This window comes from Benincasa hispida, chromosome 8, assembly GCF_027475165.1.
Source record: "Benincasa hispida cultivar pf3 chromosome 8, pf3_genome.v1.1, whole genome shotgun sequence".
Classification (NCBI taxonomy): domain Eukaryota; kingdom Viridiplantae; phylum Streptophyta; class Magnoliopsida; order Cucurbitales; family Cucurbitaceae; genus Benincasa; species Benincasa hispida.
Genome location: NC_143485.1, coordinates 46,481,126 through 46,551,409, shown reverse-complemented (window position 1 = coordinate 46,551,409; position 70,284 = coordinate 46,481,126). Strand labels below are relative to the sequence as shown.

The 70,284-nt window shown below is 36.1% G+C and overlaps 7 protein-coding genes and 1 non-coding gene across 15 annotated transcripts; 5 read left to right on the top strand and 3 right to left on the bottom strand.

The window, feature by feature from the left end:
* Positions 1-1,466: 1,466 nt before the first annotated feature.
* LOC120069319 (uncharacterized) lies at positions 1,467-7,781 on the bottom strand. Its single transcript, XM_090316804.1, has 10 exons — positions 7,476-7,781; positions 6,047-7,085; positions 4,625-4,821; positions 4,065-4,247; positions 3,441-3,590; positions 2,750-3,357; positions 2,456-2,646; positions 2,176-2,291; positions 1,734-1,864; positions 1,467-1,650 (listed from the first exon to the last, which is right to left on the bottom strand). Exons 1-10 carry the CDS (start codon positions 7,779-7,781, stop codon positions 1,467-1,469), a joined length of 3,105 nt encoding a protein of 1,034 aa, XP_090172930.1.
* A 16-nt stretch (positions 7,782-7,797) lies between these two features.
* Positions 7,798-7,903, top strand: LOC120069336 (small nucleolar RNA R71). Its single transcript, XR_005479509.1, has one exon. It is a non-coding gene; the product is annotated as a small nucleolar RNA R71 (small nucleolar RNA).
* Positions 7,904-18,896: 10,993 nt separating this feature from the next.
* Positions 18,897-21,300, top strand: NDPK2 (nucleoside diphosphate kinase 2). The gene is made up of 7 exons (XM_039021007.2): positions 18,897-19,346; positions 19,441-19,497; positions 19,757-19,843; positions 20,338-20,418; positions 20,520-20,632; positions 20,724-20,773; positions 21,057-21,300. Exons 1-7 carry the CDS (start codon positions 19,119-19,121, stop codon positions 21,122-21,124), a joined length of 684 nt encoding a protein of 227 aa, XP_038876935.1. The 5' UTR covers positions 18,897-19,118; the 3' UTR covers positions 21,125-21,300.
* On the bottom strand, positions 19,059-23,107 carry LOC120069295 (uncharacterized). The gene is made up of 2 exons (XM_039021008.2): positions 22,920-23,107; positions 19,059-21,990 (listed from the first exon to the last, which is right to left on the bottom strand). The coding sequence occupies exons 1-2, from the start codon at positions 23,008-23,010 to the stop codon at positions 21,494-21,496; spliced, it is 588 nt and encodes a 195-aa protein (XP_038876936.1). The 5' UTR covers positions 23,011-23,107; the 3' UTR covers positions 19,059-21,493.
* Positions 23,108-31,045: 7,938 nt separating this feature from the next.
* EMB1025 (Pentatricopeptide repeat (PPR) superfamily protein) lies at positions 31,046-33,289 on the top strand. 3 transcript variants are annotated; one of them, XR_016531137.1, is made up of 3 exons: positions 31,046-31,945; positions 32,557-32,733; positions 32,926-33,289. XR_016531137.1 is itself a non-coding variant. In XM_039021048.2 (2 exons), exon 1 carries the CDS (start codon positions 31,150-31,152, stop codon positions 31,930-31,932), a length of 783 nt encoding a protein of 260 aa, XP_038876976.1. In that variant the 5' UTR covers positions 31,046-31,149; the 3' UTR covers positions 31,933-31,945; positions 32,557-32,900. The 3 variants fall into 3 exon arrangements, 1 of the variants encoding a protein (XP_038876976.1); XR_016531138.1 differs by having other exon boundaries at positions 31,052-31,945; positions 32,990-33,289; XM_039021048.2 differs by lacking the exon at positions 32,926-33,289 and having other exon boundaries at positions 32,557-32,900.
* A 365-nt stretch (positions 33,290-33,654) lies between these two features.
* PTAC14 (plastid transcriptionally active 14) lies at positions 33,655-38,373 on the top strand. Of its 4 annotated transcripts, none has more exons than XM_039021046.2 (13): positions 33,655-33,944; positions 34,029-34,178; positions 34,326-34,463; positions 34,575-34,700; positions 34,983-35,111; positions 35,379-35,468; positions 35,569-35,719; positions 35,934-36,043; positions 37,039-37,110; positions 37,368-37,473; positions 37,581-37,778; positions 37,948-37,990; positions 38,099-38,373. In XM_039021046.2, the coding sequence occupies exons 1-13, from the start codon at positions 33,888-33,890 to the stop codon at positions 38,175-38,177; spliced, it is 1,449 nt and encodes a 482-aa protein (XP_038876974.1). In that variant the 5' UTR covers positions 33,655-33,887; the 3' UTR covers positions 38,178-38,373. The 4 variants fall into 4 exon arrangements, with proteins under 4 accessions (XP_038876974.1, XP_038876973.1, XP_090172292.1 ...); XM_039021045.2 differs by having other exon boundaries at positions 33,785-33,944; positions 37,578-37,778; XM_090316166.1 differs by lacking the exons at positions 34,326-34,463; positions 34,575-34,700 and having other exon boundaries at positions 33,786-33,944.
* Positions 38,374-40,713: 2,340 nt separating this feature from the next.
* Positions 40,714-43,650, top strand: LOC120069312 (37S ribosomal protein S27). Of its 3 annotated transcripts, none has more exons than XM_039021041.2 (3): positions 40,714-41,020; positions 42,391-42,626; positions 43,255-43,650. In XM_039021041.2, exons 2-3 carry the CDS (start codon positions 42,409-42,411, stop codon positions 43,343-43,345), a joined length of 309 nt encoding a protein of 102 aa, XP_038876969.1. In that variant the 5' UTR covers positions 40,714-41,020; positions 42,391-42,408; the 3' UTR covers positions 43,346-43,650. The 3 variants fall into 3 exon arrangements, with proteins under 3 accessions (XP_038876969.1, XP_038876970.1, XP_090173005.1); XM_039021042.2 differs by having other exon boundaries at positions 40,871-41,020; positions 42,368-42,626; XM_090316879.1 differs by having other exon boundaries at positions 40,908-41,020; positions 42,194-42,626.
* LOC120069311 (cationic amino acid transporter 5) lies at positions 43,545-45,745 on the bottom strand. The gene has a single exon (XM_039021039.2). The coding sequence runs from the start codon at positions 45,666-45,668 to the stop codon at positions 43,764-43,766; it is 1,905 nt and encodes a 634-aa protein (XP_038876967.1). The 5' UTR covers positions 45,669-45,745; the 3' UTR covers positions 43,545-43,763.
* Positions 45,746-70,284: the final 24,539 nt, after the last annotated feature.

Sequence of the window (70,284 nt, the reverse complement as noted above, 5' to 3'; positions counted from 1 at the left end):
GTCAGTCTTAAACAGTATACAACGTTATAAAGTAAGAGTGACTTATTTCTTGTTCTTGATCTTATGCAAACGCATTGCATAGAACGCCTCACTCCCCATGTCATAACATGTACGAATTAGGATCAATTCGTATGTAGCACTTTACAACTCTTTGTAACAACTACAAAGTAGGCCGCATCCAATGGTGTTACCAGAATAAGGTATCCAACCTTACTCATGTACCATAGATCATTTTGACTTACTCGAACCTAATCCACTCTTATGTCTCCATGTAAAGTTCAAGTACTCATACATAAAGGAAATCGGATCTGAGATTTTCATGAGCAACGGAACATGACTATTCCAAATTACAATCATGAATGAACATATATTTACAGTCGACTTCTAAACAAGCGGATATACAATTCAAATGTAGAAATTACAGGATGAACAATACAAATGCATAGAAAGCAAACTCTACGCACAAAGGCATAAACGTCTCCACGCTCCGTTACGCGACTCTGATCGAACAACAGCAACCACAAGCACTCGGTCTACATGACTGCAACATAACACAAACACTTTGTGCTCGTCCTCAACGATCTCCTCGGTCCTGAACTCCTCCGTAACACGAACGGCCTCCACAGCACCACAAACAGCCTCCAGAAAACCTCGACGGTGTCGAGTTGAGTCTGACACCACCAACAAGGCGACCTTGGTATTCTCAGTGTCAGACCTTAGATTTGGCAGCGATTTTGGGTTTCGACCGAGATGGTCACTGGGATATGGAGGAAGGTCCGTCGTGCGAAGGCTTGGTCGGAAAAGGGATTTTTTAGGTTCGGCGAGGGTTTGAAAGGGATGACATTGAAGCTGAAGAAGATGAAAAGGAACTTACCGACGACCCGCCTTCGTAGCTCAGTGATTGGTTCTGGCTATTAAATGCTGAAGACATTGTTGCTGAAGGCTGACCGGAATAACGAATTTGATCGAAGGGGCGGTAAAGTTTCGGGATCAAAGGTTTTCACAAAGTAGGGTTGAAGAAGGTGGAAGAAGAAAGAATGTCAAGAGTGAGCGTTTTATAGGCCTGTGAGAGAGGACGAGGTGACGTCAGGCGGCGCCTGACATCATCATTTATTATGCAGACGAAAGGATGTACCTAGGGTTTCTAGGCAATCGAGTGCTTTGTGTTTTTGAGATGCGTCCTTTCGGTTTGGGCCATGTGTTGGCTTAAGTCCAACGCATTAGTTTTATTCCCATCCTAAGCTTCTTCCGGTTGTACATAATTTTTTTTTTAGATCAAATAAATTTTTTAAATAAGGAAAGCAATAACAATCATCAATCAACTTAAAACGTAATGCAAAGATAAGCAAACAATCAGAGTAAACACAAACGCAATCATAAAATACATAATGCAAAAGAAATGAAGGTAGAAGAAACGTCCCTGGAATATGTGTTGATGAGAACGCAGGGAGGCTTCGATGCAAGCCTCAATTGGCTTCGCGTAATGCAAGGGATGACTTCTGTCGTTCTACACCATCTTCAAAGTCGGGCTTCACTCTTGCCCATTTACCTTGAACGTATTTGTGCCATCCTCCTGCGTCAACTCTACTGCTCCGTGGGGAAAGATTGTTTTGATAATGAATGGTTCTGACCACCTTGACTTTAATTTTCCTGTGAACAAACGCAATCGTGAATTGAATAATAAAACTTTTTGGCCAATAACAAACTCTTTCTTACTAATGCATTGGTCATGCCAACGTTTGGTCTTCTCCTTGTAGAGCTTGTTGTTCTCGTATACGTTCAATAGCCATTCCTCAAGCTCATTGAGCTGGATCTTGCATTGATTGTCCACGACGTCCAAGTTTAAATTCAACTTCTTTACTGCCTAGAAAGCTTTGTGCTCCAACTTCAGGGGTAAGTGACAAGCTTTTCTGAATACTAAAAAGTATGGAGACATACCTATGGGAGTCTTATAGGCAGTCTATAGGCCCAGAGTGCTTCATCCAGCCTTTGTGCCCAATCTTTCCGCGATGCGTTGACGACGTTTTCCAATATTTATTTTATTTCCCGATTCGATACCTCAGCTTGATCGTTGGTGTGCGGGTGGTATGCGATAGCGACCTTGCGCCTGACATTATAGTTGGCAAGCACTTTTGAAATGATGCAGTTAATGAAATGCGTACCTTCGTCACTCACCAGAGCTCTTAGTGGTCCAAAGCGTGTGAAAATGTTCCTGGTGAGAAACTTAGAAACAATCGACGCATCATTTCTGGCACAAGTTACTGCTTCCATCCACTTCGATACGTAATCAACTGCCAGCAGGATATATTGTTAACCACAGGACAGGGGAAAAGGTCCCATAAAATCGATGCCCCAAACGTCAAATAATTCGACTTCAAGAATATTATTCAGAGGCATTGCGTCTCTTGATGAGATATTTTCTATGTGTTGGCAAGGGTCACACTTGAGAACATACTCCCTTGCGTCTTTGAAAAGGGTAAGCCAGAAGTATCTGCTTTGAAGAACCTTCGCAGCGGTTCTTTGCCCTCCAAAATGTCCTCCATAAGAAGAGTCATGGCACTCAGCCAGAATGCGTTGTGTCTCTCCCTCCGGGACGCACCGACGCATGATGGAGTCGGGACCTTGTTTGTAGAGAAACGGTTCATCCTAAAAATAGAATTCGCTATCGTGTACCAATCATATCTTTTGCTGAGAGTTGAAGTGTTCGGGGAATTGTTTGGTAGTTAAGTAGTTAACTATGTCTGCGTACCAAAGTTCCTTGCCTTTAACTTTGAATATGCTTTCATCAGGAAATGCATCTTTGATTTCATCTTCTTGGTCTTGTATTTCTTGATTCTCTAATCTGGACAGGTGGTCAGCCACCTGATTTTCAGTCCTCTTTCTGTCCGGAATATCAATGTCGAATTCCTGCAATAGCAGCACCCACCTGATTAATCTTGGTTTCGCGCCCTTCTTACTCATCAGGAACTTAATGGCTGAGTGGTCTGTATAGAAGGTTGTTGACGCACCAACTAAATAAGATCTAAACTTCTCGATGCCAAACACTACAGCCAGCCTTTCTTTCTCCATGGTTGTGTAATGTTCCTGAAAGTCGTTCAGTGTCTTCGACGCATAAGAGAGGGGGTGTATCAAATTCCCTTTTTTATGCCCCAACATGGTGCCTACTACAATATCACTTACATCGCACATCAGAATGAAACGCTGCATCCAATCCAGTGCTATTAGTACCGGAGCTGTAGTCAATGCGTACTTCAGTGTTTCAAATGCGTCGTAGTAGTCGTCATTGAATTCGTAGAGCCGGTTCGCTTCTAATAATGCGCTTAAAGTCGCACAATTTGAGAAAAGCCCTTTATGAACCTTCGATAAAAGCCTGCGTGTCCTAGAAAACTTTGTAGAGCTTTTACATTTGTTGGCGGAGGAAGTTTAGCTATGGCATCTACCTTGACCTCATCAACTTCCAACCCGGCTTTAGATACCTTGTGGCCCAAAACAATGTCTTCAGTCACCATAAAGTGACATTTTTCCCAATTTAACACAAGATTTGTTTCCTCGCATCGAGTGAGGACGGCCTCCAAGTTATCTAAGCATGACTGAAATGAGTCTCCAAAAATAGAAAAATCATCCATAAAAACTTCAACAGTCTTTTCCAAAAAGTCAGAGAAAATTGCCATCATGCACCTTTGGAATGTTTCAAGTGCGTTGCATAGTCCAAAGGGCATGCATCTGAACGCGAACATTCCAAAGGGGCAAGTGAATGTCATCTTTTCCTGATCCTTTGGGTCGATTAAAATTTGGTTATAGCCGAAGTATCCATCTAGAAAACAATAAAATTCTTTTTCAGCCAGTTTGTCAAGCATTTGGTCAATGAAGGGAAGAGGCAAGTGGTCCTTCTTGGTTGTCGCATTGAGTTTCCTATAGTCCATGCAGATGCGCCAACCCATGACAGTCCTTGAAGGGATGAGCTCATTGTTACTATTGACTATCACTGTTGTTTCTCCTTTCTTGGGGACGCATTGAACTGGGCTTACCTAGCTGCTATCGGATATAGGGTAGATTACTCTTACGTCTAACCACTTTAAGATTTCTTTCTTAATTATTTCCTTCATTATGGGATTTAGCCTTCGTTGAGGCTTAATTGATCCAGTCTTCCCCTCTTCTAGCCTGATTTTGTGCATGCAGTAAGATGGGCTGATGCCACGGATGTCAGTCAGCATCCATCCTATTGCCCGCATGTGTTTTTGCAACATCTGCAAAAGAGAATATTCGTTAGGCTCAAAAAGATTTGCTGAAATAATTACAGGTAAGGTGTTGTTTTGTAACACCCTGTATTTTGTTTTTAGTATTAATGTAATTTTAATATTTTATTATTGGAGAGCATTTTTAGAATTTTGAATTTCCAGTGTAAGTGTATGAATTTATTTTTAACCTTAGAAATTGTTCGATTTGGAAATTAATGACAGGAATAAATTTCTTTTCGGGAAGGAAAGATAGTTAATGAAATATAGTAGAATAAGGAAAAGAATAAAATAAAAGGTTTATTTTATTTCTTTATAAATTATTATTATTATTATTATTATTATTATTATTTATAAATCAACCCTTTTCTTCTTCTTCCTTGCGCCACCGAAGATCTAGCCGCCCCCCTCCCCTCATTTTCGTTTCTCCAGTTGCCGTCGGTCCGAGTCGTCTCTGCCACCGCCAACCCAACCCGCTCCCGCTGCATCGTTGCAGAGCTCAGCCCCACCCTCTGGATCCGCGAGTCCTCCGCCCCTCTGTCCGAAACCCGGCCCCGTTCACAACGATGCAACGCTGGTTCTAAGACTGAAATTTAGTATTATGTAGGTATTAGGGGACTCAATTCAGGACTTATTTGGTTGGAGATTATTAGCTTGGATTAATATCTAAATTTGACTTCGAGGTAAGTAATCTTACCATTGGAACTGCCCACGGGCCAGGTTTTATTTGTATGCTCGCGTGATAAGTGTATGTTATGGTAAATATTGGCATGTTGACTGATAGTATGATCTGAATCAAGTATGTTCTGGCACGGGTTCTATTTTGTTTAAAGATACACCTAGGTATTTGATCGTTAGTATGTGAGGGTATGTGTTTTCATATGTTGATATCTGATCTACTGGTGTTGAGGCATACTTGCATGCTGTGGGTTTATGATGTAAGGTATACATAAATGTAGTATGATATGTTGTCAATAATCATGTGTATGTGATGGAGCCATGGTATCAAGGATTTTCATGTAAGTTCCAGAATTGTACAATGTTGATTCTTAAAACGTTGAGACTGTGTGACTATCCTCATTGATTAGTTAGACGCTCACCAGTTTGTGTTTCCTTCGGGATTCACCAGTTTGTGTTTCCTTCGGGATTCACCAGTTTTGTGTTCCCTTCGGGGTTCACCAGTTTTGTAGGCATACTTAACTACAATAGGATAGGGCTCAGTCTTTCGTTTGTTCCATTTGTTTATGTGTCGTAGGTGGGTATCTAGAAGACATAGATGCCTAGCCTGACCCCAGTGGTGGGGTTACTTACTGAGTATTTTATACTCACTCTTTTTCATGTTGTATTTTAGGTAAAGGTAGAGATGTACCAATGATGGCGTAGCAGAATCCGTGATTGTGCCACTGGGACTAGTTTTTACGCTTCTGTATCATGACATTAGAGTCCTTATTTTTTTTAATGTTTAGTTTTACTGTCTTAAACTTATTATTACGGTTTATTTCTTTTATATACTTTTAATAGTCTTTACGAATTATGGGTACCCTATTATTGTTTTAACCATTGCATTTAATAAATGTCTTTCGAATTTCTCTTGTTTAATTAACATTTATTTCAACATAACTGAGCGTCGTTTTAAATTTTATGCATGCATTTATTTTAGTAACGATCTAACCTAAGTTCTAGAGGGTCGGGTCGTTACATGTTTGATTCAAGAAAAGTATATTTAAGGTGGTTAGGTAATGGTTTCAGTTCTAGTTCTGGTGGTTCTTCTAATGATGGACGCGTTGGTTTCGTCTGCCGGTCATTCAGACTTGGCGACTCGAGTTTCTTCATGCTTTCTTCCAACGCAAGGACCTCACAAATTTGGGTCGCTTCTTCTTCAGGCAACTCTATTTTGTTAAGTTGACATTCTTCATTATCGGGGAACTTTAATGCGTTTAATACATTAAATTTCACTTCCTGATTGTCTACGTGCATGGTCAATTCTCCCTTGTGCATGTCTATTAATACTTTCCCAGTGGCGAGAAAGGGTCGTCCAAGAATGATTGGTACATCCATGTCTGCTTCATAGTCTAGGATGATGAAATCCGCTGGGAATATGAATTTGTCAACTTTCACTAGAACATCCTCAACCTTTCCTTCAGGGTATGTGATCGTCCTATCAGCGAGTTGAAGTGTTACAGAAGTGGGCTGTGCTTCACCAATTCCCAATTTCTTGAAGATTGAAAATGGCATGAGGTTAATGCTTGCTCCCAAATCACACAATGCATGTCCTACGTCCAACCCTCCGATTGAGCACGAGACTGTGAAGCTTCTTAGGTTCTTCTGTTTCTTGGGTAATTTATTATTGACTAACGCATTGCACTCCTGCGTTAGAGCAATTACTTCCGTCTCGCTGATTCTCCTCTTCTTTGTCAGTATATCCTTCAAGAATTTGACGTACTTTGGCATTTGTTCTAAGGCTTCTACAAGTGGAATATTAATGTGCAGCTGCCTCAGGAGTTCAAGAAAATGCTTAAATTTTTGTTCATCATTCTTCTTCATCAAACGTCTAGGAAATGGTGCGTTCAGCTGCACCGCAGGTTCTCCCACGTTAGATGTGCTTGGCTTTGAATGGCTTGTGGATTCAGGCGTTTGTTCTTCTTGATCTTCCAATGTCGTTGGGCGTGTGTTGATCTCTTTTGAAGGATTGTTGGTTCTTAGGTTCATGGTTCTTTCTACAAGAGGTTTGCCACTTCGCAATGTCACCGCATGACATTGCTCTTTTCTGTTGTTATTTCCTGGGGTTTCCATGTTGCTGGGCAAGACTCCTGGCTGTCGATTCTTCAACTCACTAGCAATCTGCCCCACCTATATCTCCAGATTTCTGATGGAAGACGCTTGGCTTTTTAACAATGCGTTATTTTGGGCGATATATTCCTTTAAAAGGTTTTCAAGCGAAGATGCTGAACTCGATGCATGACCTCCTCTATTAAAGAATTGTTGGTGCGGCTGCTGCGATGGCTGGAGTCTAGGCGGCGATCCTTGCCTTTGCTATTGGTTTACCCCTGGTTAGTGTTGCTCCTGTTGATGATCTGCCCAAGAGAAATTTGGATGGTTCCTCCATCCAGGATTATAAGTGTTTGAGAATGGGTTATTTTTAATAAAGCATATCGATTGCGGATTTTGTGGACAATCAGAGTAGGAATGGGGATCTCCATAGCCCACACAGCTAACCATGAGCTGTACGAATGTTTCTACCTGATTTATCTTTTGCGGGTTTAATGCGTTCCCCAGTGACATATTCTGCAAAAGGTTTGTCATAGTAGCCACTTGTGCAGAGAGCATGGCTATTGCGTTAGAGTCAATAAAATTCACATTCTGAGATCGCCTCTTCCTATCTGTTCTTGCGTCGTAAGTGTCATCCACCCATTCCATATTATGCTTGGCTATGCGGTCCAGTATTTCCTTAGCTTCATTATAAGATTTTTCCATGATACCGCCATCTGCAACTATGTCGACTGCCATTTGAGATGCTCTGTTTAATCCGCCATAAAAGGTCTCCATCTTGATGGTTAACGGTAAACCGTGATTGGGGCAATTCTAGACTAATCCTTTAAAGCGCTCCCATGCGGCACTCAAGGTTTCAAATTCTTCCTGCTCAAAGTTCATGATCTATCTCCGCTTACTTGCGTTTGTGGTGGGTGGGAAGTATTTCTGTATGAACTTCTCCACCAACTTTTCCCAGGTCGTGATCTCCCATGGCTCCAAAGAACTTACCCATTGCTTTGCGTCGCCACGCAGAGAATAAGGGAATAAAGATAGTCTGATAGCTTCTGGAGTGATTCCAGGAATCATAAACGAGTTGCACATCTCCAGGAAACATTTCATGTGGGCGTGAGGGTCTTCTCCCCGAGCACCCCCAAATTGTCCAGCTGTTTGGAGCATTTGTAAATCACAGATTTCATTTCAAATTTTGTCCCATCTGGCGTGGGATATATGATCCCTGGTGAGGAATCATACAACACAGGAGACACATACTCCCGCATGGGATGCGTATGTTGGATTTTATGTCCTAAAACTCGTAGCTTGTAAATTAATAAACATATTCTGTTTTGTTTTTTGATAAAATTGTTATTGAAATTATAATCTTGAATCCAATAAACTAAGGTCCTGAGGCTATTTAGTGTAGTTTGAACTTTATGTAGTGACATAAATGTGGATCAAGTTCAAATATATAGCCAAAATGGTCTATAGTATATGAATAAGATTGGGTGCCTTATTCTGGGAATACTATGGATGCGGCCCATTTTGTAGTTAGTACAAACGATGTGATCCTAAATTGTTCATGTGGAGACATGAAAGTGGGGGCATCCTATATAAAGAGTTTACATAAGACTGAACCATGAAATAGTCACTTTTCACGTTCTAAACACCGTTTTATGTATAAAACTGAGTATTTCGTTAATTGATGACCTAGGTAACTTAATCTTAATCCTGAGCTAACTATGAACTCCTGTTCACTTGGAATTATCCTTAGATTTGTATAGGTGAGGGCAGTTCATTATCGCTGGCCCAATAAGCCTCCTATTTTAGGGGTAAGATCAAGTGGATAGTTGGGAACATAGGGTACAAGATGGAATTCACTTCTACCCGTTATAGGGATAGTAGATAGGTTGTTCCCTTTAGTACTGAATCCAGGTCTTGAAGGGGCCTCACCCTCTCCTTGGCCCGAGAGGGGTTCAGTTTATAGGTTTTACCTTAAACCAATTGTTCATTAGAGGATCAGTGGAATTTAAGGAACAAAATGTAGTCTTGGCGGTAAAATGGTTTTTATGACCCAACCGAGATTACAAACAAACTGTGAAGGATTAGCTTACTAATCATGGTTATATCATATGGACATAAATATATCTATAGTGAGGGGAGTGCAACTTCGAGACTATAGTGGAATGACCCGTGAGTTAACGAATGTTGATTAGCTCCGTCTAAAGAGTTTAGCCAGCTAATCTCGGATCGTTGGAGCCCATGATCTATAGGTCCATTAGGTTCCCCTACTAGCTCATATGGAATAAACTTAGAACAGTATGATAGAATAATTCGAATTGTTCGAATTAGGTGAAGAGAGAGAAACCGACAAGTACATGTGATATAGTGGTCAGTTTTTCAGTTTAGAGATACAACTTTATTATTTAAATATGATTTAAATATCAAGAATATGAATACGTTCATATTCGCAAGCTCGGAAATAATGGAAATGGACAAAGATGTAAAAAGTCAAAGAGTTGACTTTTGACTTCGAAAAGTCAAAGAGTTGACTTTTGACTTCGAAAAGTCAAACTTTGACCGACCTTATATTCAACTGTGATTTGAATTTTGAGAAAATGAATGCAGATTCATGCTCGAGAGGTCAAAATTAGTCAACACGAAAAAAATCATAAAAAGTCAAAATGTTGACTTTTCGGTCAAAGTTTGACTTTGACAAAATGACTATTTTGCCCTTTGACTAAAGTTAGTGGGAAAATCCAAACTTTTGTTGGATAATTCCACTAACAAGATAGTGGGCTAGGTGTTGCCTTGAGACATCAAGCCCACTTAGATAGTGGATTTTGAAGTGTTGGGTTTTTATGAATTTGTTTCATGCAATTGTTGCATGCCTTTTTTCTTTCAAATTGGATGAAAAACTTTAGCCATTTTTGCCAAAATTGTTTTCTAAATTTGGGCTGGAAAAATCACTATTTTTTAGTGAAATTCAAAACCCAAACCCAACCCAAAATTCCATCTTCTATTTCCATCACTTTCTCTCTCTCGGGTTCTTCTTTCATCGGGTCTCACAACTCAGTTCTGAGTCCAGAAGATAGTAGGTCAGCTCTAGTAGTGATCCGGAAGAGTTCGAGTCAAGATTCAGCAAGGAAAAGCGTTTTTTTCAGGAGCTACAAAGGTTGTATTCTATCCCTATTAATTTACTGTTTTTCCTTCATTTGCATGTTAATTTCCTTTTAATTAAAAGTAATTAAAGTGTAATTAGATCCTTATTCCACTACATATGTCTCGTGTTCCATCACCAAGTTTTTGATGCAAATGAGATGACTTGCTTATCTCCTTTTATGCGTTAGACTTCTATTCGACACTTCTCAATACGAATGTCATACAATACATATCTCTAGGATGTATGCATCAGTCACAAGATGCAATAAAACACCAGTGCGTCTATCTCTAGATATACTAAACATTTCTAACTTAATGCTAACTTGCTTATTCTCTCGAATAATTTAAGCTAAAGCTACTTTTACCAATTGATTTAGTTGGCTTAAATGTTTCGAAATGGAATTTTGCATGAAGTTTTAGATGCATCCAACATATAACAAGAAATAAACAGTGGCAAAGTAAGATAGATCAAATATGTGAATTTATAAAGAAACTGATTGTCTTTACAAAACCAACACTTAATCAAATGAGATGACGAAAACGATAAGTAAGATGAAATGAAAGGAGTCAAGCCGCAGAGTACAATCTCTTGTCCTCTTTGGCTCAATTCTAATTCGTGTACAACCACTTGTGGAAGAATTGGAAGAAAGTTCTCTCTCGAGCTCAGCTTTCTCCTCCCTTTGATCGACGGTGGTGGTGGTTCTCTTCCCTCTTATTCTTCTCGTCACCACAGCACAGCTCTAAGGTCTCAAAATTTCAGAATTATGCAATGAGCTAAAAAGATCCCTTTATCTGGTGGGATTTCTTCTATTTATAGGTGTCGGTCTTCTCCAACTTGAAGATGGGCAGCATTAATTCCATACCCTGGTCAGCTGTCTGACACTCAGATCCTTTTCAGACGCCGCAAGCTGCAGATGCCCATGCTTGCAATTGGTGATTTGACAAAAACAGCCTGAATCAATGAATCTTCCTTGCGTTGAATCCCTCCGATGCGTGCCCATGCGTTTTTCATTGCCTGCGACACTTAGAATATTTGTTGAAAACCTGTAATATCATGCATTAGTGCCGCAGTATTTTAGCAATAAATATTCTTTTGCATGAGTTTGATAGTGTTCGAGTAATTCCATGCGTTTTCTCTAAAAATGAAGAGATTTTATCATTAATGGCCCTAATTGTTCCAACTTTTGAGTCAAAATAACTTGTATTTCTACAAGTTATCAGTAGCACCTGAATTAAGGATCCAAGCAGAATCATCATTCTCTACCAGACATGTTAAATAATCGGTCAAAAGCTTTAAACAGAAATACTAACGAATTGCTGAAAAGAAAAACACATTGACCTACGTTAGATTTTAAGTAAATACCCATTGTAAAACAAAACAACATCCAATAAAGTTTTAGCAAAACTAACATGAACCCCATGTGACATCTAATTTCGCAATGACGCTTCAAAGGTTTAGGACAAAAGTCGCCGAAGGGAGGTTAGTTATCCCTCCTCTGAATTGAGAAGTTCTCAACCAGTCATTAATACCAGAACAACTCTTGTTCCTATAACGACAAGTCATCATTGATTTGGCCAAGAGATCATTAACTTACTTAACAATCTCTCGTAAGTGTGACTCACCATTTTAAGCCCTAGAGGTCCGTCCCAAAAGGTAAATCCGAAGGAAAAAAATCCGATTGGGGCAAAACCTAAAGCGACCCTATCCATTTCTGGAGTTCACCTTGATATTGACCAACTGTACAAAACCCATCTGAAGGGGGATACTCCGAAGGTGACACGAGGGCATACAGAATGATCTCAAGGTGTGAACCAATGACAGAAACCATAGGACGTGTTGACACACACCCTTCACCCACTTACTATAAATACTCTTTCTGTCCATCTTGATATTGACTCATGCAAACACCATCCGAAGGGGGATGCATCCTGGGCATCTCGAGGCCAAGCTTGAATCTCACGTGTAAACATACAGGGAGAAATGTGAGTGGAATCATAGACATATCCGATACGCCTCTTCCTTCCACTGAGTATTTTATAACCTAGGGTTTAGCTTACTTAGAAAAAACACGGCTAAGGATTGTAATTAAGTGACTTTTAGGTTTAACCAAGAGTAACATTTACCTGGATAGTTGAAAAACTTTTGATCATCGTCCATTAAACTCTTTAACGGAGTCTTTGACCAAAACGTCGCATGCTTGTTGAAAATCTATCTAATTCATCTTTTCAGGTAGGTTCCCAGGTAGGGTGTTATGTTTTCGTCAACTTAAGAACCCTAGCCTAGCCGGAACCCGCCTTAGACAAAAGGTTCCTTATAGATAGGTTTACAACAAATTTAGTCCTATTAAACCGATTTTAAAAGATTAATCTAGGTTACTAAACTCTTTAGAACCACTTGAACTTAGGTCTATCTCAATCCAATTTTAAAACCCTTTTAAAAACTTGAGTTCACCCTAAGTTCGCATGCAACTCTGAATTATTGATTTTAGGTCTAATTTCCTTTATAACACTTATAAATGGAAACAACCACCACAATGTGAAGCTAACACAGGCAAGGCATTCATAAAGCTTATAAACAGCCTAAGTGTCATGCTCAATGCATTGTCCATTCATTGTTACTTCCTTTATATAAAACTTATACAAAACCGCAATGAAACACGCAAAACATGTTTCCATTCACCCTTAGACTATAACACTTATAATAAAAGGATGATGCGTGATAATGCTCACTGCATGCAAAATATAACTCTTATATTTCATGATGCATGTGCATGCTTTCAAGTAATTTCTTCATGTAATATTATAACAATTATAATACATGATGCATGAATAATTGCACAACCTAAGGTGGGTTTTAACTATATGACAAACACTTTGGCATATAAGTACCATACGTCACATGTATAAGTAATAAAAGTAATGAACCGGGTAAAATTGCCTTAAACACAAAAAGAAAGCTAACTATTACAAAGACAAGGAGTCTCCAGTTCAAACAAATGAACTGGGTCTTGAACCGCTCAGCAAAGCATCGCTTCTCCAACCGTTAGGTACTAAGCACCCCGCAATCGTCTACACGATAAAACAAACACTTTGTTCTATCGCTTACCAATGCTACAGAGTTAAACAATCGTTAGCATTATTATACGATCGTCTAGAAAAATCCAAACGATCATTTAGTTATTACTACACGATCGTATACTTTTACTAAGCGATGAAGCCTGAAGTACATGATCGCTTAGCAGCTCCGCAAAACGCCTGCCTACCACGATCGTCGAAGCAACTACGATGCCGTGAAGCACCATCGCCTAAGCGATCGCTTAGCTAGCGTCTCTGTATCGCATACGCGCGATCGCATAGGAAGTAACTAAGCGATGAAGCTTGCTAACTACGCGATCATCTAGTGCGCGCCTTCTACTAAACGACGAGCATCACATGCTCCCACTACGATCGCCTACCTTCAGCGCCTACGCGATCGCACAACCAACGCTCTGTGATATGGTAAATGATTTACCCTATCGCTTAGCATTAGCTAAATAATCGATTAGAAAATACTACACGATCGTTTAGAAAAAAAATATCTAAATGATCACTTAGTTAAATCCCAACGATCATTTACCTGAGGCTACACGATCTGACCAACACTTGGTCTTCTTCTTTGTTGAGAACTGCATCGCCATGCGTCGAAGCTTCATCACGAATGACTCGATGAACTCGAACTTTTCAAATTACAGACTCGATTGCAAAGTTAATTTCACCCAAAAACACAGGGGCCCTTACAATTAACACTTTGTAATACTGAAAGCTTTAACGAAAAGGCTATATAAACCCGAAACATTCATCAAATTCATCCACAAATGCAGAAAATGGTTAACCACAAATGCAGAAACCCACCGCGACTGAAAAGTGCATTCAATTGAAGGAAATCGGAAGCGAGATTTCCATGAGCAGCGGAAGAACGATTATTCCAAATTACAATTATGAATGAACATATATTTACAGTCGACTTCTAAACAAACGGTTATACAATTCAAATGTAGAAATTACAGCATGAACAATACAAATGCATAGAAAGAAAACTCTACGCACAAAGGCAAAAACGTCTCCACGCTCCGTTGTGCGAGTCTGATCGAACAACAGCAACCACGAGCGCTCGATCTACACGACTGCAACACAGCACGAACACTTCGTGCTTGTCCTCAACGATATCCTCGGTCACGAACTCCTCCGCAACACGAACAACCTCCACAGCACCACGAACGACCTTCAAAAAACCTCGATGGTGTCGAGTTGAGTCTGACACCACCAACAAGGCGACCTTGGTATTTTCAATGTAAGAATCCAGAGGGTGCGCTCTGTTCGGACTTGGTATGAGGCAGACAAAGGAGAAAACATTGATCGTGTACATGACTGAGCAAGTGGGAGATGGCGGAGACCTATCGTATAGGTCGATGCCCAATCATTTAGATAAAGCTACGCGGTCGTCTAGCAAAAGCTATGCGATCGTTTAGGCTATCATTTAGCTTGGTCTGTCGCCTACAGACTCTACATGATCGTTTACCTTGGGCCAACGATCGTCTAGTAAAGCTATGCAATCGTTTAGTAAATATTGCACGATCGTTTAGCTCGCCACTACATGATTGTTTAGCTCGCCCAGTCGTCGTTCAGTAAATCCGAATTTACTTGACGACTTCGTGAGTTTCTTTTGCACGAGAGAGAAAACTCAAAACCTTTTTCAATCGTTTTGTAAAACTTCTTTTTGAAAATAGAAAACCACTTTCCTTTTAAACTCACGGTTACCATGATCTAATAACCACCCACTCATATGGTTATTAAAAGAAAAAAACTAATTATCTAATAATTAATATTATTATAAACATAAATGATAACCAACTTATCATACTCTATTTATAACCTATAGTTTTAATATTTCATCTCATGAAACATATAAACCTTAGTTCTTTTTCTATTCCATGGTACTTAATGTAAAGCTCATTTACATCAATCCTCCACTAGATGTATCTTATACATCATACCGATTATATCATATATAATCAAAATACCTCTTGTCAATTTGAACATTTTAAATCAACATCAAGAACTGATCCTCAACTGAATCCATTAAGCTACCAAGGGGACCTCATGAACTTGTAGCTCAAAACTCCAACGGTACGTGAATAACTGACTAAACTCTTTAGTCATGAGATCCACCATCCGTTAACTGCCAAGCACTTCACTAAAGACCGACATCTAAACTCTCCTTACCACAGATATATTATGTGTCCATCTTAACCAATGAGTAGTGCGAAAATTCTTCACAGATCACTCGTAAGTACAGCTGGGTCAATAACCGTTATGCCCTTGTAGTTACATTTGTCTCCTTAAGTACCACTGATCCCTCTAATGAACATAAGTCATAGTCCTACTATGACTGAGTCTTCTTCTCCCAAAGAGAAGCTGTGGCCACTATGTTCAAGCCCCGGAATCAGCCCTTAAGGGAGCAATCTCTCTACTTATCCCTGCTTCGGGGAAAGGAGTGAATTCCATCTTGTGGATTGAGTTCCCAGCTCCCATATTAGACAAGTCCCAAAAAATGTAGGCATGTTGAGTTAGCAATCTGGCCACTCTCACCCATACTAATCAAAGAACTGCCCTCAAAGGGAGGAGTTTCCAAAACACTCAAGATTGAGGTCGTGTCACCTATGGTCATTTAGTGAGATGCAAGTCTCTAATATCAACGACATTATATACAGAGTCTAGTCATCTCGTGGTCCAGGTCTTATACAAACTCTTTGTATAGGACACCCCCGTTCCACGTCTCCACATGAATGGTCAGGATCAACCATCTGTAGTAGTTTACAACACTTGCAAACTTCTACAAAGCGGATCATATCTGTAGTGGCACCAGGATCAGGTATCCCACCTTAATCCTTATACTACATACCGATTTAGGTTATCACTTAAGGCATGATCCACTTGTATATCACATATACATGCTTAAGTTCACATAAGATAACTAAGGAGCTTTGTTTATTGGATATGAGTAAATGCCAGAATTAAACAACAATTATTTTATTCATTGAACAATGTGTATCTTTACAAAATAATGAGACTCCGGGAGAATTAGGACACTAATCCCAACAATACAATAGTCATGGGTCTTAGTTTATTGGATTTAAACTTTTATACAATTTATGAAATCAATAATAAGTATATTGAATATAGAATATGTTTATCATTTTACAAACTGCGAGTTTTAGGACATAAAACCCAACAAAATTATGATTTCAAAATTTAAAATTAAAATTTGGATTCAATTTAAAAATAAGAAAATTAAATTTTTTGTTAAATTTAGTTGAAGAAATACCCATAGTGGGTTATTCCCACCTTTGACACCATGGTTTCCACTCAATATTTCATGTTTTAGTGTCATTTATTCATGCATTCTGAATGCATGACAAAAATTAATCAAAAATAATTTTCATTCAACTGAGATTTGGGGGTGCATTTGCTAAATTTTAGAGAATTAAAATGAAGAGGGTTCTTTATTACATTGAGACCAAAAATCAGAAAAGCTCTCTTCAAAATTCTCTTAATTCATTCTCATTTTGGATCCCACAATCCAATCTAAGGTCCTAGAGAATAGTAAGAAAGATCAAGTGGTGGTCTACAACCTGTTGGACATAAGAGTTCAAGCTGGAATTGAAGATTTGAAGAGTTTATCAAAGGTATTTTTCAGAAACCCTATTTCTTTATTATGAACATGCTTACTTGATTGCAAAAATTAATAGAATTAGTGTTTAAGATCCAAATTGCTTCCGCTTATTGATTGTCAACACCAACAAAATATTCATTGCGATGGAGTAGTGGGTATTAAAATAATGGGCTAGCCAACTATAAACATAATGCATGGAAAAATAAAAATCCATGCATTCAATCGGAGTTGAAGATTCAGTTATCAGCTTTAAGCCATGGTAAGTATTGGCTAGAACAAGAACGACAAGGTTATACATCTTCCCTTCAGCCATCAAACTAACAACCTTAAAGCTCAAAAGCCCAAAGGCAAATGGGCCCAAACTCACCTAAAACCCATGTAAATGCTCTATAAATAGAGGTATTGCCCTTTCATTTAGGGTGGGTTAAAAAAATTGGCAACAAAGTGCTGAAGCTCTGAAGATCAAGATTAAGGCTCTAAAGCTCTCAAGACTTGAAAGTTTTAATCAATCTTAGATTATCACCTTCTGAAGATTGAAGACTTGAAATATGAGACTTCCTTGAATTTTAGAAGATTGAAACTCGAATCGATCTCAACTTTACAACCTTCTGAAGATTGAAGACTTGCAAGATTAAAATTTCCTTGAATTCTAGAAGATCGAAGTTTAAAGCAATTCCTTGAAGATTGAAGAATTAGAGATTTTAAACTTTTATCCCTTGTGCTAGAGAAGACATCAAAGGATCAAGTATTAGAGATTGTGTCTACTTTACTATACTCCACGAATTAAGTTTCTAAGAAAATCTCATGTGAAGAGCCTTGCTTCTTGAAACTTTGGTAGAAACTAGATAACATACCATAAAATTTTAAACATGAAAGTAGAGTTTTAAAACTTAATTTTCAAAAATTAAAAAAAGAAAAACAAAATAGTTATCAAACGAGACTTAAACTTTTAAAATTTGTAAAATTCATGAAAGTTTATATCTTATAGATCAATTAATTTTATAAATTTTTTCATCTGTTAAGGACTTATTTGACACAAAAATGAAAGTTCAATGTTCTATGTTAGACATAAATTCAAAATTTTAGAGATTTATTAGATACTTTTAAAGGCTTAGGATAATGCAAATCTCAAAGATGAAGATTAAGGCCCTGTTTGATAGCTGTTTGTTTTTTAAAAATTGTGTTTGTTTTCACGATTCCTTACTTGTGATTTTTAAATTTTCCTATATGTACATTTGAATTCTTGGTCAATTTTTAAAAAGAAAAGCAATTTTTTTTTTTTTTAACTACATTTTCTAGTTATCAAAACTTAGTTTTGATTTTGAAAATACCTAATATAAACTGTTACGGCTTCAAAGTTATAATTTATGTTTTCTTTAATAATTTTGGATGTAGTTTTATTGTTTCCAATTTTTATCCTTTCTAAAATATGTTAAATAAAAGTTTTTTTATTTTTTTGTTATTTTACTAAGATCTATGATGAAACACATTCGGATTTTGGGAGACTAATTAAAGTCTAACCATTAGATTTTACAAAAGAGTTTTAGATTTTAACTTTTGGAAATGAGATTTTTCTTCTATGTTAATGAAGGAGATTCATAGCTACCTTTTTTGCAATTCTCAATATAGGATTGCATTGCATGTTTGAACATTCAATTAAGATCGATCAACTTGCTTGATGAGTATTCAAACCTTGAGTAGAGGACTAGTTTTCCTTACCTCCTAGTATGTCATCATAAGGTAACCTTATCCAACTCTCCTTGTAGTCGTGCCGATTAATTTTAGGAGTTTTAAAGTTCAAAAAAATAAAGGGTTTCTAATTCTCGAATTACTAGGATTTTCATATCAACACTCCTAAAATATAGATAAGAAAATATAGAAACCAATAGATTAAAGTGATATTTATAAACTTAATTATTAAAAAATAAAAAAAATAAAATAGTTACCAAAAGAATCTAAATTTTTAAATTTTTTTTGGACAAAATATAAAATTGAAAAATCGAATATTTAATCTCGAATTTATCTCCATGCTTGGATTTCCCATGACCCTTTAATTTAACCATTCGGAAGAAATATTTTTGAGGTAGAAACAAAAACAATTAACTACCAAAAGGGGAAAAAATTATAAACGCATGATGTAAAAAGTTAAAATTTTATATATTTGAAAATCCTTGTGAAAAGGGAGTGGGACTGCAGGCGAAAGCAAGAACTTTGCCTCTGTACTTTTACCTTTTGGATTGGGCTTTTTCCAATAAGAGGGCGAAATGGAAGCTGTGGCCGTCTTCGGAAGAGGAGCTCCGCCACTTCTCCGGCCGCCGACCAGAACCTTTTGCAGCTTAACCCACTCCCGGACGGCCGCCCTACGCCGTCGTGACCTTCTTTCAGCATTCCCTTCGAATTCCCATCTCTTCTCCAAAATTTCTACTCGTTCTCGTGCTTCTTCCATTGACAATGAATCCTTCATCTTTTTGCCCCATTTGGTTGCCTCCCTGGTTTGCTCACTTTTCTTTCTCTTTTTTGTTCGATTCAACTGGCCTTTAATCAGTCTATTTTCAGATTAATCGATTTTTTACTTTTGAGGTGTAGGAGCGAGTCGACCAGACTTACATTATGGTGAAACCTGATGGTGTTCAACGTGGCCTTGTGAGTTTCCTTTACGGCCTGATAATTTTGCCCTTAATTTCTGGGTTTTCCCTCTTTTTCTCTCTGGTTGTTGTTCAGCTCCTGTGCTATTAAGGTTTCAATTCTTGAATGTAAGTTCATTTGTGTTGAATAATGTCAAATTAAAGAGGAAAAAACAGAAATAGAAATGAAAGAATCCATATTTTCTTCCGTAATTATAGCGGAGAACTGCTTGATGTGCATTCTGAAGTTTCCTTGGTTTAACTGATTTTGTTGTTAGGTTGGAGAGATAATTTCGCGATTTGAGAAGAAAGGGTTTAAGCTTACTGGCTTGAAACTCTTCCAATGCTCTAAGGATTTGGCTGAGGTTTGTCATTCTCCATGATGTTTCAAAGTTTCTTGGAGAATTTGAATTTTGTTTTAATTTAGGCTTTTTTAAACCCCGCTCGGTAATCATTTAGTTTTTGAAAATTAAGCATATTTCCTCTCAATTTCTTACCATGGTTTGCACCTTACTTAAATAAGTTGAATTCTCAGGCAAATTCTATAAACAAAAACAATTTGACTTGGTTTCTAAAAATAATGGTAAAAAGTAGATGACAAAACGAAAAGTTTAGAGGTGGAAGATGTGTTTATAGGCTTAGTTTTAAAAAACTAAAAACAAAAAACCGAATGATAACCAAAGGGAGCCTAAAGTATTTGAGTTCTATAGGCTTAATTTTCATTTCTATATAAATAATTTGAAAGAATATTTCATAAGCTAATTGGTCGTTTGAGACTTCCATTAAACATTCTCCTTTGATGTCTTTCTCAACCATGGTTTTGTTGTCTCTCTAGTCAACTAGTCTTATATTATTACAGGAACACTATAAAGATCTCAAGGGCAAGTCCTTTTTTCCTGGTTTAATTGAGTACATAACATCAGGTCCCGTTGTGTGTATGGTATGTTTCTCATAACTCTATTTCTGATGTATTCTGGCCTGCTATAAAAAATAAATAACTATCTTGTAACTTTCCTGTCAACGTTAATTGTGTTTATTTAGGCATGGGAGGGTGTTGGTGTTGTGGCGTCAGCACGTAAGTTAATCGGAGTTACAAATCCTCTCGAAGCTGAGCCAGGAACAATAAGAGGGGATCTTGCTATTCAAAAAGGAAGGTTGGGCCTTATAAATTTTGATTCTTGGTGTAATTTTTTGTATGCTATTGTATGTACATTAGAATGAACTTATTTTTGAAATTCTTGGCAGGAATGTGATTCATGGGAGTGATAGTCCTGAGAGTGGCAAGCGTGAAGTAGGTAAGAAGCACTGTGTGGTTTTGAAAAGGGTCAACTCGTTTACATTCTCGATAACAATACTATAATCAGTGGATTTGTTGTTAGGGTAAAATTTTCATTTTTCAGAGGTTAGAAACTACAGAAGATAAATCATTTTTCTTGTGCTCATTGAATTGTAGTTGGTAGTCTTTTACTGAATTTAGTTTAGGTTCGCATAACTGACTTTACACCATTAAGTTTATTAGCAATTCCTTTAAATGGACTAAGAATTCTTGAGAGTACATTAAATTTTGCGTCTATGCAGCTCTCTGGTTCAGAGAAGGTGAATTGGTAGAGTGGGAGCCAGCTCTTGTACCATGGCTGATAGAGTGATGGTGTCTATGAAGCATCCATGTACTCAGTGAAAATTGTGAGCATTCTTGTCTGTAATCTTGAATTATAGAATAAGATGTCAGCAGAGCCCTGTAATCTTCCTCACAGAACTTTTTATCCAAACAAAAAAGGAGAAATCCATTTTGAATGTTAAGACTCCAAAGAAATTTTCATCATAACTGGTGAATTAGAAAAAATCAGTCACATCATAATTTCGCTCATGTTCAGATATAATAATTATACATTTCCCCTACATTCTGCATAGTGGCCATTACAACATGATTTAAACAGATTTTGAAGATGTGAATGAAAACTCATTGCCAGAGGGGACTGAATCTGGAATGGCTAATGTTTGATCATGCCACCAAGTTATAGAACCTCTTCCGGTAACATTGTCGACAAACCAATGGATTCTTGCTCTGAATGTAGCTCGATATTGGATGTAGACTGAGATGCACTAGAACTCGGTGATATAACTACACAACAGAAGTCTTCCGTTGTCATTGGCTCCTCCATGATTGTTGAAATTCCTGGAGAATTCTTGAATTTAGAGAATAGGTAAAGAATAGAGTTCTTCATCCTGCGCTGTGTTGAATATTCTGTTGATTGACAATTCTCAGAAATTTCAGGTGTAGAGGTAATACTTGTAGTCGAATAATCTGAATCTACAGTCATGAAATCTTCTTTAGTTGACTCGGCTAACTCATTAGAATTCTTAGAAAAACTTGTGCATGCCTCTGTGTTCATTGCCTCATTGCACGATGAACTTGAGTTAGAATCAATTTCTCCATCCTCTAAGGCATCTTCCTTTATGGGTGGACTTGAGTTATGTTGAGAACCGTGTTTAAGCTTCATTAAGGTAGTCTCTGCAAGAAGAAAGAGAAACTAAATAACTTCAAAGAATGTTGTTATACGATTGTTCTAATAAAATAAGTCTTAGAACCCAAAATCTGAAATCTTAACGTACAACACCATCTCATCTCCCACATCAGATTCTGGGCTGCAGTCTAATCTTAAAAGGAAAGTGAAGTGAATCATCCATGCCTAAGACAAGTCCAAAAGCTAACCGAAATGATCAGATAGAACTTTGTTAATTCCAACGAAGCACTACAGTTTCCATCACTTATAACTTTAACATCCTTGATATGAAAAATCATAAGAGCATATTTTTATTTACAATAGGGGCATGGAGATTTGAACTCCACACCTCAAAAAAAAATGGTAGATGTCAATTATCTACTGGAACGCAACACTAAAACCTGAATAGACTCCGATAAAAATGAGCTATGACCCGGAAAATACCAGCTCTCAAATACATAAACCGACACAGCAGGTCCAGCTTCTGTTAAGTTTTAAACAGTGAAAAGAAAATTCAAGAATCATTCTCGACAATCAATACCAAGTAACATGATAATATCCTTGTTCTTTATGGTAACTAAATACATCTAATTGTTCCTGATTCTTAACATCCTTAAAAACCAGATCTTCAACAATTTCCACTACTAACCAATTCAACTTACCACTTTCGATCAGAATAGACATCGATTTTCACTCTACTAAGTGGCTAAAAAACCGAAAAACTAAAAGAAGACAAAAGAACAAGGCATCCCAACATGACATTTTTCAAATCCAAACAATAATTAATTTCCGGAAATTGGAAAAAAGCCAATCATAACATATAAATTTCAGTAAGAACTCAAAAAAAAAAAAAAAGGTGGGGGTTACGAGACATCGGCAGATTATAGACGTGAATCAATAATTAGATTAAAAAGAAAGATTGAGATAGAGAACGAACCATAGATGGAGAGACAATCATCTTTAAGAATCTTGGAAGGCGGCCGCTCCAAGGAATCCAATGAAGAAGACGATCTGATTCTCCCGAACATCGTCTCAATCAGTAATCCCTCGACAGCTTCCTTTGGAAGAAGAAATTAAAATGCGGATTTCAGATTTCAGATTCCAGTGGCGCGCTAATGAATCGAGAAAAGGCGGGAAGCTTGCTTCACACTCTTTTAACCGGTCCGGATTGGGCTTTCTTGGGCTTATATATTATGGGCCGTTTCTTTTTGGGCTTATAATGACCCATCTATTATGAATGGGCCAATTCAGACGTTAATAGCCCTTTTTTGCAGGATATGTTGCCTAATGTCTAATGAACATTAATGTTGACAGAACGCCGAGACTCAATTTTATAGAAAGGTGGATGAAAATATGGGTAAAATCTCACGCTGATGAATATTTTAAAAAAATTATAAAAAATATAAAAAGAACAAAAAAAAATATTTACTTAAATTATTAAACAAACATTTTACATTTTTTAACATACTTATTAACTATATTATATTTACATTAGTGACATTTTTGTGTTTAATTTTTATCTTTTATTATTTTTCAACAATATAATGGAAATACTAATTTGATCTCTCATGTCGATGTTGCATGTACTAAAATGTGGAAACATCAATAGAAATATTGACATGTTACATAAATTTAATATCATGACCTATGGTAGCTTTTTAATTAGAAATTTGTACAAAACTTACCCATATATAAGTATATGCCTTTCGAATAATGACCTAAATTCTTACGACATGACCCAGGCTCCATTGTGAAGAAACCTTTATAATAATATTAGCCGTAGTTGAGTAAATATTTGCTTGTAATTGGTTAAGAGTTCTATATTCTTACAATTATTAAGGGGTTGTTTGGCCTTAGAGTAGAGTAGGGTGGAGTGGGTTATTGTTTGAGGCTCCAGAGTAGGGTGGAGTGGGTTATTGTTTGAGGCTCCAACTTTTATATCCCAAATTAACAACAATATTTACTATTCTCTAATCCACGATTTCTACAGTGTTCACTATTTGCAACCTCTCGGTTTCATCTCTCTTGTTTCTTGGCTCATCTCTCCCGTCTCTCTTTCTTCTCTGTCGATTGTAATGCTCAAGTCTTGGCTCGTCTCTTCCATTTATGTCGATTCCACTCCTCATATATGCTTTTTCTCTCTATCTTCTCCGTTGATTCCACTCTTTAGATGTACTTTTTGTCTCTTTCATCTCTGTCGATGCCACTCCTAAGATCTAGTTTCGTGTCTCTTCATCTCCATCGAAATTAGATCTGTATCCTTAAAGCCCTTAACTTTATTTCATCTAACCCTTCACAGATCTATAAATCTACGTTTAGGGTAGTACTCCTCTTGCATATTTTTCTCTAGATCTGATTGAGGTTTTGTCTGACTTCCTCCTTCTCGTTATTGTTCCAAATGCGTCCATTCCTTCTTCCCTTTGTCGATTCAAATAAAGGATTCCCTTGCCGCTCCAAATGAAGGATTTCCTTTGCCGCTTCGTTCGATTTTCTCATTCTATCTATCATTTCATCGATTTTCTCTTGTTTGGTTGAGGAATGATTTTGCTTGGTGGAGGGCAAAGGTTCTCGTTTGGAGAGTGGTAGGGGCTGAAGGATCCATTGTGGAGCTTGGTGGGGGGGATGAGGTATAAGGTAATTTTCTTTCCATTTCCCAGTCGATGATGAGGTCCTTTTTGTTTTCCCAATTTTAGCTCAAAAGTTTCAATAGCTTCAATTTAGTTTTATATTTTCGATTGAAATTTTTGTAAATTTTTGTCTCTGTTTGTCCATTGCTGGTCTCCGATGGATGATTTCATATTAATTGTTTGTCCATTTTGGTCTCTGATTGTCCATTGTTTGTATATTATTTGTCCATTGTTTATCCATTTTGGTCTTTGTTTGTCCATTTTGTAAATTTTAGTCACGTTTGTCCAATTTGTAAATTTTGGTCTCTGTTTGTCAATTGTTTGTCTATTTTGGTCTCTGTTTAAATGGATTCACATTTGTATGTCACATCCCCTTGTTTTTTTAGGTTTCTTTAATGTATTTTAGATTGATTGACAGTAGTAGTTTGGTACTGTTTATTGGATTTATCATTGACATATCCCCTATTTTTATAATGGTTTATTGTATATTGTGTTGGATTGTATGTCCTAAAATTTGCCGTTTGTAAATATTAAACATATTCTATTTGCAGTAAAGAGTTTGATGGGTTGTATGTCCTAAAACCCGCAGTTTGTTAATATTAAATATATTTTATTTGCAATAAAGATATTATTGAGGTTTATTCCATAAAACTATTATTGAATATGTAAATTGCACTTGTCAAGACTAAATCCAATAAACTAAGATCCATGGTTATTATATGAATACTTGGACTTTATATGGAGACATAAAAATGGATCAAGTTCAAATAAATAGTCAAAACGATCTATAGTATATGAATAAGGTTGGACACCTTATTCTGGTAACACTATCGGATGTGACCCACTTTGTATTTAGTACAAACGATGTGATTCGAATCGTTCATGTAGAGCCATGTGAGTGGGGGTGTCCTATGCAATGAGTTTGCGTAAGACCGAGACCAAGAAATAAGTCACTCTTACTTTATAATGCTATTTATTGTTTAAGACTGACTATTTCAAATTGATGACCTAAGTAACTCGACGTTAATCCTGAGCTAACTATGAACTCCTATTTATTCAAGATTATCCTTAAATTTGCATAGGTGAGAGTTGGCTCAACAGTGCCGGCTTAATAAGCCTCCCATTTCAGGAGTAAGACTAGGTAGATAGTTAGGGACAAATGGTGCAAGATGGAATTCACTCCTACCCGCTTTTAGGATTAGTAGAGAGGTTGTTCTCTTAAGTACTAATTCTAGGTCTTGAAAAAGGGGTCCCACCCTCTCGTTGGCCTGAGAGGGTCTCGGTGATTGGATTACAAACCAATTGTTCATTAGAGGATCAGTGAAACTTAAGGAGCAATTATAATCTCTGGGGTAAAACAACATTTGACCCAACCGTTATTACGAACAAACTGTAAATGGTCGACTTACTAATTACAGTTAAATCAAGTAGACAGAAATATAACTAGAGTGAGAGGAGTGCAACTACTGGACTTTAGTGGAGTGACTTGGTAGTTAACGTTGATTCATTTGATTTAAAGAGTTTAGTCAACTAATCTCGGATCGTTAGAGCCAATGATCTATAGGTTCATTAGGTCCCCTACTAGCTCACAAACGGATTAAACCTTAGAATAGCGTGATGAGTTTAATTTGAAATGTTCAAATTCAAATTTAGGGAATAAGTAATTATATGCGATATAATTATACGTTTAATTATCAAAATTGGAGAATCGGATAATATTTAAATATGATTTCAATATTAAAATTACATGAATTCATGTTTGTAGAATTAGTGGTGTAAATAATTTAAAATTGGATATTAAATTATTTTAATTAATTATTAATTTTATTTAGAATTAATTATTTGAATTAATTTTATTTAAAATTTGAAATTTGCAATTTTATATCAAATTCATTTTTGTCTTAATTTAATTTATGAAATTTAAATTAAATAAAATTGTTTTGATATTAAAATTGAAAATTATGGACTAAGTGGGTTATTCTAACAATGAACACTCATTTTTCATTAAAATTGGGTGGGATTAGTGTCACCTCTTCATGCAAGAGAGTTGCATGAACTAGTTGAATAAAAACAAAAGTTATTCAGCTAAGTTGAGAGAGAATTTGCTGAAATCCAGAAATTTGTTAAAGAAGAGTTCTTCAACTCCAAAACACCAAAAACCAGTCTTCTTCCATAAAAACTCCCTCTAATCTCAGCTCATTTTGGGTTCAACCATCGAATCTAAAGTTCAAGAGAATAGTAAGGAAGATCAAGTGGTGGTTACATCTATTTGGATTGAAGGTTGTTGCTGAATTTGTGGATCGAAAAGATTCTACAAAGGTAATTTTTGAAACCCTCATTTTCCTTATGAACATGCTGAAATTGATTGCTAAAATTAATGAATTAGAGTGCTTATTGATCTTGGTTTCTTCCGATAATTGCATGCTAACTCCATCATATTGATGAACAGTGATTGTTAGGTACTGTTTATTGGATAGGTTTATTTCAAAATTATTAACTTTTGTTTGTATGTTCTCAAAGGGTCCCCTTATTTATCTGGGTTGATAGGATGTGTATATTTCTAAGAATAATTGTACCAGTAGTTAACCCAACTAATATATATGGGTTTACTTCCTTTCAACTTACAAACCCATTCCATCTACTTGCTTAATGCAATTAGTTTGTCATTTCTCTCTTTATCCACTATTTTCTTATCATATGATTTATTTCACATTACCATGAAGTCGTGTGCATCTTTTGGTTTCTAATGCACATTATTGGTCTTTGTATCTTGATAGCACAAAAAAATGTGTTATTTTCCTCTTCTTAATTATAGGTCGTTACTATGTTTAATGTGTTTATTTAATGATTTTATAGGTATTGAGCATCTTTGAGATGGAATTAGTTGTTACAAGTTGTTCGGGGTTAATTTGGAGCAATTAGGACCTAATTTAAGCAGCTGGGCTTCAAAAAGATGTGAAAGGATGAAATTGCCCCTAGACGGAGCATTGAGTCGCTACAAGGTAGTAGCTGCCTATTTCATGAAGAAAACAAATCAGCGTTGCAATGCTCCGATATTTGACGGACGCGCGCGCGAGGCTCGCAGTGTTGCAACGCTTCGATGACTACTATATAATGTCCTCTTCGACTTAGGGCAAAAATCATCAACCCCTAATCGGGCGATTTTCTGCTCTTCTCACCTCTCCACTTGTATTTTTCTTCCATTTTTCTTCTCATCTCATGTAGTTAATGGAACAATGCTGGGATTTGTCTTCTTCGTCTCCATGGGAAGGTAAGTTATAGTTATTTTCTAGTTTAGGGGATTTTGGAACAATGCAAATTTTGGGAGTTCTATTTGAATGAAATTTCTATATTATTGTCTATGGGTTTCAATCTGAATTTTGTGTTTATGAATTGCATAATTTTATTATTGATTGACAACCAATAATTTGTTGTGTAGTTCGAATGCTTAGAGAACGGCTTGTAATATGTGACATATAATTATAGGTTAATCTCAATGGAAGCTAGGTTAGTTAGGCTTACCATTCATTGTCTATAATGAATAGTAGTTTGTCCTATCGACCTATAGAGAAACCACATTGAATGTGTTGTTTAGACGTTGGAAGTCGAATACTCATCCTAGCATTATCCCTAGAACTTAATGCGATTTGTCAATTTGAATGGAGTGGATCCGTTTTCTATGCATTTGGATTAATGAGGTAATTAGGACCATTGTTGGGATTCCAATCAATTAAGCTAGGCATAGTTAAGAAACTAAAATTGCATTTAAATAACTCGATGAACAAGAATTGCATTGGTCAATTCCAATTCCCTTAAGCTAGGTCGTTTCTTTTAATTGCATTTTATTTTCTTGCAATTCGACTTATCCAATCCACACCAACCCCTCCCCCTCCCTCCTCCCTCCCCCTCCTCGTTAACTAAAAACGAGCTTCGACGAACTAATCTTTTGCGCTTCCTTGAGGTTTGACCCCAAATTTGTCGCTTGTACTACCAATTAGTATAAGTAGTTCATTCAGTGATTTATAAATTTTATTTATGTAGCAAGGGTTTACGAGCGATGGTAAAATCTGGGTGTACCAAATTGGTGTCGTTGCCGGGAAAGCCAATTAATTCTTCTTAGTTAGTTTTAGTTAAAGTTTTCTTTTGGTTTGATTTGTTTTCTTTTTGTGTCAGTTAAGCATGACAGAATTTTCAAATCAATCTTGGATGTCTGAAATCGAAGTTGTAGATTTTGGCGATGAGGCAAGTGGTCTTTGATGCCACATTGTCGAGTTGACTTCCTTAGTTGGTCACTTGATGGAAAGGAGTTCGCAACAAGTAGAGATGTGTGGGAGTTGTCTACTCGAGGGGTATCCTATGCAAGCATGCTTGAGGTTGCCGTGGATGCCAGCACCATGTGAATTCGTCGAGAAGGAGTATTATGGTCATTTGAACTGCGAGTCTCATCATCCTAGATGGGAAGAGTCTTTTGACCATGGATACTCAGGATGGTAGTAGGGCTTAGACAGCCAAAATTTCACAACACCACACCAGTCGACTCATGCTCAGTCTTCAGGGTCAGGTAAGTCTTTAAAGGCTTTGGTTATGGAGCTTGCTGACAGTATTTTTGAGTTTTAGTAGGACAACCTCTATATGCAACTAGAGTTTGAATTATCTAGTGGACAAAATTCCCATTCATTTAGGAAATTTGTCTCATTTGAATTATCTAGATCTTTTTGGTTGGGATGTACCTTTCTTCACATGGCCTAATTTGCATGTTGAAAACTTGCAATGGCTTTCTGGTCTTTCTTCTCTTGAGTACCTTAATCTTAGAGGGGCGGATTTGAGTACTGTAGCAAATTGGATGCATGCAGTCAATGGACTTTCTTCATTGTCAGAGCTACGCTTAAGTAACTGTGGTGTTTCAAGTTTTGATACTTAAGATGCCATTTTAAATCTCAATTCACTTAGAGTCTTTGATTTATCAGTTAATGGGATAAATTCTTCCATACTTTCCTGGCTATCTAATCTTACTCGCATTTCAATACTTGATCTGAGTTTCAATAATTTTCAAGGTACAATTTCTCAGGATTTTGTGAAATTAAAAAATCTCCAATATCTTGATTTGAGTTCTAATAGCTTCAATAATAATATGGAGATCACCCACCAAGATTTCCAGCAAAATTTTTGCAAGTTACGATTTTTGTACCTTGGATTCAATAGTTTTGAGATTAAACTTGAAGATTTTTTTGGATAGTTTCTCAAATTATTCCCACAATAGTTTGGAATGCTTGGAGTTAGCATTTAATAAATTTGTGGGAGAGATACCGAGTTCATTGGGAACATTTAAGAATCTACGATTCTTGGATCTTTAAGAAAATTATATATGGGGTTCACTTTCAAATTCAATAGGTAATTAGTCATTGTTGCAACATTTATCTATATCAGATAACTCTTTAAATGGAACTATACCTTCAAGTTTTGGACAACTTTCAAAACTAGTTCATTTTGTTAGTTACGGGAATTCATGGAACACAATTATAACAAAGGTTCACCTAGTGGATTTAACGAAGTTGGAAATCTTTGAAATCGAGATAAATAATTCGTAAGCTTTGGTTTTCAACATTTCACATGATTGGATTCCACCTTTCAAGCTCAAGGAACTTTATTTGAAATATTGTTTCATAGGTCCTCAATTTCCCATTTGGCTTCAAACTCAGACTCAACTAATTGAGATCACCCTCTCTACTGTTGGAATTTCTGGTTATGGACCAAATGAAGTCATTAAATTGGATTTGTCCAATAACTTGCTCAATGTAAACCTATCCCACATGTTGGCATCTGATCAAAAGAATTATTTTGGTGGAAGTCAAAACGTCCTTAATCATTCGAACCTCCTTAAGTATCCTAATCTAAGATTCTTCAAATTCAAGCATTGAGCTTCTCACTTGTCCAGTTTAAGTGATGTGGGACAAACGGCCAAAATCCAATGGCATCCAACGTTTATGTGTTTCATTATAGTAAATGAATTGATGTAATGAAAGTGTGAAGTGGGGGAATCGAACCTCAGACCACAAAATTGATAATATGAACATTATGTCAATTGAACTACGTTCTTGTTGGCATTTGAAAAATATTTTTTCTATCAAGATTTTGCTAAATCTCAATAATAGATCATAAATTTTTTAAGTACTTATTAAACAAATAAAAACTAGCTACTACAATAAAAAAACAAAAGTAAATAGTTATCCTTATGGTTTCTATTTTGAATTTAATTCAATTTTGATAAAATTATTTTAAATAGTCCCTAAGTTGTCCTTGGACTAAATTCTTAAGAAAATTGAACCTACCGTATAAATAATTGAGCTACACTCCCAACAAAATTACCTTTAATTTAATCCTTATAGTTATGTAATATTTAATAATATATATATATATATATATTAGTTGATTAAACGGAGTGGAGTTTTTCTTGAAAGAATTAACTAAACATGGCCAAAAAAATAGAAGAAAAAAGAACGAGACTTGCAGGAATTAGAGTCGCATTGAGTCTGAGAGGAAATGAAGAGAATAAGGCAGCGGCTTCTTCCCCTACACCGTCTTCCACTCCCACCACAGCTCCTCTGCTATCAAATTCCCGCCATTCCTTCTTCTTCTTCTTCTTCTTCCTCCATTTCCGATTCTGCTCCTGCTTCTGCTTCCATAGCTTCCGAACCCAATACCACTCTGACCCATGACGAGCTTATAACAAAGATCAACCTCCTTCTTCCTCGTCTCTGTTTCTATAACCACCACTCTACTGCAATCGCCCTTCTGGACGCGACTCTCCTTACAAATCCATCACTTCAATCTCTTCCCCTTTCAATTCTTTCCCATTCCCTTGCTTCCCAATCCGATTTTGCCCTCACAATGTCTCTCCTCACCCGTCTCAACCACCATCGGAATGCCCTTCTTTATTCAACCCCTATCATCACCATGCTTATTTTCTCTTATTCTAAGCGGCGGAAATCCAAGGACGCCTTGAAGATTTTCCATTGGATGCTGAGACCGGGGTCGCCGTGTAAGCCGGATGAGAGGGTTTATAATACCCTAATTGCGGGACTTTGCAGGAAGGGGATGACACTTGATGCTTTGAAGGTTCTCAGGAACATGGTAAATTCTAATTTGGTTCCGGATTGCGATTTGAGGAATTGGGTTTTTAGGTGTTTGCTGAGAGAAGCGATGATCGGCGAAGCAATGGAGTTAAATGAGACTTTGAATTTCGTTGGTGATCAGAATACCAGTGACCATCTGAGAAAGGTGTCGGAATTGTTGGATCGTATCATCACCAATTGGATAGACTAGAGAAGATCTTCTAGTAAGCCAATTGCTTTATGTGATTCAACTCAATTAATTTCTGACCATCTCTAGATTCTAATTTTTATGACATTGAGAATAAAGTGGATAATTGACTCAAGCAATTTGTGGATCATAACATATAAAACTATGCATTTATAAGTATTCAGTAACTTTATCACAGGGTCGTGTACTCCAAGAATATTGTCCGACTTTGCTTGGTTCTTTATTGAGTTTTTTAGTTCATTCCAATCTATTATAGCATAAAAGTTGGGAAGCTTAGTATCAATTATCTAATTGGTAATGTTAAATTCTTTTTACTTCTTTGTATTGTGTTGTGTACTTAATTAACATAGTTCTATGACATTTGCTGCCTTTTCATTTCAAAAGCTAAATCACATGGTGAGCCCACACAAAAGGATTTGGTTTTAAACTAGTTAAACTGAACGCTAAAATAGAAGGCAAGCTTCTAAACCCCCACATCATACTTCCTGCTTGTTTATCAGCCAGAACTAGTGCATTAGTTTGTATTATGAGTTGTGAGATGTATGATACAATTTTTCTGTACTTATTTTTCTGTGCATATTGCTAACACAAAGTGTGATTTCTGTATTCTTCTTACAACTTGTATAGATATAATGGAAAGCCTAAAGCTTAAACAGCCTCTAGCTAGAAGGAGGAGGAGGAGAAAAAAAAAAGAAATGGAAAAAAGAAGTTATTGTGGAATCGTTCATGTATAACAATCGGCTATTCCAACATGAAGCAGACGCCTAAGCTAATGGACTACAATAAGTTTAATATGGTATCAAAGTAATGTCATTTCTTCTCCAATTAATAATTGTTCTACTTATTGGGTTTTCTATAAATTTTCAAATTTACAATTGAGGGGAGAGTGTTTTATAACTCATAAACTTACAACTTGGGTGATTCAATAGCTTTGAGATTTCAGTTACTTATATAGCTGGATGTTAATCCAATAGTTCAAAATCTTGTACTTTCTAGTTCCTTTCTTGGAGAAGGAAGAGAACTGTTGGTGGTTACTGGTGTGTTCGATTCGCATGGACAGGAAAGCTATTGACGCAGGACCTATAGTCTAAGCAGTAGAAGGCTTGAGCATCAAGTTCACATCAAATGCTATAAACTGGGATAAATAGCTACAGAAATTGAGGTCATAATGTAACGTAATGGTGGTTAAATGGCCCTGCAACCCAAGTGGAGGTTAACTACACAATTTATTCTCTGTTTAGTGTCATCATTTGGGATTTGGGCTTTTTGTAGAATCTCCCTGCAAAGATCTAAAACAGCACTACCCAATTCAACTCGTTAAGACAAGTATCATTTCTATCGGTGCCCGTTCCATCTTCAAGTCTCACTTGTTCGAATTCAGAAAAAACAAATTATCAACTTAAAATGAAAATGAAAATAAGTTCTTTAAACTGTCCAAGGTTTGAATCTCTTCCCAATCCCATTTCGAAAATACTGAAGGTCAATTTTGAACTTAATAAAAGGAGCCATCATATTTTATTTTCAATGGAAAAGTGCACCATGCTATTACAAGGTTATATAAATAGGTACTGACTGCTTCAAGAAAATTTATCTTCTAGGCAAAATTTGAATTCTAATATGTTTTTCAACCACATATCTAATTAACTTATTTCAATTGAACCAAATTGTTAAGTTTAAACAAATTTGCTCAATGGATATGAACCAACTAGGTCGGAGGTTTGGATCACTCCCGGCTTCACCTACACACATTGTAAAAAGAAAAAAAATTATAAATAAATAACTATTGAAAATTTATCTTCAAATAAATAACTCTGGAAAATTTATCTTCAGAAACATATTTAAACAAACGTGAAGTCAAACGTTAGACCGCGCTGTTGTTAAAAAATGGGAGGGAACACGGAAGCAGAGAAGTGAAGTGGATAACGTTTTGCTCTGCTTGCAGTTGATCGGTAGCTAAAATGGCGAATTCCATCTCCTTCCATCAGCCCACTCACCGCTTCATGTCCTGCCCGCAGGTACTTTCTTCCGTTCTCGCCATGTCAACAAACCTTTCTTCTCCTTCGTCTCTCATCTTTTCTTTTTCTCTATTGTTAATACAGGCCAAGGATTTCCGGTCTTTTCCATTATCAAGATTCAGTAACTATTCTTCCACTTCCCCTAGAAGCAGACTTCGGCCGATTAAAGCTGCAACCGAAATCCCCGCATTTCCTCTTCTTCAACCTCCCAAAGCGGACGAATCTCCTTCTGAGGTGAAATCCCTCTATAACCACCATATAATTCTTTGCCTAACAAATGTCTAAACTATTTAATTCTCGTCTGCCATGAATAATTTGGTAAAATGCAATCCTCGTGCGTTGGGTTAATGTTGAATCTTAACAACTATTAAACTTCCGTAGTTGGAACCAGCAGACCCTGACTTCTATAAGATAGGGTATGTTAGAAGTATGCGAGCTTATGGAATTGAATTCAAAGAAGGACCCGATGGATTTGGTGTATATGCTTCCAAAGATGTTGAACCTCTTCGCCGCGCTAGGGTCTGTTTTTTGCATTACTTCTAAAATTCTCAGTTCTTTTCAAACACACGGAGACATGCTATTTGGTCGTGATAACTAAGAATGATGTTTTCTCTATCTATTGTTTCACAGGTTATTATGGAAATTCCTTTAGAACTAATGTTAACCATAAGCCAGAAACTCCCCTGGATGTTTTTCCCTGATATAATTCCAGTGGGTCATCCAATATTTGATATAATTAACTCGACAAATCCAGAGGTAAACCAAGTTACATAAGATCGAAGATAATATTTCTTAGCTAAGAGCTTTTGTTTTTGTTATTTTAACTGAAATATTCGTTTTATTATTTTATTCTGGTCTACCTCATTTGATTTATGTCTCTGGCCCCTACCTAGCTCTCTAATAACTTATCCCATTCAATTTGAATAAATTCCCAGTTATCATTAAGCATATTTTTCTTAGATGAATACCTGTTATTAGTTTTATTGATTATGTTCCTATGTTTGTAAATGACTGATATAAGGCATATCTTTGATGCAGACAGATTGGGATTTACGGTTAGCGTGTCTTCTGTTGTATGCATTTGATCGAGAGGAAAACTTTTGGCAGCTCTATGGTGATTTTCTACCAAGTATTGATGAATGTACAAGCTTGCTTCTAGCCTCCGAGGTACCTATGAATAAACAGTGAAATTATTCTATTGATGATTATGTAGTGAAAATATCTTTCGGAGGTATAATATGATTTAATGAATCGGCCTATGGTTAATTTGAAGTAAATGAGAAATATTGGAATGCAATTTAATTAGAGTAATATTGAAGTATATTGGAAATTTTATTGTCAATTATTGTTTTTCTTTGGTCATTCCATTTCTTATTAGTTTCACGGTTCCTTAATGATTAACTTGCCTTATGTAAAATCTCTTATGCATTTTAGGAAGAACTGTTGGAGCTGCAGGATCAAAATCTTGCTTCAACCATCAGAGACCAGCAACGTCGTGTTTTAGAGTTCTGGGAAAGGAACTGGGTAAATTTTCTCTGTTACACGAATGGAACGTGCTATTAATTTTCCATTATACTATACTAATGTGCCTGCTGCTCTTTTATGGCTTATTTTAATACTACAGCACAGTGGTGTACCTCTTAAAATTAAGAGGCTTGCAAAAGATCCTAAAAGGTTCATTTGGGCTGTTAGTATAGCACAATCACGATGCATAAACATGCAAACAAGGATCGGAGCCCTAGTACAAGATGCAAATATGCTAATTCCTTATGCTGGTAAACTTCCCGGGGGGGTGGATTATGAACAAGCAGTAAAAATAATGTTTATATATCAGGTTTTGAAAGTGCTCTTTTATCAGCGTTACAAAACTGTTGGCAACATTTTGATAGGGATTAAAAGCTAAGATGTCTCAAAATGCATCAGAGGATTAGTATATTATGTTGATTCTTTTATGTCACAAATTGTGTAATTTCTAATAATAATATGCAGATATGCTGAACCATTCTTTTCAGCCAAATTGTTTTTTCCACTGGCGTTTTAAGGATCGGATGCTTGAGGTGATGATAAATGCTGGGCAGCAGATCAAAAAAGGGCAAGAGGTTTTTCATTGTGTTATTGTATTTGAATTTAGCAATGCCCCTGCATAACTGAAATGATTTCTTTCTTGGCAATCTTATATTAAAGGATATTGGTTGCATCATTGCAAAAAGTTCTACTATTGCAATTTGAAAATTATACACACACGCATACATACATATTGATTATAGGCAAACCATTTTCACATCAAAGATGAAATATTGAGGGGGTGGGGTTGTAAAAGAAAAAAGGAAAGGAGATAAGAATGTTTTTTCCAAGCAGTCAACTGGAGGATTACAGATTTACAATCCAACATTATAACACTTAAAGGGAACACAAACTTTGTGTAGATTGGCAGTTTATAGTTTTATCCAACCGAAGGTGGTGTGCTGTACTTCCTTCCAAGAGCTATACTTTGAAAACACTATTGTTTCTTTGTGTCAAAGTTGAACAAAAGATATCTCTAGTAGCAACTTTTCAAAGAGTCCTAGTTTTTCCTATAGGTCACCATCCCGAAAATGCCAAATTTAGATCTTCATGCAGACAGCAAATTAGTCTGAGACTCTGAACTTGTTGCAGAATCTTGACCAACTCTCCACAGCCAAAGAACTGGGGGAAAGAAAGGAAAACAAAATAAAAAAGATGGTTGATGGTTTTACTCTTCCTCCTAAAATTCACTCGTACTTGTGAAAGGAGGGTGATATGGGAATTTTTTTTTTGGGCTTTGTCTTGGGTGTTTATGCTTTGTAAGCAAGAGATCAAAGAAATCACTCTTTTTGGGACTTTTAAGTTTATATTGTCTATTTTTTTGAAGTATCAATCTGTGTTACTTATACAAAGATATTGTGGCATAATTAGAATAAAAACTGATACAATTTGCAATTTCATCTTGCCAGAATCATACAATAAAACCTATTAACATTAACATTTGATGCTAGAACTCAATTGTCTTGATAATTGCTTCTGTGCCTATACCTGTAAAGATAATAGTCTACTCTATCTCTTGTTTAACTTGCAGATGACCATCAATTACATGAATGGACAAAAGAACCACATGTTTCTGCAGAGATATGGTTTTTCATCTCCTGTGGTAATTTGATCTCAAGCCTGACTTCCCAAATATTTGAGTTAATGATGCAATTTATTTCAAGTCATGTGCAGAAGAAGATTCTGTTCCCTTAAAAAAAGCGTATTTACTGCTTAAGTAGCACACTGAATCAAATCACCTGTGTGCTCAATCTCTTTTATCGCAAATTTGGAAATTTTCATTCGAGGTCCTACTCTATTATCATACATGAATCTGGTATTTTTAGTCTATGGTTTAACATCTAACTTCGGGAACTGCAGAATCCTTGGGACAGGATCGAGTTCTCCAGTAATGCACGTATTCACTTAGATTCATTCTTATCAGTTTTCAATATAGCCGGGCTTCCTGAGAACTACTATTACAATGGTATGGTTAATGAGAACTTTCTTTTGTTTACCTCTTCATAAGGGGGGAAAAAACGCCCTTGGTAATTCAACAAAGTGCTGAACAAACTGACAAAATAACGATAGCAGGTCGGTTATCTGACAAGGAAGATACATTTGTTGACGGAGCAGTAATTGCAGCAGCAAGATCTCTGCCTTCATGGTCCGATGGGGATATCCCACCAAGCCCAAGCAGGGAGAAGAAAGCAGTTAAAGAGCTACAAGAAGAGTGCCAACGGATGCTCGCAGCATTTCCAACCACGTCAGAAAAAGACCAAAAATTGCTAGGTACGCCATGCAGTCCTTGCCCTCTCCCAAATTTAATTGCCTTAGTCGCTTATAGGATATCGAATGAAAGCCAAAAACCCAAAGCGACTTCTAAAACCATTGAAACAAATCTTGATAACTTATATTTGAAGATGTTAACACCTTGTTGTGCTGCTGTTTGAAACAATAGATTCTATGTCACAAGCTACAAGAACGCTAGAAGCCTCGATCAAGTACACGTTATCTTCTTCCTTCTTAAGCTAATTATATGATTTTAATGAAGATACATTACGTTCCCATTTGTTTTTATGGCTAACAATGGAGGTTTTGCCCCCCTGCAGATACAGATTGCACCGAAAGTTGTTCATAGAGAAAGTCATCAAGGCATTGGATGTTTATCAAGAGCGGATACTCTTCTAGTTTTGAAAATTTTCTGCTGCAATTTGATCATAGGAGATATTATTGGTAGCTGCATAAAATTGTCTTCAGTTCCTGTAAAGATATTGCTGTGGCTACATAAATTTCATGAAGTAAATTCAGTTATTAGTCGTAGGAGTTCTATTAATTGTAGCATCAAATGAGAAAAAAAATTGAGAATCGATCTTGAATGGTTGCATCTTACAGAGCCACACAGTTTATATTCGATATCTTTTCAATTTGTTAAATGTAATTCTGAGAATAAACATCTTATGGAATTTCTGTGAATATAAAGGAAATAATTCAAGTTCATAGCCGAGCCGAAGAATCGGATCAGCTTTCACCGATCGTTTGATCAGATATTTCAAAAAGAAATGAGAACACCTAAACTATTTTTTTTTTTTGTTGTAACAATTGCATTCTTAAACTTTTTTATTTTTAAAATTTAAATCTCAAACCTTTAAAAGTGTAAGAATTGTACCTCTAAATTTTGTCAAAAAAAATTAATTTCATCAAATTTAATACTAATCTATGTCTAGTTCTAACTTAGGTTAAATTTTCATTAATTCACTTGCTAATTAAAAAAAATCAAAATTAAGTAATTTAAATGCAATATAAGTCTTGCACAAACATGAGGTGAATTAATTCATAATTGAATAATTGAATAATTGAATAAACATTTCTTTTTTAAAAAAACCACAATTTTCAGAAAAAAAAATCGTTTTTTCAAAGTAAATTTTTATTAATTTGGTAGCGAACATTTTGTTTATATATTTGTTAAGAGAATATACGACAAAAACATTTAGGCTGCATTTACCAATTCGTAATGAAAATTGGTGTGGACATAATATTGATAAATCAATCTTAATGAGCTACCACCGCAAACATATTTAGATTCTTTTTTATCAAATTTATTTAAAGTTATGAATGTCACATTTGCCGTTACTACTGTTATCAATATCGCTAAATGTAATATGTTATATTTATTGTTACCTATACCCTAGCAATAAGGTAATGCTAGCTAACGATAACATTAATAATAAATATGAATTTTTCATAATTTTAATATTGTAACAGTAATGATTACGATTAGTGAGCCCAAAATAAATTTCAAACACAATTTGATGGAACATTCTCAATTCCTCAATCAGATTATGTTATTTGATTTTAGAATGAAAGTGGACCCCACATTTCATTACGATTACAAAATATAGGAAAACAATGATAAACATAATCATTGGGATCCACTTTTCAAATTTCGATTGATTTATTAGATTTATGGGTGGGTAAACTCATCCTTATTAATTTAAAGTAAAGTTCTAGGATAATTGGATAAATTGTGAGTTTCTAATAGTGGGTAATTGTCAATTCCATAGAGAGGTGTTAAAAAAAAACTCAATGATCCAAAAAGAGTGATCAACCCAATCCAACCCGTGCGGTTCAAATAAATGAAAATTTTGTGGGTTGGGTTGGTCCACAAGTTTTTTTAACACCTCTCTATGGAGCTAATTTAATCAAAACCAACCCGAACTTATTATTAATTTTAAAACATATATTTTTTACTTTATGATACAATTCTTTAAACATATATTTATTTAAGTTTTTTTTTTAAAAAAAAATTCTTTGGATAATTTATTATCCAACAACTCCTAAAAATAGCATTTTAGTATTTTGGAAAGAAAAAAATCATTATATAAATTGAAACCAAGTTTTTAATATTAATTCAATGTATGAAAATAATTAAATTAAGTTTTTACGTATTAACAACCTTTTCTTTTTAGAATAAAAAATTAAATAAATAACTTGCAATCTGAATAATTGGGTATTGTTGGATCTAAAAAATTCTTTCAACACAACATTCCCAAAGAAGAAAAAAACATAAACTTGCATCCTTGTCTAAAAATACACATATATTTTGTACCTTATAGATGTTCTTACCATAAATAGATCATATATTTGAAGTGTCAAACCCTAAAAAATAATTGACATATGACATAAATCAGGATTTTGTGAGTTGAATTTGTTGATGTTCAAATTTGACTACTACTGCAACTACCTTGTCACTTGAGTTATTCTTATTTCGTTGCAATATAGTGGAATGATATTTTTGTAGATGTATTGGTGGTCGGAAGGGCACAATTTCATCTAATGAAGAAAAGTTGAAGGTGAAATTTTCGCCTTGGCCTTTTTGTCCCTCATGAAAATGTGCAGACACCTTTGTCCCTTTGATTGATTGAATAGTGATAAAAAATCCAGAAAAGAAAATGAGAAGCAGCAACAAGAAGATTTATTCATTCAAATGAACAACACCTAAAAAATAGCCATAATTACAACAAAAATATTTTATCTAATTAAAAGGATATTTGTTTCCAAGATTTCAAAACAAATCAATATAAAATACACTAGAATATCTAATAAAATCAATCAAAATAAAATTTTGAAACCCCTAGAACAAAGGTTGCGGGTATGGTGGTTAGAACTTAGAAGGCAAATCTGAAAATAAAGTAAATATATTAGACCCCTCAAAGCCGATTAGACATTTTTGCATTGCAAACAAAATTTAGACATATTTCAAATCCACCTCCCCATTTTAGACATTTCTCAAGAAAACCTTTTTCTTTCAAACCGTGAATGTTGGTTCGGTTTTGGTTTAGGCAAAACTCAAGAAAACCAAACCGAACGAAAGTTTACTCGTGGAATGGAAAGGGTTTTTTTTAAGAAAAGAAGTGACTCTGTACTCCGCTGATTATCTCTGGACACTCTCCACCCTAGTCGGCGGCGGCGATTACGTCCTCCACCAACTCCGGTTGCTAGTTTTACACTTTCAGTCTCTCTCTCTGTCACTGGTATGTCGATTTTTGCTTTCATTTTGTGTATTTCATTTACACTCACTTTCATATACTATCTTTCTATTCCAGATTTTGTTTAATTAAACGAAATGAAAAGAAGTTAACCTAAACATCTTTCTTTCCCTCACTTCTGCTTTCTCCCTCTTCCATCGATGCAGCATCCAAACCCGACCAATTTTGGATGGAGTTCTTTTTCTTGTAATCAAAACAAGATTTTAAATCATTTTGGTCTAATTTGATATTAAACTATTTTTCGAATAGGGTCCCTTGAGGATTAGATGAACTTGAGGTTCGGCATTGTGATGTGAATTAATGCTCAGCGAATTCGCTTCTTGACCCAGCTTTGAACTTGTTAGAAACATGATGATTTCTTTTTTTATAAGAAATAATTTCATGGATAGAATGAAAATATGCAAGGTATACAAAAGATGTTTCCAATTAGTAACAAGAAAAGAGAAACTATGGTTTTGTAATGCCGGTATAGTTTTACACCAAAATAAAGCATTGAAAACAGCGGAATGAAGGACATCTTCAATGGATTTGGCTTTTCTTTGAAAATCCTAGCATTTATTCAAATCAAATAGTTGGGCCAAATAGTTTCTGGTATTCTTGAATGGATGTTCTGAGAGAAGTATAATAATCCAAACTCTTTGAATCAATAGGAGGCACAATAGACCAATTGAAAGATTCTAAAACAGCAGCCCCTAAGCTGGCCACAAAGGGGAAATTAATCAAGACCTGCTGATGCCATCTAACGTTATTATTATTGAGATAATTATCGCATGTCAGTTTTAATTCTTATTTCTGGGATTACCTCCAGTGAGAACAAATGTATGGGGTTGAGCCAGTCATTTTGATTGTTTTGTAGATTCTTATTGATAATAAGAACACTATGGCTTCAGTTCTTGCTCTGTTCCCAAAAAACTTCTATAATACAAAACTATTTAATTATCATACTGTGTGGTGTAGAGCGATTGAAAATGACCAGTCAAGCAGTGTGAAGTGTTTGGTTTACGAGCTTTGAAGTTTTATTGTCATGTCCCATGCTCTGTATGATTCTTAATTGATTTTCTTTACTTAATAGTTCTTTCGAATTAGGGATTGGGAACCAATTGTTTCATATTAGTATATTACCGGACACTTTATACTCCCAAGAAAATATTATTGCAGGTGAAACTTTCTATTTGAAGGTTGGACAAAAGGCTCATTTACATTCTTTGTAATCTTTGTCTGATGAGAAGTTTCAGTAGGTTTGGTTTTGGGTAGTACTAATTCACAGTTGAAGTTTCTAATGCTAAAGACATGTTTTTACATTATTTTCTTTCAAAATTAAAATCCTCCGAGTGTTCCCTTGGTGATGTACGTAGGGAAAACCGGAAGAGAGGATGGCTACTAATGGCCTGAAGAGTATGGTTGCTGCAGCAGTCAATATGGGAGTGACAGAAGCAAGGGCAAGGATATTTGGTCACATACTTAACCCAACAGGTCAACGATCTACCCACAAGCTTCTGCGCAAAAAACTCATTGGTGACAAAGTAGCACAGTGGTATCCATATGACATCAAGAAGGATGATCCTCTTGTCATGGCTCGCCAAGAACAAGAGTATGCTCCCTTTCTATTTGTGAATCTGCCATGAGCTAGAAATACCACTTCAACAAATTTTTTATGCATTTCTCTGTCAATATATTAAGTGGTATTAGGACAAGGAGTGATTTGTAGAAATGCCATATCTGTTTAGCATTGCACGAGTGCTCTTGCATCTTTTAAAATCATAAATATTACACTTCAGAAATGTTACCTTAATGTGGGAAGTGGGAACTTAAGGTCTATACATACTACTTATAAATTTTCTGGTTAGCCAAAGTAGGTTCCAATTCAACAGTGTATTTCTTTTAAAAAAAAACAAATCTTGGGGTTTGGAATCAAACTTCCAAGCTCGGGAAATATGCTTCCATGCCTTAAGATGAGGATCTTAATGTTGGTTGGAAAAGGAAATTAATATGACAGTGCAGTTCAGTAACTGAGTCTCAAATGTTTCTAGAGAGATGTTACCTTCTTTAAACGAGGGCAACAGCTTACCTGGGTTTTTAGTTGCAATCAATTACCAGAGCTTTTAAACGTAATTTTATATCTCGTCGTTCAATTATCTTCTGCTTCTGCCCCGTAGTTTTATCTCTCTGTGCATAGATTTTGTCTCAATATTCTGATTAACTGCCATCTACTTTGCTAGGCGCTTGTCCAAGCTTGAAATGCTAAAGCGTCGTGGTAAGGGACCACCTAAGAAGGGCCAAGGTAGGCGTGCAGCCAAGCGCAACAAGTAGAGTCAATGACAGTGGAATTGTTCCTGCCAGTTATTTTTGTTGTTTTTTTCTTAGCAAGTTTAGCTTATGGACCAGGTTCGTCATGGTTGTAATGACTTCTTTTCATTATGATCAATTTTTTCTATGAATGTAATTTGTCCGAGCAAATTAATACATACTAGAAATCAGCACACAATGCATAATGTGGAAACGAAAAGCATTAAACAGAACAATATACTTCTATGTAGGAAATAACCAGTTGCTAGAATTCATGATCAGGTTCAAGATCAAACCAACTGGATATTAATACATATTTTTCTTCACTAGAGCTTTGTTTCATGAAAAATCTATATGATATGACTGCAAATATCAAGTTTCTGTATAATAATTTGATTGCCTTGGAACTGTAATCCACTTTATCTTCCATCATGTTCTGAATCTAAGGACCTGCGCTGGGCGTGGTTTCCTCATTAACCTGCTTTTGAGTAATTAACTTGTTTTGTTGATGAGCCATATCATAAGTTGCATGAAGACCAAAGAAAACATAATAAATAAGCATCACGAGTGTGCAGATTCCAAATCTTTCAAAAGCCTCAGGACCCAAAGATCCCATGAGAAAGATGTTTGTTGCAATCGACAAACTTGGCAGCCATGGCACCAATGGCACACCCCAAACTTTTGGCTTTCTTTGCATTGGCAGAAGCAATGCAATCCCCAAAGTCCCCAGAAACCAAATCGGAACGGTCACAACATATCCTATCCAACCGTTTGGATAAAGCCCCCAGTATGCAGAAGTAGCCATGGAGGAACCAATGATGGTTATCAGAAGAATGAAAAGCTTCAACTGATCTAACCTTGGAGTGACCCCTCTTGCGTAGTATCTCCTTACCAGAAGCGCCACGGCCATCATCATGAAAACGAAGAGCGTGCTGACCGACAACAAGCTCGCCAGAACATCCAAGCTAGAGAAGAAAGCAATGCAGCCACTTGTTATGGTAATCAAGAGTGTAGCATTGATGGGAGTTCCAGTCTTTGGATGGACAAGAGCAAACCAAGGAGGAATCATGTGGGCTCGAGCAATGTGAGTTGTATACCGAGCTTGCCCGAGCGCCCCGACAAGAAGGACAGTAGTCATCCCCTTCAAAGCACCAAGAGCCACCAGATACTTGGCCCATTTCATTCCAACACTCTCAAAGGCAACAGAGTAAGCTGCATCTGGGTTTATATCAGTATATTTCTGCATCATACTAAGTGACAGTGCCATCAAACAGTATATCACAGTGATAATCGACATCGATCCCAACAACCCCAAAGGTATGTCTTTTGATGGATTTTTAGTTTCCTCAGCCATTGTAGCAATGTTATCAAAACCTCCATAAGCAAAGTATACAATCGCAGCAGCTTGGAAGACACCTTTAACTCCAAAAGGCATAAAAGGAGTCAAATTTGATTTATCAGCATGTACAAAACCGGCAATTATAACAAACAGAATCACAACTGAATTAACAGCTGAAGCAATCCAATTCAGGTATGAAGTTTTCCTCGTGCTGGTCATCGCTATTGTTGCAGCGATTGCCAAGACCGCAACGGCTATAGGGTCGAGAAGATTGTATCCATCTTTGAGATTCGTGTGGATAAGCAAAGATTTGTCGGGTCGGTTCAGAAGTGAGGTGAAGTAAGAAGTCCATGATCGGGCGACGGCGGCGGTACCGACAATGCTCTCAAGGAGAATGTTGCCAGCAGTAATGAAAGCTACAAAGTCTCCCAATTCAATTCTTAAGTATGCAAAAGAGCCCCCTGCAACTGGGATTTCAATAGCGAACTCTGTATAGCAAAAAACAGAGAGCATTGCGGAAATGCCGGAAGCTACATAAGACAGAACAATGGCTGGTCCAGCATGTTGGTTGGCTTCTTGGCCTGTGAGGACGAAAATTCCTGCACCAATAACAGCGCCAAATCCAAACCAAGTGAGATCCCACCAAGTAAGGCAACGTTTCATTTCATTCTCACTTCGTTTTCTTAGCTCCCCAATTTCATTTTCATCGAATGATCTGCTTTGAAGACGGTCCATGAACCGAAACCAAGTCTGTGAAAGAGCAGTCCTGTAATTGCTCCAACTTTGAAAGGATTCTTCTGGTAAGAAATCTTGTTTGCTCCATCTCCACCAATAGCTTCTATGCTGTTGAACAATTTCTTCTTCCCCCATTTTGGTTTCAATGGAATTGGGCAAATGATAATTGAATTTTCTGTCATTCATGATTGATTTTGAAGATACCGACGGTGAGTTTTGGATTGGCCCACAAAGGCTTGAAATTGATGTGGTTTGTCTGTATCTCCAAGTCATAATATCAATAATAATGTTAATGGCCGTCTTGAAGAGAAATCTGGATGTTGATTCAGGGCTGTCCTTCTCAGTTAATTTAATATACAAGCATTTGAAGGCTTCCGTTGGCGTTAGGATCGAAGACTTCTAAGTCAACTGATTTGGTTGTTACTGTGACCGTGAGTGTGACCGAGGTTCTTTTATCATATATGGTTACTTTCCTTCGATTTTCAATTCTAACTTTTCTAAGGCTACTTGATTTGGATTGGTTTGAGATTTTTTTTTTTTTTTTAAATTTATTTTTATTTAAATACTTTTGACAAAAATTAATTAAAATATACTTGAAAATTACAAACACTTCAATTTATTTTAAAATGACTTATTTTTTTTTTTTAAATTAAATACTTAAAAATGTATTCCAAACACATTTTAAATATCGTAATGTTTAGTGTTTAGCTCATTGTCTAATAGAAAGTTCCTTCCAAGCATAACATTGAAAATTTGTTTTTCATCTATCAAATATCTCTTTTAGCTTACTAAAATTTCTAGGTGTATTTTGTCTTAATTCTTATATTCGTTAGGTAACTATTTGGTTTTTTTATTTTTATTTTTAAAAATTAAGTTCATAGACACTATTTTTACCTTCAATTTTTTTTGGACCTATTTGAACTTATTTGAAAAGAATGCTTTTCAAAAAGATATTTGTAATAGATAATAAAATAAGGGAAAAAATCTAAAAATAAATTACCTTTTTAAAATATTTGTAAATATATCAACCTTTGAATTTTTTCTAATTTTCAATTTCGCCCTCTCTTGTTTTGCCTTGTTACACACATTCTTCTTAATTTTTTTTTATTATTTTTAATTTTCTTTCTTTTATTCGATTTTTATTTTGTCGTTTCTTTTTTTATGTAATTTTCTTTCAATTCTCTGATTGCTGCTTCTTCCCTTTCTTTATTTTTTATTTTTATTTTATTTTCTTCTCTAGTTTTTCTTCCGATTTTGCTTTTGCTTTTTCTTTTTCTTTTTCTTTTTTTTCCTTCTTCTTTCCCTTCTTTTTTTTTTTTTTTTTTTCTATTTTAATTTTCTTTCCTTCCTCCAGTTTTTGCTTCTTCCATTTTTTTTAATTTTCTTTCCTTTCTCTCATTTTTACTTCTTCCTTTTATTTTTTTTTATTTTTTTCTATTTTCTTTTTTCTCCAGTTTTTGCTTATTCCCTTTTTTTTTTCTCTTTCTTTTTCCAGTTTTTGCTTCTTTTTTATTTTTTTTCTTTTTAAAATTTTCTTCCCTTTAACCGATTTTTGTTTTTTTTTTTGGTTTTGTCTTGTTTTTTTTGTTTTGCTTTTTTTAAAGAATTATGAGTCTGAGTTTACTCAAAACTTAAAAGTATCTAATTCATAAATGACTTAACACCAACAAATCAATCATCAAATTTAATTATTATAACGAAACATTAAATACAAATAGCAAATGAAAACGGATTTGAAAGAAACTAGTTTTTTTAATCCACAAATTTGCACCATTTTAGAAACATTTCTAAAGGTTTGAAATAAAAAACGAGAATAGTTATTAAAAAAGTATATTTCTAAAAAAAAAAAGAGAAATGTGAACTATATCAAACAGGTCAATATATATATATTTTTTATAAGACTTTAAGAGTATGATGTCTATCAGAAATAAACTTGAGAAAATGACATAGATGACCTAAAATGAAGGGCACAAATTGAAATATTTTGTGTATTTGTGTATTGATAATAACAATTATTAGTGATATTAGTGATCAAACTTAGATATTTATCGGTCATATTCATGTATTAGTGATATCGAATTTAGGTAGATATCAATGGTAAAAGTTTATTATTGATAATCATGATAAAAGTTTCTCAATAATATCCATTGATAGCTTTGAGTGTTAATCTTTCAAAATTGGTAGTCACTAATAAAAGTCTATTAGTGATAGCTACTAATACTTTCTATCATTGATAGCTTAATCTTTGATGATTTTTTTCACAGTTAATATCCACTTATAGAAGTCTTGCAGTGATAACAAACTTAGTGAATTTAATTAATAAAGTTGAATCTCGAACTAAAGTGTAAGTGGAATACCTAGAAGTTATCACTAATAGCATGTTATCAGTGATAGAAGTTATCAACGATGACATGTTATTTGATGGTAAAAAGGAATGGCAAAAGTTATCTCTGATAACATGTTATCAATGATAAAAGCTATCACTGATAACTACGATATAAGTGATATTAGTGATATCGATGATAGAACTTAAGTGATATCCATATATCGATGATATTAATGATATAAAAGTCAATTCCATTTGATGAATGTCTATCATTGATAGCCACTGCTAAAAGTTATTGGTGATAGCTATTGATTGAAGCTATCATTGATAGTTATCAGTGATATCCATATATTAGTGATATGGCTTAGGTATATATCAATAAAATGAATGATATTAATGATGTTGGTGATATGACTTAGGTAAATATCAGAGATAGTCACGACCTCTTATTGATAGACTTCTATCACTTATAGCTTTAAATGTTAATCTTTGAAAGATGATAGTTTCCTTTCAAAAGTTAATAACTACCTATAAAAGTCTATCATTGATATCCACTGATAGCCTTAGGTATTAATATTTCAAATTTGATTACAATTGATCAAAATATATCAATGATAGGCATTGAAAACTGATAGTAAATTGAAAGGTAATATTTCAAGTGTTACTATTTTATGGTTGTATTAATATTTCTCAAATTGAAAGCTATCGCTGATAGCAGCTATCAATGATAGAAACTAATAGTAGCTATTAATGCCAGTGGCTATCACTGATAGCTGCCATGATCAATTGCTATCGCTGATAGCTTCTATTAGTGATAGTTTTCAATTTGAGAAAACCGGAAGAAGAAACGTGAAATATTGGGCTACATGAGGATTTTTTAGTCATTTACCTATATAGCTATCACTGATAGCTGCTATCAATGATATCTGGTGCTAATTTTGTGTCATATCCCTAATATGTTTATCCTTGTTCTACATTTTTTTATTATTTTGGGTTTGATTATTATTTGTGCAACCAACCACTTTTAAAGAAATACATTTTTATTTAAATATTTTTGACAAAAATTATTGAAAATACACTTCAAAAGCTACATTGAGTAGTTGCCAAACACCCCAATTTTTTTCAAAATAATTTATTTTTTAAATTAAATACTTGAAAATGCATTCCAAACACACCCTTCATTTGTTATCTATTTTTTACCAATAATTTAAAAATCAAGCTAAAATTTGAAAACTAAAAAAAGTAGCTTTTAAAAACTTGTTTTTATTTTTAGAATTTGGTAAGAATTCAATTATTGTACTTAAGAAAAATTCAAATCATTGTAAGAAATAGGGAGAAAATAGATTTAATGTTCAAAAACCAAAAACAAAAAATGAAATGGTTATAAAATGAGACGTTAGTTTTTGAACTTAAAAAATAATTAGGTTAAAAACTTTTTTTTGGTGAGTCACTTATCAGTATTCAATTTTAACCAATATATTTTGAAAGTGTTCAACTTTAGTCTCCGTTTCAATAAATCTTAAAAAGAAAATTTCAATGTTAGTTTGGAGTTAGAAAAATGGTTGAAATACCACAATTTTGGTCTATGTACTTCGGGACATGTTTTATTTTTAATTTATGTGTTTTTAAATGTTTAAATTTCGTTATTGTACATACAATAAATTTATAAAAATAGTTTCTACTATTAGTTTGGTTAACTTTTTCAAAAATCAAAATGTTATATTAGTCTTTTCTCTATAAATTTTTAAAACATATTTATATGATTTTTTTCTTGTATGAAAAATTTTATTATTATTATGTAAACTTTTGGTAAATTATGACTAATTTTAAGATTTATTTAAAGTATAGGGACTAAATTTGATTTTTTTTACAATATGTAGGGTGAGGGAATTGAACCTCTAACAAAAAGGTCGATAATATCAGTTGTGTTTAAATAAACTATATATTAAAATGTGTCTATATACATTATATTAAATTGTATCATATACAACAAATTTCCTTAAATAATAATTTGAACATTTCAATTTTACAATACCCAAATCCTTGTTTAATCACGTTATGAGCTAGCAGAGGGACCTTATGGACATACAGTTATAAGGTCCAATAATACAAGATTAATTAACTAAACTCTTTAATGAAATTAATCAACATTCATTAACAATAGGGGCTCTCCACTATAAACCCATAGTTGCACTCTTATGAATGGTAGAATATTTATGTATTCATTGATTTTTTAACTAATTATTGTAAGTCAATCATTCACAGGTTATTCGTAACTAGGGTTGGCAACGGGGCCGGGGCGGGACGGGAAGGGGTTCTCCATCCCATTCCCGATGAGGGAATTTACCCCCATCCCCGCCTTCAAATGGCGGGGACGGGAGCAGGGATTCTCCATCGGGGAAACAGATCTCCATGGGACCCATTCCCCGTTTTCCCTTTTGTTTCTCCATGAGGACCTTTAAAAAAAAATCCTAAAATTCTCTTTGGTTTGGGCTTGGACACTTTAGTTGGGCTTAGATTCAGACTAAATTAAAAACTAAGCTAAATGAATAAAGTTATATATATATACATTTAGAAAAATATATTTAAAATCTAATTGGGGTGGGACCAGGGTCGGGGACGGGGTGACCCAGTTTGGGAATCCTAAAGAGGTCTCCAGTTTGACCCCAACTCCGATCAAATTGGGGATTTTTCGTCCCGATCGGGGTAGGGCCCTGTGTGGATTTGACCTCGCAGGAAATTTTGCCAACCCTATTCGTAACTATAACTGGGTCAAATTATCGTTTACCCTAGTAATTACTTCTTGCTCCTTAAGTACCACTAATCGTCTAATGAGAAATTTGTTTATGGTCCAACCATATACAAAACCCTTCTTGGGCCAATGAGAGGATGAGACATCATTATTCAAGTCCCGGAGTTAGCACTTAAGGGAGCAACCTATCTACTTACCCTAAAGAAGGGACGAAGTGAATTCTGTCTTATGATGCTAGTTCCCAGCTCCCTACTTGGTAACATCCCAAAGATGTAGGCTTATCGAGTTGGCAATTAGGATCACTCTCACCCGTATATTTAAAGGATGACCCTCATGAGTAGTAACTCACTCAAGATTCAGATTGAGTTCCATGGAAATCATTTGAACTATTAATCTCTTCAGTTAACAGTGTTATAACGAGAGACTATATATTTCGCGGTCTAAACTTATACAATCTCATTGCATAGGATACCTCCACTCACATGTCTCCACATGAACGATTTGAATTAAATTGTTTCTAACAAAGTAGATTGTATCCAAAGTGTTACCAGGATAAGACACTCAATCTTATCCATATACTATATACCTTTAGGTTATTACGTAAACATTATTCACTTTTATGTCAGCCACATACTTTTCAAGTTACACAAAAATAACCTCGGATCTTAGTTTATTGAATTTGAGTTATGCGATTAAATAAATAACTATTTCATGGCATTTTATTTATATAGAAAATTTGTTTACAAATTTACAGGCTTTGGGTTAGGACATAAATCCCAATTAGATTCAAATTTAAAACTATATAATATGAGAGAATAATATTTGAGGTTCAAATATTAAATAATGTGAATCGATTCATATTAAACCTATAAAGTAAATTCAATGTGAATGCATGAGCTTCATATTAAACTATAGGTTATGAGAGAGAAGAATCTTTGAATATCAAATATTAAATTAATTAAATATTTGATATTTAATTTAAGATTAAATAAAGGGAGATTTTCACAGGTAGAAAATATGTCAAACAATTTACAAAAATAGCAAAAAAAAAAAAAAAAAAATACTAATAGACTTCTATCAGAGTATATCAATGATAGACTTCTATCAGTTATTAGACACTGATAGACTTCTATCAGCCTCTATCAAAGAAGATTAAAATTTTGTTATTTTGTGTAAATATTTTTTCTTATTTTTCTATATTTGAAAATCTCCCTTAAATAAATGTGGATTTGGTTGATTAATTATTTAATTCATTTAAATTAAATTAGATTTAATCTAAATTTCAAATTAAAATAAATTAATCAGTCAACTCTCATTCTTTACAAGGGTGTATTTAATGGGGTGAGGGAATTTAACTCCCTTCACATTTTATTCTAAACCATAGAAGTCTAAGAGATATAAAATAACTCTCTCTCTCAATCTCACATAAAAAAAAAAAAAATAGAGAAGAGTTATCTGGTTTTAACTTTTCTTTCTCCAAGAACACTAAAGCTACCATAAGCTTCCTTGTTCCAAAGAGAATAGTAGAGAAGATCCACAGTCGTGTCTGGCTCATGATTTGATCGTGGATTTAGAAGATTGGGAAAAGGTCTTTGAGAATTAGTTCTATAAAGGTTTTAATTCATCTTCCCTAATTAACTACGATATAAAGCATGTTTAGCCTAATTATTTATGTTTCTGTTATGTTATTTTTTGTAACAAAATTGGGACAAAGCGATAAATCGCTTCTACATTGGCCTTCAATCCCTTCAAGTTGAACTATGTTCATTTTCACACAAAATTTGTATATTTGAGAATACATGAAAGAAAACTCAAATTATAGGGGTTATCATCATAGTTATCCTTGAATTAATCCATTGGCTTAGCAGAAAAATAGAAATTGACAAAAGAAACAAAATGTCTCTCCCCTTCAACCTTTCCCCCCTCTTTTCTTAGCCACCCTTGATATTAGGGAGGGGGAGATCTACATTAAGAAGTTATCTATTGTGTAGTGTCTTAGTTGTTGATATTGAAAAATAGGTTAACTGTAAAATTTTGTTACAAGAGAATCAAATTTATATAACCTACAAGACAAAAAAAAAAAAAAAAAAAAAAAAGAAAAGAAAAAATCCTGCACTAGTGTGGTATCAATCCATACACACTATGACACTTAAATTAGAATTGAAATTGTGAGTAAATAGACAATGAAAAATAGTATTGTGTTTGGGCATACTTTTAAACTTACCACTTTTTGTTATTTATAAAAGAAGTCTCATGCTTTTACAGAATTCTAGCATCACTAATATAGTTTGAGAATCCATCAAAATTCTCAAATGTTACGAATTGAATGAAATGGTCACATAATGGTCAACCACTCCCTTAAAGGGGATGGTTTTGTTTGAGCTACAATCGACCGATAAGAATTAACCATACGTGGGCGAGGCTAACCCCACACGAGGTTGGCCTTTTAGGTCTCAATCGACTGTCAGATCGGTACCTCTAGGGCTATGGCCAACCCAATAGGCACATGCCTTTCTTGCTCACACCACTAGTCTCATCTTTAGGCTTTGATCGATCTTCATAGGTTTCATACATCTTCAAGACTATGCCTTACGCTTTATGCTTGTGGCTCATACATCATACCTCATGTCTCGGGTCTTTAATATCTTGGCTTAAGGCTTGACCACCTAGGCTAGTTTTAATGTTCAACTCTTTCCACTTGAGTCAACTTGACTAGTTTGGACTGAGTCATTTCTCTCTATTAAGTTTGACAAATAATTTTATTCATAATACTCTTGGGAGTGCAAATAAAATCTCACATTAATTAGAGAATGAAGCGATTATGGATATATAAGTTCCGTGGACAATTATATCCATTAGCATGAGGCTTTTTGGATGATTACAAATGTTGGGGTTTGTGCCTTAAAGTCTTGTGTCCTGTAGTTTGTAAACAACTTTGTAAGAACGTTTGTAATATATAATACATATGATATTTACTTCACTGCTTGACTTTGCACATTTAGATGTTTTTATTTTACCACAAACTAATAAACTTAATATCCCTAGTTGTCTTTATGTAACTTAAGCATGTATGTAGTGACATACAAGTGGATCATATCTTAAGTGACAACCAAAATAGTCTGTAGTATATGGATATAGGAGGGAAACCTTATCCTGGTAACACTATAGACGTGGCCCGCTTTATGGAATTATTATAACTGTTGTGACTTGTCACAAATGGTCTGATTCTGATCATTCGTGTAGCGGACATGCGAGCAGGGACGTCCTATACAAAGAGTTTGTATAAGACCTGACCTCGAAGTGTTAACGTCTTGTCATATAACTCCGTTCATGACTGAGACTTCACTTCACTAAGATGACCATAGGTAACATAACCTCAATCCTGAGTGAGTTGGGAACTCCTGCCATTGAGGGCGATTCTTTGATTTGCATGGATGCGAGTGGATAGAGCACCGACTCAAACCTATCACTTTAGGGATTCGTTTGATTTGGGAGTTGGGAACTCAGCTTCACAAGATGGACTTCACTCCTTCCCTAAAGTAGGGGTAAGTAGATAGATTGCTTTCTTAAAGGCTGATCCCGAGACTTGAACGATGTGGCGCCACACGCCTTCTCATGACCCGAGAGGTGTTCACACATAGTAGGACTATGTTGTATTGTTCATTAGAGGGATTAGTGGTATTTAAGGAGTAAGATGTAACTACAAGGGCAAAATTGTAATTGGCCTACTGTAATTACGAGCATCTGTGAAGGGTCATCGTACTGATGATTGGTTATATCCAATGGACATAGAAATATATCTATGGTAAGAAGAGTTCAACTGTCGGTCTTTAGTGAAATGCCTGGTAGTTAACAGATGGTGGATATCGTGACTAAAGAGTTTAGTTAGCTATTCATGTATCGGTGGAGCTTCAAGCCATAGGTCCATAAGGTCTCCTTGGTAGCTTGGATGAAAGTTGAGAGTCAGTTTTTGGGTCAGTTTGAAATGTTCAAATTGACAAGAAAGAGTTTGATTATATATGATATAATTAACTTTATGTATGAGATACATTAATTTGGAGGAAATTGGATATAAATATGATTTATATCTAGTAGAGGAAAAATACTATGATTAATATATGATATTAATTCATAAGTTATGAATATGATTTGATCATATTCATTGTTTATTAATTGGACGGTTAAAAGGGAAATGGGACGATGTCTCTTCTATTTTAATAACGGATGAGTAAGTTAAAAGATCACTTTGAGACGCATAAATAGCTCATGGTGTGTTAAGCATGAGATATACGGGCATTGTGTTGAAAGTGTGTCATCGCTTAGAAAATATGTGCCTATACGATAGTGCCTGCACGATTGCTTACCTATACGATAGTGCTAAGCGATCGTTTAACGATTACACCCGCACGCGCTATTTACTAAACGATCGTTTACCTTTTCCTAAGCAATCGTTTAGCGCTCGATATTTACTAAGCAATCGTATAGACAATCGCTTAGTTTTTCTACACGATCATTTAGACGATCGCTTACCTTTTCGTACACGATTGTTTAGACGATTGCTTACCTTTTTCCTACATGATCATATACTTCACCTAAACGATCAAGCATTTTGTCTATACGATAGACGAGCCTATCTCCCACTTGCTTGATCGTTGTATACGATCTCTCTTCCTCTTTCCTTCTACCAAATCTGAACAAAGCTCACCCTTTGGATTCTCACTCCAAGAGTACTGAGGGCTCTGAATGGTGGTGTCATCTCTGTTTCTTTCTATTCGTGACTGTTCGAGGTCGACGATTGGGTTTTGCTGAGCAATAGCTTACCGTCTCAACAAAAGCGAGATTTGCTGTGAAGAAGAAGTCTTCAACTGGTATGATTTCTCGATCTCTTTAGCATTATGAATGCATTTTAGTATGTTTAAATGTATTTGTGGAAATTCTGTCACAATGCATTGGAAAGATCTGCTTTCGCTCCTAGGTATTCTTGAATAAGAGTTCCTTCAATTGGTATCAGAGCACTCAGTTTTTGATATTCCAATTCATTGCTGCAAAAAAATTGCATTTACATTCTTGGTGGGTGTAGCATATCTACTCTCTATTTTAATTGTTGTTTCGTTTGTGGATGTGTGAATTAATGGAGTTTTCTGGGATGTAACCTCGATTTGTTGAATTCTCAAGTTAATTGTAAAGGCCCCTGTGTTTTTGGGCACAATTAATTATTATCGAGTCTGTAAATTCAAAGTTAGTTTGAGTCTTGAGTCATTCGTGATGAAGTCAGAGCAAGGGTTGCTGTTCTTCGTGGAAGAAGACGGTCAAGTGTTGGTCGTATCGTGTAGGCGATGAGGTAGACGATCGCTGAGTATTGGATGCTCGACTATCGTTTAACACGTGCACACACTAGACGATCATATAGCTCAGCAAGCCTCATCGCTTAGTTACTGACTATACGATTGCGGAGTAATAGCATGGTAAATCGTTTACCTTTCGTGTGCTAAGCGATCGTCTAGACGATCAGGCTTCGCGGCCTCATTGTTGTCTATGCGATTGTTTAGCTTTTGCGCTATCATCTAGTGTGCGCTACATGATTGTTTACCTGGAGGCATTTACTAAATGATGGGAGCTTCACCCGACGGCTCAAGACTCGGTTCGCTTGTGAACCGGTTTGCTCAGCAAAATAATGTAAATAGATAGTTTTCTCATTTCGGTTTTGTATTGATTCATCACGGTCCACTAATCCATGGTTTTATACATGTGATGTATGTTTTTTTTTGTCATATGGTATGCACATTTAGATAAATCCCACCTTGTTATACATTGGTCATGCATATTCTCTTTATTATAAGCATTATGATTTAGTGAAGCATGATTTAATTTACGTAAGTGCATGTTCATGCTTCATATAATATAAGGGTTATATTTATGTATGCATTATTTATTTAGCATAATATTTATAAGCGTTATAAATACTTCGTTATGTGGCATGTGTCTTTTAGTTGTTTATTTTATAAATGGTTATAAAATGAAATTAGAACTAAAATAATTAGTAAAAAGTTAATATGTAGCAAATCTATCTATAAGAGACCTTTTGGCTAAGGCGGGTTCTGTCTAGGCTGTGGTATTTAAGGTGACGGCAACGGAACACCCCTACCTGGGAACCTACCTGGAAAGGTGAATTAGATAGATTTGATGCATGCATGCAAATTAAGCACAATTCATTAAAGAGTTTAATGTGACTACTTAGACTTGTTTTATTTCAAAGGAAAAAGTTGTTTTTTGAGTAAACTTAATAAATGACTTAGATTATAATCAGTAGTCGAATTGTCTAGGTTAATAAACCCATAGGTAGAACATTCAGTGGGAAGTACTTGGGGCATTTGATACTTTATTTACACCTCTCGCGTTTCTCCCTCATAGTCTACACCGTGAGATCTATCATCGACTTCGGGACACCCTGAGAGTGTCCCCCTTAAGGATGGTGTTTGGTAGGTCAATATCAAGGTGGATGGAGAGAATGCTCATAGTAAGTAGGAGTGAGAAGTGCGATAACATATCCCACGATCTCTCTCTCGTTAGATTAAATAAAGTTTTTGCACATCGCCTCGTGGCACCTTGGGTGTGTCCCCCTATAGGATGGTTGTTTTGCGCGTTTCTTTATTTGATCTCCTGTAAGAGGATAAAGTTACTTAGTCTCTTGTCCTAATATGATTTTTCCTTATGGTGGGCACATTAGGGCGGGACTCTGGGGCTGAAAACAAGGGGTTACACTTATGTGGAATTGTTAAGGATTAACAGTTCTGGACCAAACAAATGGTGGCTATTAGGTTCAGTTCCAAGAGTTGGTTCTGCTAAATGGTTGAGAATGTCTCATCCCAATGAAGGAAAATTTGATCACCCCACTGATGACGTTTGCCCTGCCTCGTTGGGGAATCATTGCAAAATAGAAGTCTTATTACTTAAGGTACTTGGAATCTGTTTTGCTAAAATGAATTGGTTAAAAATGTGGTTTTTGCAAAGTCTTATGAAAAGTTATTCGTTTTTTTCAGCAACGGTTTTCAATGGCTACAACCACTATTAGTTTACTTAGCGCCAAAAAACTGAATGGCCAAAACTATTCAAGTTGAAAACATATGCTCACGACGGTACTCATCATCAAAGATCTGAAGTTTGTCCTTACGGAGGAATGTCCTCCTATTCCACCTCAGGACGTTACTCGAAATGTTCGGGCAACATATGAGAATTGGACACGGGCAAATGAGAAGGCTCGAGCCTATATCTTGGTCAGTCTTAGTGACGTGTTAGCCAAGAAACAAGAGTCCATGGTCTCAGCACGTGAGATCATGGAGTCCCTGCGGGGAATGTTCGGATAGCCGTTTGGATAGCTTAAGCATGAGGCTCTAAAACACATCTTCAACTCCAAAATGGAGGAAGGCACCTCTATTCGTGAACACGTGCTGAATATGATGGCCCACTTTAACGTGGAGGAGATGAATGGGTCTAAAATCGATGAGGGCAGTCAGGTTAGCATTATTCTGCATTCATTACCGGAGAGCTTCCTCCACTTTGTTAGCAATATGATTCTTAACAAAGTAAACTATACCCTTACCATTCTCCTCAAAGAGTTGTAGACTTACCAATCCTTGCTGAAAAGTAAGGAGAAAAAGGGAGGTAAGACAAATGTTGTTTCATCTTCTAAAAGGTTCCATCGAGGTTCGACCTCAACAACAAAGTCTGCACCTTCAACTTCTAACTTTGGAAAAGGGAAGAAGAAGGGTAGTAAAGGGAAAGGGAATGCACCTATTAACCCACCACCTGTCGTCTAGAAGAAGTGTCCACCGCTAGTTAAAAAAGGAAAATGTTTCCACTGTAACCAGGATGGACATTAGAAGAGAAATTGTCCTCGTTATCTAAAGGAAATGAAGACAGCCAAGGCTAAGGCCAAGGCAGACAAAGGTAAATGTGATTTACTTGTGTTAGAAACTTGTTTAGTGGAGAATGATGATTCTGCTTGGATAATGGATTTGGACGCCACTAATCATGTATGTTCTTCTTTTCAGGGGTTTAGATCCTGGCGATAGCTAGAGGCTGGTGAGATGACGTTGCGAGTAGGCACCGGGCATGTCGTCTCAACTGTAGCAGTGGGAGGTATCTAGTTAACTTTAAAGAATAGGTTTTTTTGTATTAAAAGATGTCTTTGTAGTTCCTAAACTAAAAAGGAACCTTATTTCTGTAAAGTGTCTGTAACAATGCAATTACACTCTTTCTTTTAAATTGAATAAAGTATTTATTCATAAGGATGGTGTTGAAATTTGTACAGCTAAACTAGAAAATAACTTGTATGTACTAAGACCGTTAGCCTTAAGTTCCCTTCATAACATAGAGATGTTTAAATCTGTCGTAACTCAATCTAAATGCCAATGAGTTTCTCCAAAAGAAAATGCCCAACTTGGCACCTTCGATTAGGGCACATCAATCTTAATAGGATTGAGAGATTGGTGAAGAATGGCCTTCTAGGTGAGTTAGAAGAAAATTCTTTACCAGTGTGCGAATCTTGCCTTGAGGGTAAGATGACTAAAAATCTTTTATTGGAAAAGGTTATCGAGCCAAAGAGTCTCTAGAATTAGTACATTCTGACCTTTGTGGTCCTATGAATGTGCGAGCTCGAGGAGGATATAAGTACTTTATAAGTTTTACTGATGATTACTCGAGATATGGGTATGTCTATCTAATGCAACGAAAGTCTGAATCTTTTGAAAAGTTCAAATATTTAAGGCTTAAGTTGAGAATGATTTGGATAGACGAATTAAAACACTTCGATCAGATTGAGGTGGAGAGTTTTTGGATTCTGAGTTCCAGGACTATTTATTAGAACATGGAATCGTTTTCCAACTCTCGGCACCGAGTAAACCTCAGCAAAATGGTGTAGTAGAGAGGAGAAACAAAACCTTGTTGGACATGGTTCATTCGATGATGAGTTATGCTTCCTTATCGGACTCGTTTTGGGGTTTCGCAGTGGAGACTACGGTATACATTCTCAATTGAGTTCTTTCTAAGAGTGTTGCTAGAACACTTCTGGAGTTGTGGAACGGATGTAAAGCTAGTTTACGTCACTTCTGCATATGGGGTTGCCCAGCACATGTGCTTGAGGAAAATCCTAAGAAGTTGGAATCATGATCAAGGTTGTGCCTTGTAGGTTACCCTAAAGATACAAGAGGGAGTTACTTTTCTAATCCATTCGAAAACAAGGTGTTTGTTTCCACAAATGCTACTTTCCTGGAGGAGGATCATATCAGGGAGCACAATCCACGTAGTAAAGTCTGTTAAGTGAGCTTTCCAAAAAAACTACTGAAACTTCAACAAGAGTTGTTGAAGGACCTACTTCATTAACCAGAGTTGTTGATGATAGTTCATCTGGTAGGTCGGTTCCACCTTAAGAGTTGAGGGAACCTTGACGAAGTGGGAGGGTTATGAACCCACCTGATTGCTATCTGGGTTTCATGAAAATCCTAGCTATGGTGGCAGATGGCGACGTTGAGGATCCGTTGTCCTATAAAAAGACAATGAAGGATGTTGACCGGGATGAATGGGTTAAAGCCATGAATCTCGAGATGGAATCGATGTACTTCAACTCGGTATGGGATCTTGTAGATCAGCCTAATGGGGTAAGACCTATAGGTTGTAAATAGATCTACAAGTGCAAATGGGGTATTGATGAGAAGGTGCAAACCTTCAAGGTTCGACTTGTGGCAAAGGGTTATACCCAAGTGGAGGGAGTCAACTATGAGGAGACTTTCTCACCTATTGCCATGTTAAAGCCGATTCGCATCCTTCTGTCCATTTTTGCTTATTATAATTATGAGATTTGGCAAATGAACGTCAAGACGGCTTTTCTGAATGAAAACCTTGAGGAGACCATTTACATGGTGCAACCCGAAGAATCATTTCCCAAGGTCAAGAGCAAAAAGTTTACAAGCTGAATCGGTCCATTTATGGGCTGAAGCAGGTGTCTCGATGTTGGAATATTCAGTTTGATGCTACGATCAAATCGTATAGCTTTGACCAAAACGTTGATGAACCTTGTGTTCACAAGAAGATAGTTAATAGTTCAGTAGCTTTCTTAGTATTGTATGTAGACGATATACTACTCATTGGGAATGATGTAGGTCTACTGACTGCAGTTAAGAACTGGCTAGGGACCCAATTCCAAATGAAAGATTTGGGAGAGGCTCAGTTTGTTTTGGGTATACAGATCTTTCGGGATCGTAAGAACAAAGAGCTAGTGCTGTCTTAGGCATCGTATATTGACAAAATCTTACTCAAGTACTCAATGCAAAACTCTAAATGGGGCCTAATACCATTCAGGCATGGAGTCACTTTGTCTAAGGACATGTGTCCTAAGATGCCTCATAAGGTTGAGGACATGATATGGGTCCCACATGCATCTGCCGTTGGCAGTTTAATGTATGCGATGCTCTGTAGTAGGCCAGACATTTGCTATGCTGTGGGAATAGTCAGTAGGTATTTGTCTAACCCAGGCCAGGGTCACTAGACTGTAGTTAAGAATATCCTCAAGTATCTTCAGAGAACGAGGGACTACATGCTCGTGTATGGGTCTAGTGATTTGATCCTTACTGGATACACGGATTCTGACTTTCAGACTGATAAGGACTCTTGAAAGTCCACTCTAGAGTCAGTATTTACTCTTAACGGAGGAGCTGTAGTGTGGCGGAGCACTAAGCAGAAGTGTATCGTCGACTCCACGATGGAGAAGAGTACGTAGCGACTTGTGAAGCTGCTAAAGAGGCCGTATAGCTCAAAAAGTTCTTGACAGAGCTGGAAGTTGTTCCAGATATGTCGAGGCCCATCACCCTCTATTGTGACAATAGTGGTGCTGTGGCGAACTCTAAGGAGCTCAGGAGTCACAGGCGCGACAAACACATAGAGCGGAAGTATCATCTGATCTTCGAGATAGTGCATCGAAGAGACGTGATCGTCACGAAGATCGTCTCAAAGAAAAACGTTGCTGATCCATTTACAAAGGTTCTCATGGCTACAGTGTTTGAAGGCCACCTTCAGAGCATGGGTCTACGGGACCACCTGCTGCTGGACTAGAGCAAGTAGGAGATTTTGCTTTCTTAAGGGCTGATCCCGGGGCTTGAACGATGTGGCGCCACAAACCTTCTCATGGCCCGAGAGGTGTTCACACATAGTAGGACTATGTTGTATTGTTCATTAAAGGGATCAGTGGTACTTAAGGAGTATGATGTAACTACAGGGGTAAAACAGTAAAATAGCCTGCTGTAATTACGAGCATCTGTAAAGGGTCACCGTACTGATGATTGGTTATATCCAATGGACATAGAAATATATCTATGGGAAGAAGAGTTCAACTGTCAGTCTTTAGTGAAATGCCTGGCAGTTAACAGATGGTGGATATTGTGACTAAAGAGTTTAGTAAGCTATTCACGTACTGTTGGAACTTTGAGCCATAGATCCATAAGGTCCCCTTGGTAGCTTGGATACATGTTGAGAGTCAATTTTTGGGTCAGTTTGAAATGTTCAAATTGACAAGAGGAGTTCAATTATATATGATATAATTGAACTAGTTAATTATATATGGTATAATTAACTTTATGTATGAGATACATTAATTTGGAGGAAATTGGATATAATTATGATTTATATCTACTGGAGGAAAAATACTATGATTAGTATATGATATTAATTCATAAGTTATAAATATGATGTGATCTTATTCATTGTCTATTAATTGGATGGTTAAAAGGGAAATGGGACGACGTCTCTTCTGTTTTAATAACGGATGAGTAAGTTGAAAGATCACTTTGAGATGCATAAATAGCTCATGGTATGTTAAGCATGAGATGCGTGGACATTGTGTTGAAAGTGTGTTATTGCTTAGAAAATCTGTGCCTATACGATAGTGCCTACACGATTGCTTACCTATACGATAGTGCTAAGCGATCGGTTAATGATTACACCCGCGCGCGCTATTTACTAAATGATCGTTTACCTTTTCCTAAGCAATCGTTTAACGATTGATATTTACTAAGCGATTGTATAGATGATCGCTTAGTTTTTCAACACGATCGTTTATACGATCGCTTACCTTTTCCTACACGATCGTTTAGACGATCGCTTACCTTTTTCCTACACGATCATATATTTCACCTAAACGATCAAGCATTTTGTCTATACGATAGACGAGCCTATTTCCCACTTGCTTGATAGTTGTATACGATCTCTTTTCCTTCTTCCCTCTACCAAATCTGAACAAAGCCCACCCTTAGAATTCTCACTCCAAGAATACTGAGGGCTTTGAGTGGTGGTGTCATCTTCATTTCCTTCTGTTTGTGATTGTTTAAGGTAGACAATTGGGTTTTACTGAGCAATAGCTTACCGTCTCAGCAAAAGTAAGATTTGATATGAAGAAGAAGTCTTTAACTGGTATGATCTCTCGATCTCTTTAGCATTATGAATACATTTTAGTATGTTTGAATGTATTTGTGGAAATTCTGTCACAATGAATTGGAAAGATCCGCTTCCGCTCATAGGTACTCTTGAATAAAAGTTCCTTCAACAAAAACAAAATCATGAGAGTTTATGTTCAATATGAGTCATGACCATTGAGAAAGTGGGAGCTAGGGAGCTAGAAGAGAGATTTTTTTTTTTACAAAAAAATAAAAATAAAAATAAAAAAATAAAAAAAGCTAATTTTAACCCCCACACTAAAAGTGAAGGATTATATTGAGATTTATAGTGAAAATAAGAAGGGAGTTGACTATTACGAGATAACTAAGTTACCTACAATATTACATCATTCCACATAACAATTAGAAGAAATAATCAAGAGTCAAATGAACACAAGAGATTTGTATCCCAGTTAAGTGTAAACCACCTACGTCTAGGGCAGTGTGCCTAGGAAAGAAAACTTCACTAATATCAATGATAAGCAATTACAACGTAGTACTTATTTATAATGGTAACACAATTATAGTGATTCTCAAATAGCTTTATCACTCAACCGTACACCTAAGCTCCCCCAGGTTTGAGACTCTCTCTCACGAAAACTTGGGCCCCCTTATGTAGTAGTATTGGTGAAGAATGTCTTAGGCTCCCTTAAGACCAAGATTCTTTCTCTGTAAGACTCGAGCTCCCCTCAAGTCGTAAGACTCTTTCTCACTTGAGTTATATCTTTCCTTCTAGGAGCAAAGTTCCCTTTGCTCGAATATCTTAGGCTCCTTCTAAGCTCTAAGAATCCCTTATCAGATGAATCAAAAGGAACATGTGAAGGTTCGCAGTGGAAGAGGATCGATCTTAAATTTATTTTTCACATAAATTAAGCATTACAATAAAAAATTGTCCTCCAAACTATCGATATAGCCTTGCTTTATACTCCACCAAACTATTGATCCTCCGTTAAGAGTGAACATTGATACCGATGTAGATTTTCTCGAATCCTTATCGGGAGTGGGTATATCCTGTAAGGATCCAGTCCTTAGATTTATACACAAGCATATAGGGCCTCGTTCTTCTAAGATATTTGAGGATATTTTTAACTGCAGTCCAATGATCATATCCTGTATTAGACTAATACTTGCTGATAATTCTCAAAACATAGCATTTTCAGGCCTGTATATAACATGGCATATATCAGATTACCAACTCTCGATGCATAGGGAATGTATCTTATATTCTTAACTTCTTGAGGTGTCTTAGGACACTTTTACTTAGACAAACGAACTCCATGCCTGAAAGGTAACAAACCTTTCTTGGAATTCTGCATCGAATATTGTGTCAACATCTTGTCGATATAGGATGCTTGAGATAATGTTAGCGTTCTGTTCTTTCGATTCCTTATGGATTTGAATCCCTAGAACAAATCGACCCTTTACCAAATCTTTCATTTGAAATCGGATTGCTAGCCATCGCTTAATGTTAGTCAGGAATTCTACATCATTCCCAATGAGCAGGATATCATCCATATACAACACTAAGAAAGCTATAGTGGTGTTGATAATTTTCTTGTAAACACAAGGTTCGTTAACATTCTATTCAAAACCATAATATTTGATCGCAGTATCAAACCTTATATTCCAAGATCTAGATGCTTGTTTTAACCCATAAATGGATTGTTTAAGCTTGCAAACCTTTTGGTTTTGATCCTATACAATGAACCCTTCTGGTTGAACCATATAAATACTCTCTTCAAGATTGCCATGCAGAAAGGCATCTTGACATCCATTTGTCAAATTTCATAATTATAAAATGCGACAATGGATAAGAGTATTCTAATCAACTTAAGCATGGCAATAGGGGAAAAAGTTTCTTAATAGTCCATCCCTTCCCTCTGAGTATAATCCTTTCCCACAAGTCGAGTCTTAAAGATTTGTACTTTATCAGCTTAGTTTCGTTTCCTCTTGTAGATCTACTTACAACCAATAGATTTTACCCTATTCGGTCGCTTTACAAGTTTCTAGATGGAATTGAAGTACATCAACTCCATTTCGAGATCCATGGCTTTATTCTGTTGGTCTCTATCCACATCAATAATTGCCTGTTTGTATCCACATCAATTGATCCTCAATGGCATCATCAGGTGTGACGACTTGGGTTTTTGTCAAACCTATGAAACGGTCGGGCTAAATGACATCCCTCCCACTACATCGAGGTACTCTCTACTCTTAAGAAGGATGTGACTGGCCTGAGGTGCTTATTCTATCAACTGTTGGGATTGGTGTCCTAATTCTCCCGGAGTCTCGTTGTTTTGTAAAGATATACATTTTTCAATGAATAAAATAAGTGTTATTTAATTCTGGCATTTACTCATATCCAATAAACAAAGATCCTTGGTTATCTTATGTGAACTTAAGCATGTATATGTGATATAGAAGTGGATCATGTCTGAAGTGATAACCTAAATTGGTCTGTAGTATAAGGATTAAAGTGGGATACCTGATCCTTGTGACATTACGGATATGGCCCGCTTTGTAGGGGTTTGCAAGTGTTGTAAACTACTACAGATGGTAGGTCCTGACCATTTGTGTGGAGACGTGGAGCGGGGATGTCCTATACAAAGAGTTTGTATAAGACCTGAATCACGAGATGACTAGAATCTGTATATAACGCCGTTGATACTAGAGACTTGCATCTCACCTAAACGACCATAAGTGATACGACCTCAATCCTGAGTGTTTTGTGAACTCCTGCCTTTGATGGTTGTCCTTTGATTAATATGGGTGAGAGTGGCTAGATTGCCAACTCAACATGCCTACCTTTTTGGGGACTTATCTGATCTGAGAGCTTGGAACTCAATCCACAAGATGGAATTCACTCCTTTCCCGAAGCAGAGATAAGTAGAGAGATTGCTCCCTTAAGGGCTGATTTCAGGGCTTGAACATAGTGGCCACAACTTCTCTTTGGAAGAGAAGACTCAATCATAGTAGGACTATGGTTTATGTTCATTAGAGGGATCAATGGTACTTAAGGAAACAGATATAACTACAGGGGCATAATGGTTATTGGCCCAGTTGTACTTACGAGCGATCTGTGAAGGGTTGTCGCACTGCTGATTGGTTAAGATGGACACATAATATATCTGTAGTTAAGAGAGTTCAGCTGTCGGTCTTTAGTAGAGTGCATGGCAGTTAACGGATGGTAGATCCCGTGACTAAAGAGTTTACTCAGTTATTCACGTACCGTTGGAGCTTCGGATCTACAGGTCCATAAGGTCCCCTTGGTAGCCTGGATTCTGTTGAGGATCAATTCTTGATGTTGATTTGAAATGTTCAAATTGACAAGAGGTATTTTGATTATATGTGATATAATCGGTATGACGTATGAGATACATCTAGTGGAGGATTGATGTAAATGAGATTTACATTAAGTACCATGGAATAGAAAAAGAACTATGGTTTATATATTTCATGAGATGAAATATTAAAACTATATGTTATAAATATAGTATGATAAGTTGATTATCATTTATATTTATAATAATATTAATTATTAGATAATTAATATTTTTCTTTTAAATAACCAAATGTAGTGGGTGGTTATTGGATCATGGTAACCGTGAGTAGATAGGAAAGTGGTTTCCCATTTTTGAAAAAGAAGTTTTCACAAAAAAGTTTGAAAAGATTTTGAGTTTTCTCTCTAGCGAAAAGAAACTCACAGAAGTCATCAAGTAAATACAAATTTACTAAACGACGGCTGGACGAGCTAAATGATCGTGCATGTGTGAGCTAAACGATCGTGCAGTGTTTACTAAACGATCGTGTAGCTTTACTAGACGATCGTTGGCCCAAGGTAAACGATCATGTGGATTCTGTATGCGGTAGACCGAGCTAGATGATAGAGCTAAACGATCGCATAGCTTTTGCTAGATGATCGCATAGTTTTATCTAAATAATTGGGTACCGACCTATACGATAGGTCTCCGACTTCTCCCACTTGCCCAGTCGTGTACGCAATCGTTGTTTCCTCCATTCGTCTGCCTCACACCAAGTCCGAACAGACCCACCCTCTGGATTCTCACACAAGAATACCAAGGTCTCCTTGTTGGTGGTGTCAGACTAAACTCGACATCATCGAGGTTTTCTAGAGGCCATTCGTAGTGCTGTGGAGGCCGTTCGCTGTTGCAGAGGAGTTTGTGACCGAGGAGATCATTGAGGATGAGCACGAAGTGTTCGTACTGTGTTGCGGTCGTGTAGATCGAGCGCTCGTGGTTGCTATTGTTCGATTAGAGTGCGCATCCGAGCGTGAAAACGCTTCTACCGTTGTTAGTACTATTTTTCCTTCTATACATTTGTTGTTTCATGCTATAATTTCTCTGTAAATTGTATAACAAGTTGACTGTAAATGATTTGTTGATCCATGATTGTAATTTGAAATAGTCTTGCTTCCGCTGCTCACAGAAATCCCGCATCCGATTTTCTTTAATTAGTATAAGAGCTAGGTTCTCTGATATTCCAAATTACAGATCTGAATTGAATGTTTTTTACAGTCGCGGTGGGTTTCTGCATTTGTAGTTAACCGTTTTCTGCATTTATGGATGAATTGATGAATGTTTCAGGTTTAAATTGCCTTTTTTGTTAAAGATTTTGTTATTACAAAGTGTTAATTGTAAGGGCCCCTGTGTTTTTAGGTGAAATTAACTTTGCAATCGAGTCTGTAATTCGAAAAGTTCGAGTTCATTGAGTCGTTCGTGATGAAGCTTCGGTGCATGGCGATGTAGTTCTCAACGAAGAAGAAGATCAAGCGTTGGTCGGGTCGTGTAGCCTCAGGTAAACGATCATTGGGATTTAACTAAGCGATCGTTTAGATATTTTTTCTAGACGATCGTGTTGTATTTTCTAAACGATCGTTTAGTTAATGCTAAGCGATGGAGTAAATCGTTTAGCATATCTGTAGCGTTGGTTGTGCAATCGCATAGGTGCTGGAGGTAGGCGATCGTAGTGGGAGCATGCGATGCTCGTCATTTAGTAGATGGTGCGTGCTAGATGATCATGTAGTTAGCAAGCTTTATCGCTTAGTTACTACCTATGCGATCGTGTGTATGCGATACGAAGACACTCACTAAGCGATCACTTAGACGATGGTGCTTCGCGGCATCGTAGTCGCTTAGATGATTGCGAAAGGCAGACGCTGTGCGGAGCGCGCTAAGCGATCGTGTACTTCAGGCTTCATCACTTAGTAAAGGTACACGATCGTGTAGTAATAACTAAACAATCGTTTGGATTTTTCTAAACAATCGTATAGTAATGCTAAACGATCGTTTAACTCTTGGAGCACTGTTAAGCAATAGAGCAAAGAGTTTGTTTTATTGTGTAGACGATCACGGGGTGCTTAGTACACGATGGATAGTTGGAGAAGTGATGTTTTGCCGAGCGGTTCAAGACCCGATTTTCCTGTTTGAATCGGAGACTCCTTGTCTTTGTAATAGTTAGCTTTCCCTTTTGTGTTTTAAGGCAGTTTTACCCGGTTCACAACTTTTGATAGCTTATACATGTGATGTATGGTACTTATATGTCAAAGTGTTTTTCATATAGTTAAAAACCCACCTTAGGTTGTGCAATTATTCATACATCATGTATTATAAATGTTACATTCTTGCATGAAGAAATTACTTGAAAACATGCGCATGCATCATGAAATATATTTTTGCATGCATTGAGCATTATCATGTATAATCCTTTATTATAAATGTTATAATCTAAGGGTGAATGGAAACATGTTTTGCTTGTTTCATTGCGATTTTGTATAAGTGTTATATAAAAGAAGTAGCAATGAATGGACAATACATTGAACATGACACTTAGGCCGTTTATAATCGTTATGAATGCCTTGCATGTGTTAGCTTCTATTGTTGTGGTTGTTTCCGTTTGTAAGTGTTATAAAGAAAATTAGACCTAAAAATCAATAATTCAGAGTTGCATACGGACTTAGGGTGAACTCAAGTTTTTTAAAAGGGTTTTAAAATTGGATTGAGATAGACTTAAGTTCAAATGGTTCTAAAAAGTTTAGTAACCTAGATTAATCTTTTAAAATCGGTTTAATAGGATTAAATTGGTTGGAATAAAAGATTAAATTTGTTGTAAACCTATCTATAAGGGAACTTTTGTCTAAGGCGGGTTCCGGCTAGGCTAGGGTTCTTAAGTTGACGGAAACGTAACACCCCTACCTGAGAACCTCCCTGGAAATGTGAATTAGATAGATTTTCAACAAGCATTCGATGATTTGGTCAAAGACTCCGTTAAAGAGTTTAATGGATGATGATCAAAAGTTGTTCAACTATCCAAGGTAAAAGTTACTCTTGGGAAAACCTAAAAGTCACTTAGTTAAAATCCTTAGCCGTGTTTTTTCTAAGTAAACTAAACCTTAGATTATAAAATACTCAGTGGGAGGAGAAGGCGTATCAGATATGTCTATGATTCCATTCACGTTTCTCCCTGTATGTTTACACTGTGAGATTCATGCTTGGCCTTGAGATGCCCCAGGATACATCCCCCTTCGGATGGTGTTTGCATGAGTCAATATCAAGGTGGACGGAGAGAGTATTTATAGTAAATGGGTGAAGGGTGTGTGCCAACACGTCCTATGGTCTCTGTCATTGGTTCACACCGTGAGATCATTCTGTATGCCCTCGAGTTGCCTTCGATGCGGCTCCCTTCGGATGGGTTTTGTGCAGTTGGTCAATATCAAGGTGAACTCTAGAAATGGATAGGGTCGCTTTAGGTTTTGCCCGAATCATATTTTTTATGCGGTGATTTTATTTAAGGAATTATAGTGATGGGAAATGCGTTGTGCAACAAGTTTTCTCAACAGAATCCAAGTAAAACAATATGCGGCAGTAATTCTACTGTGTTTCCTGGTAAGTCTGGGGTCGAACTCAGGGACTAAGGAAAATAATATGCGTTAGTAATTTTTAAGAAGACTTTTCGGTAACCAATAAATCAAGAGTTTTTTTTGGGTTGTTATTTGCGGTATAAAAAGTATGCGGCGGAGTCAAGACAAGAGTTGATAATACGAAAGATGCGATGAATATGCGGGGAACGGGTTGAGAAGGGGTTCAGCTAACACTTCATAGAATTGCGTTCATGTTATGCGATCATGCAACATACATACAATAGCAAATCATCTCTCAACACAAATGCTACGGCTTCTAGTTCTAGAACGCATGCGATATATACGATAAAGTCTATAGGACCTACACATAAGCCTCTATTCTTATTTATGCGATGACAAATGACACACACACAAACAAGGCGACCGCATAATATCATAACCTATCTCTAGAG

What these genes read in the sequence shown, in the direction of transcription:
- LOC120069319 (XM_090316804.1), bottom strand. Translation starts at nt 7,781, where the DNA reads ATGGAGACCTTTTATGGCGGATTAAACAGAGCATCTCAAATGGCAGTC. An exon ending in CTTTTCAAAGACGCAAGGGA is followed by an intron (nt 2,292 to 2,455) that starts GTATGTTCTCAA and finishes TCCTGCTGGCAG; the next exon opens with TTGATTACGTATCGAAGTGG. An exon ending in TTGGACCACTAAGAGCTCTG is followed by an intron (nt 1,865 to 2,175) that starts GTGAGTGACGAA and finishes AAAGCTTTCTAG; the next exon opens with GCAGTAAAGAAGTTGAATTT.
- NDPK2 (XM_039021007.2), top strand. Translation starts at nt 19,119, where the DNA reads ATGGAAGCTGTGGCCGTCTTCGGAAGAGGAGCTCCGCCACTTCTCCGG. An exon ending in GCTCTAAGGATTTGGCTGAG is followed by an intron (nt 19,844 to 20,337) that starts GTTTGTCATTCT and finishes ATATTATTACAG; the next exon opens with GAACACTATAAAGATCTCAA. An exon ending in CTTGCTATTCAAAAAGGAAG is followed by an intron (nt 20,633 to 20,723) that starts GTTGGGCCTTAT and finishes AATTCTTGGCAG; the next exon opens with GAATGTGATTCATGGGAGTG.
- LOC120069295 (XM_039021008.2), bottom strand. Translation starts at nt 23,010, where the DNA reads ATGTTCGGGAGAATCAGATCGTCTTCTTCATTGGATTCCTTGGAGCGG. An exon ending in TGATTGTCTCTCCATCTATG is followed by an intron (nt 21,991 to 22,919) that starts GTTCGTTCTCTA and finishes TTCTTCTTGCAG; the next exon opens with AGACTACCTTAATGAAGCTT.
- EMB1025 (XM_039021048.2), top strand. Translation starts at nt 31,150, where the DNA reads ATGAAGAGAATAAGGCAGCGGCTTCTTCCCCTACACCGTCTTCCACTC.
- PTAC14 (XM_039021045.2), top strand. Translation starts at nt 33,888, where the DNA reads ATGGCGAATTCCATCTCCTTCCATCAGCCCACTCACCGCTTCATGTCC. An exon ending in ATGGTTTTTCATCTCCTGTG is followed by an intron (nt 37,111 to 37,367) that starts GTAATTTGATCT and finishes CGGGAACTGCAG; the next exon opens with AATCCTTGGGACAGGATCGA. An exon ending in TGAGAACTACTATTACAATG is followed by an intron (nt 37,474 to 37,577) that starts GTATGGTTAATG and finishes AAATAACGATAG; the next exon opens with CAGGTCGGTTATCTGACAAG.
- LOC120069312 (XM_039021041.2), top strand. Translation starts at nt 42,409, where the DNA reads ATGGCTACTAATGGCCTGAAGAGTATGGTTGCTGCAGCAGTCAATATG. An exon ending in ATGGCTCGCCAAGAACAAGA is followed by an intron (nt 42,627 to 43,254) that starts GTATGCTCCCTT and finishes CTACTTTGCTAG; the next exon opens with GCGCTTGTCCAAGCTTGAAA.
- LOC120069311 (XM_039021039.2), bottom strand. Translation starts at nt 45,668, where the DNA reads ATGACTTGGAGATACAGACAAACCACATCAATTTCAAGCCTTTGTGGG.